The sequence below is a fragment of the Neovison vison genome, chromosome 13 (assembly GCF_020171115.1).
Source record: "Neovison vison isolate M4711 chromosome 13, ASM_NN_V1, whole genome shotgun sequence".
Lineage (NCBI taxonomy): Eukaryota > Metazoa > Chordata > Mammalia > Carnivora > Mustelidae > Neogale > Neogale vison.
Window position 1 is genome coordinate 96,186,268 of NC_058103.1, and position 70,480 is coordinate 96,256,747.

At 47.2% G+C, this 70,480-nt stretch overlaps 2 protein-coding genes across 2 annotated transcripts; both read right to left on the reverse strand.

Annotated features, from left to right (window-relative positions):
• Nucleotides 1-2,657: 2,657 nt before the first annotated feature.
• Nucleotides 2,658-41,538, reverse strand: TEP1 (telomerase associated protein 1). The gene is made up of 55 exons (XM_044231813.1): nt 41,358-41,538; nt 36,948-37,538; nt 35,650-35,832; nt 35,206-35,340; nt 34,289-34,450; nt 33,710-33,871; nt 33,321-33,398; nt 31,200-31,324; nt 30,843-31,000; nt 27,602-27,711; nt 26,796-26,886; nt 26,377-26,566; nt 23,447-23,615; nt 22,632-22,790; nt 22,374-22,451; nt 21,257-21,387; nt 20,920-20,979; nt 19,853-20,011; nt 19,145-19,321; nt 18,803-18,923; nt 18,083-18,207; nt 17,174-17,287; nt 16,962-17,079; nt 16,614-16,808; nt 16,320-16,495; nt 16,066-16,222; nt 15,775-15,954; nt 15,316-15,408; nt 14,920-15,052; nt 14,618-14,768; nt 14,230-14,363; nt 13,922-14,010; nt 13,558-13,672; nt 12,886-13,117; nt 12,569-12,692; nt 11,619-11,743; nt 11,394-11,493; nt 11,028-11,183; nt 10,670-10,882; nt 10,259-10,412; nt 9,942-10,154; nt 9,181-9,341; nt 8,832-8,945; nt 7,756-7,863; nt 7,258-7,390; nt 7,101-7,177; nt 6,866-6,998; nt 6,596-6,732; nt 6,329-6,453; nt 5,143-5,286; nt 4,892-4,991; nt 3,637-3,742; nt 3,327-3,532; nt 3,100-3,204; nt 2,658-2,878 (listed from the first exon to the last, which is right to left on the reverse strand). Exons 2-55 carry the CDS (start codon nt 37,512-37,514, stop codon nt 2,756-2,758), a joined length of 7,884 nt encoding a protein of 2,627 aa, XP_044087748.1. The 5' UTR covers nt 37,515-37,538; nt 41,358-41,538; the 3' UTR covers nt 2,658-2,755.
• A 13,931-nt stretch (nt 41,539-55,469) lies between these two features.
• KLHL33 (kelch like family member 33) lies at nt 55,470-66,670 on the reverse strand. The gene is made up of 5 exons (XM_044230993.1): nt 66,632-66,670; nt 62,198-62,970; nt 57,455-58,379; nt 57,172-57,339; nt 55,470-57,067 (listed from the first exon to the last, which is right to left on the reverse strand). Exons 2-5 carry the CDS (start codon nt 62,949-62,951, stop codon nt 56,515-56,517), a joined length of 2,400 nt encoding a protein of 799 aa, XP_044086928.1. The 5' UTR covers nt 62,952-62,970; nt 66,632-66,670; the 3' UTR covers nt 55,470-56,514.
• Between the last annotated feature and the right edge of the window lie 3,810 nt (nt 66,671-70,480).

Below are 70,480 nucleotides of genomic sequence, written 5' to 3' on the forward strand. Positions count from 1 at the left end.
GATTTCAATTAACATAGAAGGCTCTAGGGAAATAGAAAATCATTAGAAATGGGGTGCTGAGTGGTTCAGTCAGTTGACCATCTGACTCTTGATTTCAGCTCAGAAGCCTACTTGGAATTTTCTCTCTCCTTCTCCCTCTGCCACTGTCCCCCTGCACCCTCCCCCAAACCCCCCAACACACTCTCTCTCTAAAAAAAAAAAAAAAAAAAAAAAAAAATCACAGTAATAATTGCTATAGTCAGGATCAATGGACGGATGCTAAAATTAGTGGAACAGGATAACTTTCATAGTTTCAAAAAACCTACTTCAAGATTTACTGATTACTATGGTGATTTTAACATAGGAGCATAAATTCTTTGGTAGTTCTCCCTCCAGGAGGTTTAGTCTCTCTCCTTTTAAGTGAGGGCTGGGTTTAATGACTTGCTTCTAACAGAGAATGGAAAAATAACAGTAAAAGAAAAATAAAGTGATCAAAATTGGGACACCTGGGTGTTCAGTCAGTTGAGCATCTGCCTTTGGCTCACTTCATGATCCCAGGGTCCTGGGATTAAGCCCCATTTGGGGCTCCCTGCTCAGCGAAGAGCCTGCTTCTCCCTCTCCCTCTGCCATCCCTGAACTCCCCCACAACTGTGCTCTCTGACTCTTATCTCTCGTCAAATAAATACAATAAAATCTTTAAAAACAAACAAACAAAACTCAAAATGTTTAAACTATCTAAATTAGGGGCACCTGGGTGGCTCAGTGGTTAAGCAGCTGCCTTCAGCTCAGGTCATGATCCCAGGGTCCTGGGATTGAGCTTTGTATTGAGCTCCCTGCTCAGAGGGAGGCCTGCTTCTCCCTCTATCACTCCCCCTGCTTATGTTCCCTCTCTTGCAGTCTCTCTCTCTGTGTCAAATAAATAAATAAATAAAATCTTAATAAAATAAATTACCTAAATTAATTTTCCCTTCAACTCCCTTGGGCACATGTTTACAGTTGCCCAGAGTCTCTTATTGTCACTCACAGCAATTATACTATGACCTTGCTTTACACCTATAAGGTAAGAAAGACAAAAATACCTCAGGCGGGCCTGGCCAACAAGGCTGAGTCTATTGAGCAAAGGTCAAGTTAGCCTTTTCTTAACTTTCTCCATCCCCATCCTCCAGCCTTAGATGGGGTGCTTTTGTAGAATTTTTAGAGCTTGGAAGACAGACGTCTAGGGCTTCCTCCTGTCCTTGGCCCATGCTCTCAGGAGAGCAAAAAGCAAAAGACTGAAACCAGCAATTTTCAGGATGATGCTGTGCCATGGTTCTCTGTAGCATTTCTGGGTAGTATTATAAATCATAAATTTCAAATAACCTTAACTTGGATTCTAGTCGCAAGGTATGTGGAGGAGATGGTCTAGAAGGTACTTTTAGAGCCCTTGCATGAGACACATGAGAGAAGATAGAAGCATGACCCATGATTAAAACATCAGTTGATGGAATTTCTTATATCTTTATCCTCCAGCAGAGGGAGACCATGGGGCACTAGTAGAAATAAGGGGAAAGTCTCTCAGATGATCTGTCCACGAAAACCTGGAATCAGGGCAAAGTAAGAACAAAACTCAGTACCCCTCATCTCCCCAGTTCCTCAAAATTCGTTTCTTTCTCTCTCTCTCTCTCTTTTTTTTTTTTTTAAGATTTTACTTATTTATTTGAGAGAGAGAGAATGAAAGAGAGCATGAGAGGGGAGGTCAGAGGGAGAAGCAGACTCCCATGGAGCTGGGAGCTCAATATGGGGCTTGATCCCAGGTACTCCGGGATCATGACCTGAGCTAAAGAGAGCCGCTTAACCAACTGAGCCACCCAGGCACCCGTCAAAACTCATTGCTAATCAGAGTGCAGTGGTAGTTCTCTGAGAAAACCCTACCAACTTAGAACAAAATCTTGTAAGCCTGGCTTTTCATATACTAGTCCTTGAGCTTTGGGACATAGAAGACCTTGAACTTTTCCCCTAACTCTTAGAAAGAATCTCAGGAAACTTCCTCTCCCATAAGATAAAACTATAGGAAAACAAGGTTTTAGAACTTAAAAGGATCACAGTCCATGGTGAGTCCATGGGTAGGATTGTTCCATCTCTCCATTTGTTTTAATCTTCATGAACTTCAATTTGAGAGCTACACTTTTGGGGTTTCTTCCAAGAATGCAAATTACTATTACTGACAAACATGTGCAAGTGGCTGCTGCTGCCTAGTCAGTGGCTGTGAAAGCCAGGAGTCCCATTCCACTCAGCGCCCTAGCTTCTCACCTCCCATCTGGGCAGTCAGTTCCGCACGGAAGAGGCTGCTTCTGCGGGAGGAACTTAATGTTCTCTCTAAACGCCCTGACTGGGGGGCACTTTCAACTCACTCCTCCTTTTCTTAATCTTTCTTGACTAAGTGAGATGTCTTCAGCACTCTGTTCAAACGAAGTGCCGGCCAACATCACTCATTCCTCCCCCCCGCCAGGAACGGCATCTCAGGACCCTTGGACCAGCAAGTGACACAAGACTTCTAAAGCCTGACAAAGAATATCTATGAAAGAACTGGTTCCCTTTCTTGCAGTTCTAGTAAGGACTAATGTTAAATCAGAAAAGAAACATGAGGACATCCATATTCCTCTGATCCACATCCACATCAGAACACAGGCAGACTGCACTGGAGATTTTCTGACACTTTATTTTAAAAATTGAATCAAGAAAGGAGCCACTGGTGTCTTCTGGCTTTGCATCTCAAGCACAAGTGGGTGGGGCATCTTTACTCCCAGGAGAGAAAGTACACGTTGCCCAGTGTGTCTCCCACTGCAAGCTTCAGGGTAGAGTCGGGGCCCAGCCAAGGTTCCAGGCAACAGACAGCCGCTTCACACTGAAACAGACCCAGCTACAAAGGGGAACAAAAGATGGGGAGGTGAAGGATACAAGCCTAGGGCCTCCTTACTAACTCATTTTTCTCTCACATTAATGCCTTTTATTTAGAAATAGGTTAGTTGCACATGATAGCAAGGATAGAAGAAAACAGAATTTTGATCTTTTGTACATTCTTTGCCCAAGTTTGCCCTCTGTGACGTTCTTTTAGCCCTCCTTGCACACATACACACTTACCAGCTGCATACTGGGTCTCTCCCACAGCTTAACATCTCTGTCCTTTGAAGCTGTCACCAGCAACCCAGGCAGCACATGGAGGGCTGTGACAGAGCCCGAGTGAATCTTGGAGGGGAAGGAGAAGCGATGTGCTGAGCTTTCAGTGGGCCTTCCTTTGTCAAGGAAGCATCCACCTGTCAGACAGAGAGCCTCCTCCCCTCTATTTGTGACCCATGCCTCTAACTCACCTTTCTACGCTGCTGAGTCCTCAGCTGTGAGGGTGGGGACCAGCTATCTGTGCTGCTGTCCTGCACAGATGGGGCTGTCTCTGGAGTTGGGGTTTCAGGCATTTCTGTTTTCTGCCAGAGGTTGCTTGTCTCCCATTCTCCTTCAGAGGTGCACTTGGCGAGTTTCCACAGCAACCCATCAGAGCTGGCACACAAAAATGAGGACTCTGCCATTTCAAGGACAGAAGTTAGAGCTAGGTTTCTGGCTTCATAGGACCCACCATCACCTACAAGGCATCTCCAGACCTGTGGGTCCTCCCATCCCACTCACCAGATTCCGGTTTGGCTTGGGTTACCAACACGTAGGTCCCAGTAGGATTCTCCAGGTTTGGCTCAAACTCGAGGCTCTCTTGAAACTCTCCTGACTCCTTTTGCCTCTGTGAAAGGATGGCTCATTTTGTTCAGGCTACTCATAGCACTTGACACTATACAGCCAAAGCAACTGTTTTAGGCTCTGGGCTGGTCAGCACTTTTTTTTTTTTTTTTTTTTTTTTTAAGATTTTATTTACTTATTTGTCAGAGAGAGAGCACAAGCAGGCAGAGTGGCAGGCAGAAGCAGAGAGAGAAGCAGGCTCTCCTCTGAACAAGAAGCTCAATTGGGACTTGACCGCAGGATCCTGGGATCATGACCTGAACCGAAGTCAGCAGCTTTAATGACTGACTGAGCCACTCATGCAACCCTGGTCAGGACTTTCTTAACTGTGATTTAGACATAGTAAAGAGCGTGAACCCTTTTTTTTTAAGATTTTATTTATTTATTGTGTGAAAGCGAGACAGAGAGAAAAAGCATACAAGCAGGGGGAGCAGCAGGCAGAGAAAGAAGCAGGCTTCCCACTGAGCAAGGAGCCAAGGACTCCATCCCAGGATCCCAGGATCATGACCACAGCCAAAGGCAGAGCCTTAACCAACTGAGCCAGCCAGGCATCCCTAAGTGCACGAATCTTAAATGTACATCTCAAGGAACTTCTGCATATGTATACATCCGTGCAATCACTGCCCAAGTTAACATGTAGAACATTTCCGTCACCCTAGAAACTTGCCTTCGTGACCCTTCCCAGTCAATACCAGAGCTAACAATATTCTGAGTTTTGTCACCATAAATTAGTTCACCATAAATTTGTTCTTTAACTTTATGTGAATGAAATCACGTAGTATGTACTCTTTTGTGTCTGACTTCTTTGACCCAATGTAACATCTATGAGATATGTCCGTATTATTCCAGACACTAGTACTCACAGTGACAAGACAAGAGAGACATGAGAAAAAAAGCAATTAAGAAAACTCCTACATTGATGGTTTCCTGTGATTTTTTTTTAGACACTGGAATCCTTTTTTGTATCAGTAAAATATTACAGGGAAGCTGAAACCCACTATAGAACGCTCTGAAGTAGAGCCACTCCAGTTGAAGGAAGAGAAGGGAATTTGGAACCAATGTCTTTACCCTCCTCTTATCCTCAACCATGGCCCCAAGGTTTTAAAAGTGTTGGTCATGAACAAATGTTTTAACACACTCAAATCAGACTTACTAAGAGATAAAGGCCTCTAGTTTCCACTGACTGCAGGACAAACACACCATAGTCCGGATGTGTGGACAACAACATAGCACCTTCTGAATAGCGGCAGCTCCTGGTTTATAACAAAGAAAGAGGCTGAACCCATGAACATCTCTCTGTAAGACCCCAGGGTTTTGTTCTAAGTTAGACCCAAGTTCAGGGTAACCACTAACCCACTTTTCCTTTTTCTGTAGCCTGAGAGGAAACAGCTTTTTGAATCCTACCAGATTTCAGAAGGAGCCTCCCCTGGTTTCATGCACTGTAACCGCAAACCCGCATCGGCCAAGATGAGGGAGTGACCGTCTGGAGCTAGGGCCACACCTGTCAGGAACCCTAAGTCCTCCTGCAGAACTCGGTTCAGGTGAAGACTGCAACTCAAAAAAGGTACAAGGACAAAGAGAGACCCTATTTTAGTCCACCTCTCTCAGGCTCCTTGGCTCCCCATGAATTCCTCAGGAGAGAAGTACAGAACGCGATCAATTACCTTCCCTACAAATTCTCTTCCTCTTTCTGTTTTTCTTATATCAGTATTCATCATCACCATCCCCTTACCTGCTCAAATGAGGCATCTCTTGGCTTCTTGTCTCTTCCTTCCCTCCTGACCTCCAACTGATTAATAAGCACTGTGGATTCTACTTGCCAATACCTGCCTAAATCTCTATCCCTCCTTCTCATCCCACTGTCTGGCTCGGGGCCCACACTATGTCTTCCCTGGACTAGAGCAACTGCTGTGAAGGTGGCCTCTCTGCCTGTAGTATCTCTCTACTACTACCCATCTTCCATAATGCCACCGGAGTCCTCTTCCTAAACTGCAGCTAATTATTCTCAAAATCCTTGACACTGTGCCCTCTACAGCCTTCCCCCAGTTTATCTTTTCAATCCAATTCCCCAAACCCCCCACCACCACTGTCTCCAAGAACCCAACGTCTTGGCTGTGCCAGAATATACCATGCACTCTCATGCCTCCTTGCCTTTTGTTAATACTACTGAAACACCATTCAGTTCCCTTAAGGGTCCAGAGAACTCCTTACTCACCCTTAAAGCCCAACCTCAAATAGCAACTCTTTTGTAAACTATAAATTTCTCAAATTCTGGGAATTATAGATCTCTTCCTTATAGCACTAATCACTCTGCCTGTTGCCGGTGGTTGACTACAGTGCATATTTGTGCTTCCTAAATTAAAAGGTAATTTCAATCTGGTTCACACAGCCTGGCTCAGAGCTTAGCCTAAAGTAGACACTTGATAACTATTTAAGTTGACATGAAGGGGAGCCAAAACAATTTCCCAAGGACTTTTTCCCACTTACTAACATCCTATTGACCTAGTTCAGAAGTAGGGGTGGAGTGATTTGCACAAAATCTATAAGGAGACCATCGACATATCACATTGACCCAGCTGCCCCATCTCACCTGAATTTTCTGGGTGTCGAACCCTCCTGCAGGTCCACGTGCCACTCACTGACCTTTTCATTAGCACTGAGAACAATCAAGGTGTGTGCCGAGTACCACACCAGAGCATTGATGTGGCCTGGAGCCTGGGGAGCATGATACATTCATCTCAGTATTCCTGAAGAGCCAGGGTTAATCCTCATTCCCTCCCAGCCACCTACGCACACCAGTACATGTACAGCTGGGGCAGAAGTCACACAGACAAGCACCGAGGTTGACCCAATTCACCTGTGCTGTGGCCACAGCCTTAGCTTCATGCCACAAAGTTAGTTCCCCAGTTCGATTCCCAGATGCTGCCACAGAACCGTCAGGGGCCCAGGCCACAGCAGTGATGGCTACAGGACTCCTGGGTGTGTATGTGTCATCTGGAGAAGGAAGTAGGTGATGCATTAGAAGCTGGACCACTCCTGGGAAACAAGGAGCTATCAGGCCACCCTTGACCTTCATGGTCCCACTAACACACCCCTCTATATACTGCTTCTCTCCATGCCTTCTCACCTGCTTCCTCGGGTACCTGCCAGAGCCGTACAGATCCATCCTCTGAGGTGGTCAACAGGAGGCCTGAGGTGTCTGAAACTGCAGCTGCACTGATTGGGCCACTGTGTCCCAGGAGGGTGTGTGTCTGAAACACCTAGGAGGAAAGGATGGAGGTGGGAAAGCAGGGGCTCAGCGTCATAGTTGTCCTACTCTGCCCTCTCCACTCCATCCACCCCAGTCCTTTCAGGGAACTCACCAAGAGCGGATGCCACAACCGTGTGGCCCCATCCAGTCCAACAGTCACCACCAGAAGCTCTGACCCAGGCTGCCCAGCTGAGAAGGCACAGAGATGAAGTCAGAAGAAGGGGAGAAGCAGGGGGGAAGGGAGGAAAAGGGAACTGGCATTTCCTTACCTGCCCGGGGCTCCAGGGCAGCAGCACAGTGGCTGATAGGTCCTGAGTGAGCAGGGATGCTCGTCAGCTCCACACCCTGATGGTCCCACACTTTCAACGTTCCATCTCGGCCCACAGACACCACATGTTCTTCCTATTCCAGAGCACAGGATCAGACCAGAATCGCACCGAGCAGGACGAGAGGAGTATGCCTCCTACCACAGAGGTGAGGGCTGAGGACTAAAGGCCTAGGAGATGTCCAAGAGTGTGGAGGACTTGGGGACACAGGCTGAGTGGCTTAGGACTGCAATCCTGCACATAGTTCAGACACTGAGCTGCCCTCTTGCTCCCCTCACACCAACCCTCCATCTCAATACCCTCATCCTGATCTAATTCAGGCCTGAGTATCTCATTCTTTATACTTCTTTTTCCTTTGAGATTAGATACCCAATGCACCCATCTCCCAAAGCCTCCTTAGCCTTCCCAGGGTCCCCAGTGAGTTCTCTGCCACCTCCTCACCGCGGCCACCACGGCGCTCACGGCACTCTGATGACCTAGGAAGTGGCCAAGCTGCTGTTGCTGTCCTGGGTCCCACAGCCCCACAGAGCCATCACTGGAGCAGGAGACCTGCACAGTCAGAGGTCAGAGGAGTGGGATTAGCAGCATGCCTCCAGCATTTTTGTACATTGACAACGCGGGCACAGGGTGGGGTGGGCATTAAGGTTGGTGATTAAGAACATTGGCTGTGCTGGGTTCAGTTCCAAGCTCCACCATCCTTTACTTTGTGACCTGTGGCAAGTTCATCTCTCTGCGCCTTGGGATTGTCGTCCAGTCAATGAGGATAGTAACTGTGTCACTATTTGCTGTGGCTGCTGCGGGGCTGATGTACCTGCACCTACATGAAGGGCTGCCTGGTACGTACTGAACACTGAATACATAGTGGCTGTTGTCCCTGTTATTCACAAACTGTCAGTCAACAAACCAGACAAAGGTGAACAGCCTGCAATACCAAGGGAAGATGCAGCTTCCCAGCAGGCAGGGGCAGAGAGCAGTCTGTGACAATTCTAGTCAACTGATTCTCACTCCTTTCTCATCTCTTCCTGAGAACAAGTGTGGGAACTGTGCATGGGAAAACTAGGCTTCACCAACCTTAAGTGCATAATCTTAGGGGTTTGTTTTTGTTTTTTGCCTTAGGACCAAAGAAAATACAGCAGTATCCTCTCACTGCAGGGATAGGTATCCTAAGCCTTTGGGGAGACAGTTCTGTGTTCTTATTAAGAATCAGGGCTCTCTTATGATTAGTGCTTCAGCCTCATCACTTATACAACCTTGAAAATGTTCTTTAATCTATCTGAGCTCAAGATCCTCATCTGTGAAATAGAGATAGTAGTACTGTCTACTTCACACGGAGTTGTAAAGACTAAATGAGGCAAGATGTATGAAGAGCTTATTTCAATTCCTGGCACATACTTGCTCAATAAATGTCAGCTATTACTATTATTATAAACAGGTGTCCGAAGCAGGATGACTTGGGCCATGTGGTCCTCTCCCAGGAACCCTGCTGGGCTCTGCCCCACCCCCACCCCTTCCCTTACCAGTAGGTTGTCTCTGGTCCAGGCACAGCCAGTGACCCAGTCACGGTGACAGGCAGAGAAGGAGCAAATCAGAACAGGGGCTCTGGGCATCCGCACATCCCAGCAGAAGAGATTCTGGATAGGTCCCAAGAGAGGGTGCAGTCAGGACCAGAGGAGGGAGGTAGTAACATCAGGGCCATTTCCGGCAAGAAAGTTTAAAGGAGTAGGGAATATTAGGGAAGGGGTGGTAGAAAGAGGTGGCCCAGGGGGTGTGGTAAAGCAAAATGCCTCGGGAGCCATGGGAAATGGACTGTTGAGGTGTCCAAGACTCAGAGGGGCTGTGGGCTCAAGGAGGGAGCCCGCGACTCACCCGGTCCCTGCCCCCGGTAGCCAGCCTGCCTCCATCGGTGCTGAAGCTACAACAGCTCACAGGACCCTCGTGTTTCCGGAGCTCAGTGTCACGGGGAAAGTCTTCTACTGTCTGTGCCAGTGTCAGCAACTGCCTTGGCCAGAGCCGCACTGTGAAATCTTCTGCATTGGAAAGAAGGAGAAAGAAAGATTCCCTGAAAGAGGAAGTGAGACAGGACCCCAAAGACAAAGGCAAGCATGCTGCGTGAGGGTGATGTCCAATGGCAGTGAGTCATAGGCTATGGAGTACCCGAGTGACAAGGGTCAGTCATTGTATGAGGTCAAAAGACAGGAACACCAGGCACTCCCAGCTCTGGCTCTTCAGCTGCCCAACTCCCTGCTACACCTCGGACCCTCCTCTTCTCCTCTTCCACTATCACTTGGACCAAGTCTCCTACCTGGAGAGGACTAAGACCATTCTGCATTTTCACCTCAACATCTCTCTCCTCCTCCTAAGGGAAACCCATCCCCATACACAGCAAAGTCTGAGACCCCTGGGCAGAAACTCAGAGGATTCCAGCAATTAACAGAGGTCCCAGAATCAGGGTTAGGAAACAAGAAGAAACAGTGTAGATTAATGATGCAAGAGAAGTGCATTTACAAGTAATTTGAAAGTTTTAAAAATAATTATATGTGTGTGTGTGTTTCCTATACACGTACACATATAAATTGAGGGAAGGCACAAGCATATTTGAAAGGAAGCTGCCCAAAGCCCAGCAGTACCTGAGGCAGAAGCCAAGAGTTCTTTGGAGGTGGCCAGTCCCAACACGGGTTTCTGGTACCTGGACAAGAGCCAGAGGGGCTGAAGGGAACCTCCTTTCAGAGTCCAGCCTTGCAGGGACCCATCTTCTGCACCACTCACCAACACCTCAGGGCTTAGCCAGACCAGTGCAGACACTGCCACATCTACTGCCTGACACTGAGCCCCCTGCGAACCTAGAGTATGAGGAAAAAGCAGAGTGAGACACTCAGAAAGGGAATTCAGGGTGAAGAGGCTCTTTCCAAAGGCTCGAACACCCCATCCCCTCTCTCTTCAGCACCTGAAGCGATTTTGTAGATCCTGATGCCATCTGCTCGGTACCCAACGGCCACCCGATCACCATCCGGGCTGAGAGCCACAGAGAGGGCAGGAGAGAGAGAAAGGGAACCCAGGCACCCCCGGGGCTGACCCAGCGATCCAGACCACACCTGAACCTGAGGGCCAAGAACAGGACTTAAAGATACACCACTTCTACCCCCAGAGCAAGAGCCTCCCCCATTAAAGTCCTCCTCCTCCCTAAAGGGCTCCCCTCTCTTCTCAGAAAGCAGCCCATGCATACACTGCACCCCTCTCCCTGTAGCTTGCACCAGCGAAGCCCCTCCACAGTGTCCCCAACAAAGGCTCCACCCTCACCCAAATACCCCTGCCCTCCCCCCTCCTCCTAACCCACCACCAGCCTCTGCCACCTGACCTTGCCATCCTCTCCGGCCGTCAGTAACTGGCGCCCAGCACGCAGGAAGAGGGCAGCAGCCACAGTGCCGTGGTGGGCTGGGAAGACAGCTAGCCGTGCCCCCTCATGCCAGGACCACAGTTCCACCGTGCTGTCCAGCCGACCCACAGCCACAACCCGCCCAGGCGCATTGAACACCAAGGTACGGACAGAGGCTCCTGGGGCTCCCAGTTCCTACCCAAGGAAGTAGAAACAGAAATGTGGGGACCTGCTCTCAAAACAAGCCCAAAGTGAAACAGAATGTGGACGTCCATAATCCCATATCTTCCACTCCTGACCTCTTGGCCTTCCTGCCCCAGAGCAACGCAGGACTTCTCACCTTGGCAGCTTTGAGCCCGTCCACATGGAAGAAGCTGAAGCTGCCAGCCCAGCTGCCCACAGCCATCACCTGCCCCTCTGGGTGGAAAGCAACGCAGTTCAGAGGCCGGGGACACGTGTGCTGGAAGGCCAGCTGCCCACGGACTGTGTCCCACAGCTGAAGGAGAAAGAAAGGGAGAAAACTAGGTGCCGAGTACAAACACCTAAGCCTCTCAAGCCCGGAGGCCACCTTGTCCAGCCCCCTGCCCTCAGCCTCCCCCAGGCACCAGGAAAATCCTCCCCCAGGCCAAGCCACACTAAGAGAACAACTTGCGGGGATGACTTGCATTTAGGGCCACTTTGACTACCACTGCCCCTTGGTCATTACCTTTAGGCATCCCCCTAGACACACGGTGGCCAGCAGCCGGCGGTCTGGGCTTAGGCAGCAGCCAGTGATTTGATACTGGTGAGCACTGGTCTGGAGCACCCTAGCCCAGGGAGACAAAGTTAGGCTTCTGGGAGCCCCTGGCCTCCCTCCTCTTTCCCCTGCCCTGAGGGCTTCTGATAAGCAGGGAAGACTCTCACTCCAAGACATGGGGGAGGGGTCCCTTACCGACAACCTTGTTGCAGGTCCCAGAGCTCCAGAAGCCCATCAAAGGCAGTAAGAAAGAGGGCACCATCCGAGAGGAATGAGCAAGAGGAGACCCCATCACAGCCGCTCACCAAAGACTTCTCCTCCTATGAGAACGAGCAGGGAAGCCTGCTCAGAACATTCCCCTGACCCCCAGTTTCCAGCCACTCCAAGCTCCAACCAAAAAGGAGGCCAAGGCAAGAAGGGATAGAGAAAGGGTGGCCCTCTGGCCCCACATCAGGAGCTTTGAGCCCCATTCCAGATGTGGGCCAAGCCTCGGTTCAAGTGGTGCCACATCTCCCCTATTCCCAACCCCATATGCATCCCCAAGTCACAGAAGATTCTGAGGGGTTTGTGTATGTATGCATGCATATCTATATATGGCAGTGGGAGTTGATATGGGTGGGAGGCAGAGAAAGGGAGTGGCTATGGCTGTGGGACCCACTTCTCCAGCCTAATCTGCTGTTACCTTCCTTCAAGCACCCTCTGCTGCAATCATTCCCAGAAGTTTCCTGGAAACATTCTCCCTTGTGCCTTTTACTCAACTGGAATGTGTGCTCTTGCCTGTCCCATGTTCTCCCGCAGGTATCCAACTCAATCAGCTCTTGTTTATATTATACAGTTATGTTTTGGTTCCTTTTCACCTTGTATGTCCTCTCTTTCAACAAAATGGCCAATTGGTAGGCAAAGACAGGTATGCGCCTGGAGATGCTTAGTACAGTACAGCCTTAGTACAGCCCTGAATGGAAAGGTATGCAGCAAATATTTGGCAGGTGTGACTGATTTAATACCAGCCTTTGATTTTATGTGAGGGAAACTCAAGTTGCTGAATCAAACAGGGTGATAACAGACGGGGCTGGCTTGCGGAGGTCTTCAGGACGGTTTGTGAGGCTTTTTCTAGAGGCAAACTCTGCCCACCTTGAGTGTCATACCTGCCAGGTTCTCAGGTCCAACAAGTAAACCATCCCGTTGCCAGTGCCGACAGCAGCTCTTTGCCCACTGGGGGAGAGGGCCACCGCTGTGGGGGATGAGGAAACTGCCAGAGATAGGCTGGAGCTAGATAAAGAATAGGAAGAAAGGGAGGAAACCAGGATTTCAGAGAAGGAAGGGACCGGGAATTCACACTTGCATTCTGTGCCTGAATCCCCTCCTCCATTGTGACTCTGGTCTGTCTTTCTTCTCTAGTTTCAGAAAGGGCTGTGGCTTGCTCTCTGACAGGCTTCCCAGTACCCGGGGCCATGGATCTTACTTCTGCTGGCCCTCCACGGTGTGGGGTTTATTAAGCCATCGTAGCATGTGCTGGGGGCGCCATCGCTGGAAAAGCTGTGGGGCCTGGTGGCAAAGAGGTGAGTCCAGGGGCTGGTTGGCTGCCTGCTGGGGCAGGAGCAGGGGGTACTGGCTGAGGACAGGAGCTTGCTGCCTCAGGAACGTGTGAAACATGGCAGTCTCAGCCTCTTGCTCATCTTCAGGGACTGAGGAAGCTGTGGGAAAGATGCGAAGCATCACTGGGGAGCCAGCCCATAGCCCCATTAACCCCAGTACAAAATATAGTCATATGATGTGTTAAAATGTTAAGTCTTGAAGCCTTCTGGCCCTACATCAGGAAGACCCGTTAAAAGTACAAAGCCTTAGGCCCCACTCTGGACCTAGGGAACCAGAATCTGGGAACCCAGAGATCTGTAATTTGAACAACATTTCCAGGTAATTTTAGGCCTGTTAAATAAAGTTTGAGAACCTTTGGTCTAAGAGAACGGGGCAGAAGATCCCCTGAAAATCACCTCCTTACCCTCTTGGCCTTTTCAGCCTGGAATAGAAATTTAACTGTTCTTTGCATTATACCTCCCGTCCCCCACCCCCAGCACACCCCCTGTGAACACACCAAGGAGGCCCGTATCTCAGAGAAGCCACTGACTTATCTTACCGTAGAGGGCATGGGCCTCCAGGAGCCGAGAAACCAGACCCAGTTCCAGGTGTGCAGCCACCACATGGAGATTGGTGAGGAATTTTGCAAGAAGGCCACGGTTCCCACTCTGGATCTGAGAAGATTGGATGGGACTCGTTAGGATGTGAAGAGGCAGGTGAGAAGGAAGAATCTAGTTTTAGACTCTGTGCAGCCAGGACCTCAACCTAGGAGCTGGGACAAAGGACATGGAGGAAGAGGGCAGGAAAACTGGATGGAGAAAGGTAGAGAGGGGTGGCGGTAGTGGTGGTCAAGGGGGAGTGGGGTCTCAGAATAGTCAAAGCAGTTGCCTGGGAGAAGGTGCCTATGGGATCCGGAGACTAACCAGGTGGTAAGGCAGATCTGCCAAGGCCTCAGGAAGGCAACTTCGGAAGGTGCCTGAGGCATCAGGGTCGCAGGTCTTCCAGAGCTGAGCTGCAGGTGTGGGTCAGAGTAGACAGTGAGACAAGCTCAGTCCTGAAGCAGCTCCAAAGATTGCATGGCACAGGTCACAGCAAAAGCCATCCGCCCACTGGGGTGGCAGGTTGAGGGCGCCAGCCGAATGGGAGCACCAGTGGGTGGTCCTGGCTTCCAGGCATCGGCCCCACCCTCAGTCTCCCGGGGTCAGTTTGGGCCAGTTCAGGCCGAAATCACCTGCGAGGAGGACGTGTGCTGTCTTCTCCAGCCCCCGCCTCTTCCCATATCGACATTTAGCTGCTGTCCTCAGAGGCCCGGCAGGGAGGCAGAGCCGGGCACCAGCACGCTCCAGAGGGCCCTCCCCTAGCAGACTGTTCTCATGTGAGGGAGAGAGGGCAGGAGAGGAGGGGAGGAGGTCTGTCAGTGAGCACCTGGCATAGCTGTGGGCTCCCGTGCCCATCCCATAGAGTGGTAAATTGAGAGGCAGCCCATTTGGAGCCTAGGAGACAGGTGTCAGGGGCTATATCCAGGGAAGGGTGGGATGAATAAAGGTTCACACGGGGCCCGGGCTCAAAGACAGGAAGGTACAGGAGATTGGTGGGAGTCCAATTAGGGGCAGCTGTACCTGCGCAGACTCTGGACGAGGTAGGCAAATGGGCCCATGGGGTAGGGGTCCCCACTGTTGCCAGCAGCCACTGCTTCTTCCCAGCTCTCAGCACCCCTGGGAAGTATCCGCCATGCACTCAGCACTCCATGCAACTGGTCCACGGTCAGACCTAAAAACCCCAGATCTCTGAAGCTGCCACCAAACCACACAGCGTACCCATGCCATGGCACGTGGTCCTCCTCATACCACTGAGACCCCAACTGAGCCAATGCCATCTAACCCGTGCGCAATCCGTCTCCCACGCCACCCCAACCACTGACCACTACATGTGGCTTCAAGGGTGGCCAAGGCTTGGGGAAGGATGTCGGGGCCATGTTCTTGCTCCAGGGTGCCCAGGATGTGCTGTAGCAGCAGCGGGACAGTGGAGGGCAGGGTCCGGAGTCTCTCAGACACCTGGGAGAAGAGGGAGACTGGGCTTCAGACAGTGGGGGGAGGAGAAGAGGCAGCTTTCATGGTAAGGAGGGGAGTGGGCAGCAGGAGGAACTGTGGGAAAGGATGAGAAAAAGAAGAGAAAGCATGGGGGAGATCCACCCCAAGGCAGCACAGGATGAGGGCAGGAAAAGTAGAGGGATAGGGGTGAAAGGAGCCAAATGAAAGAATGGGAAGTGGATTAGGACTGAAAAGATGAGCAGTGAGGGTTTACGCCCCCAGCCAACCTGCTCATAGAGCGTGTAGAGCCTCAGATGATCGGTGACCAAGCGCAGGTAGAGCGGCAGAGAGGACCCCCGCTTCACCAGCAGCAGCCGCATCTGACGAGACAAAGGGGACTCAGTGCAGGGAGCAGACAGCAGGGCTGTGACTCCTCTGAGAGTCCCCAGCAGGCATCACCTGATGGCCTCACTTCAGAACACAGCCATCCCTGCCCTCCAGTGCTATGCCAGACCCTCTTTCCGGAAAGCCCCCAATGGTTCAGCCTAGCACACCCAATAACCACAGCCTTACTCCTTCCCTCATCAGGACAGGCCCCGGGAGGCCATTCACCAGGGGGAAAAGGCTGGCTGGTATTATAAGGATTCCCAGTTATTGACAGCATCCACTGGCACAGAGCTCCTTCAGAAACCAAGGAGCAGGCTGCACGGGGTCCTCACCCCCACCACCCCTGGCCTACATCCAACCTGGTTGTTAAAAGGTGACTCCTCCAGCCGTTTCCCGTACAGAGCCAGCTCTTCTCTCACGAGCCGGGCCCGGGCAGATGGCTCCAGGGGCCCCAGGGCCACCACATGGGCACCTTGGCTCTGCTCAAGGGTCTCCACCAGGACTGCATCAGTAGACACGCTCAGTACCAGGTGCACCCTCTGTAATATTTGGGCAAAAGGAAAAGGAGGTGGAAAGAAAAAGAGCAGGACAATGTTGGAGAGCCCCCTTCTCCACTACTGCATCCCACCCCACTTCCTTCTCACACTCACCGGAGGAAGCGTCTTTGGGATCCAGTCTGAGACCAGCTGTCCATGCTGACCCACCAGCCTGTCAGCACCATCGATGATCAGAACCAGGGTTTGGCCACTTTTCAGGGACTGAGCATACTCAGGCAGCAGCCTCTGCTGGAGCTCCCATACTAGGCCGCTGTGTGTGCAGGGTAAGGACTAGGGTCAGCAGGAGAGGAAGACATACTGGTAGTGTCATATGGCATCAAGAGGCTGGGCTAATGGGGGATACACACCGGTAGGTGGTGGGGAGGCTGCTTGGCTTTTGCAGTTGGCTATGCAGATAGGCACAGAGGCGTCTGAGCAGGGTGAGGGCAAGACCCTGGTCTGGGCGGGCCCCTGAAAAGTGGAAGAAGACTAAGGGGACCACGTTGGCCCCACTGGGAGCCTGCAGGGCTGACACAAGAGATGCCTGCATGGAAAGCAAAGAGAAAACATGGTTATGTTTTCCACGCACAATTCCCTGTGGCCCACTTCCTTTGCCCACACAGCACCCCTTTCCTCCTGCCCAGGGCTCTGAGACTATGTACCAGGAAGGCCGTCTTGCCCTGTCCCGACTGCCCAGTCACCAGACTCAGCTTCTCTCGGTGAAGCATTAGCTGCTTCACTGTGTCCCGAAGAAGGTGCGGTCGGGCTGGACTCGGTGGGCTCTGCAGCTGCTGGAAGGTGGCCTGGACCAAGTCATCATCTGGGACGGAGACTGGCTGTTCCAGCTGGGCCCCAGGCTGAGGGCACATGGGCCAATAAATGACAATATTTCTATGGCCCTAGAACCCCCAGGCCTGAAAACTCACAGAGCCCCACCGAGTTACTTCCCATCCAGAACTACCCAGACCACTCCCTTCTCCACTCACCTGGCCATAGGTGCCCCTGCTCACCTGTAGGTAAAGCTTCTGGATCATATTCCACAGGTCCTGCAGAACCAGCTGCCCAAACTCTTCCAGCCCCCCAGCATAGGGTCGGCCAGCTGCCACACCCCCCCACTCACAAGGGTAACTGTGGGCAAAGCGAGCACAAGCAGAGTTAGACAGGGCCTGGTTCCCCTCCCCATATCTCTCCCTGCAGGGGCTCTCTACCTCCCCCAGCTCACCTGCGACAGGTAAGCCCTTCCCGTCTGCTCAGGAAGCTCTTCAGTTCTGAGATCCGATGTGCAGCCTCTTCAGACTCAGAAGTAAAGTCAGGTTTCCATGCATCTGGTACAGAGCTGACCCCCAAAGAGACCCCGAGAGTGGTCTACACTCAGACCCCAGCCTCTCTTCACCCCCAACCATCAGACCTGACTGTGGTTCCCTGAAACTCCCCAAGTGGAGATTGTTGGGGCCGATTCCACGTTAAAACCTGTTAAACCCCTAGAGCCTGCCTGGGCCTACTTAGCCATAGTGACTCCATGTTGCCTAGGTAGCCATTTTGTTGTTTAATAAATGCTTCAGCAATTACTGATACCGGTTCCAGGTAACCGTTGCCAAAACACATACCTAAAACAAGGCCATTTTGTTGTTTAATAAACGCCTCAGCAGTTACTAGTATCGGTTCCAGGTAACCATTACTAAAACACACAGGTAGGAGACATCCAGTCAGCCAAAGCCACATATGTAGATGTCTGCAGTTGTGCCCTATAAAACTAGCCTGTAAGACCAAGGGGTGTTCACTCTCTTCGGAGGAGGCCCTGGCTGGTCAGTCTGACTTTTAATGCTTGACATAGAATAAAACTTTACATAATTTTCACTTTGTCTCAGCCTCGTTCCCCTGGTCAGTCAGTCTAACTTCTAATGCTTGGCATAGAATAAGGCTTTGCATAACTTTCACTTTGTCTTAGTCTCGTTCCTTTGATAACGGACCCAACAGAGATCTCCTGGCTTCAGAGGCAAAGCTAATGTGGTGCTGTGAGGCCAGCTATCCGAGCCCCATGCTCTCTTCCAGCCTCCCCCGTCCTGTACTCTGAATGCCAGGGAGAGAAGACATGGCCACTGAGCTGAGCCCCAGACACAACAGCAGGTACCTGAGGAAGTTGGCATCCCGGAAGTAGATGAGAGCCGGGGCAGAGGGCTGCAGGCGCAGGCCCCGGTCCAGGAACTGCATCACCTCCATCTCTGTCACAGAGCGGCCTGGAGGGTACCGCTGGGCCTGAAGGGAGAGGGCAGAAGACAGGTGGGTTCAGTCCCAGGTCACACTAACCCATCCCCCGAGACCTGCCAAGATCCCAGGGCTCCAGCATCTCAGTAATGTTCCTCCTTCCCTCTCTCCAGATACAAGCCAATAAAACACAGCTACTAGCTAACATTTATTGAATGCCTGTCAGGTGTTGAGCATTTTTAAAAAGAGATTTCTAATTCTCATAGTAACTCTGCAGTATAGACACCACTAGTCCTCTTTAACATATGGGGAAGTGGAGGTTGGATTAGGATAAGCCATGTCCCACAAAGTCACACAGTCTGTAAATGACAAAAGGGACATCAGAACCCAGCTCTGGTAGCAAAACCTGAACAGACCTTCCCTCTTACCGCTCGCATCCCTTGGCCAACTGAAAGATACTTCTCAAAGGAATCCCCTCATCTAGGACTTGGCCACTTGTGCAGTCTTCTGCCTGGGATTCACTTCAACTCTCAAGGAGATGCCTGGCCATAGTCCCAAGGTTCCTGACACCCTGGGGTTTCTCTCCACCCCTGCCCAAACTCCATTTCCTCCCCAGACCCTGCTCCAGCCCTGCTGTCTGCCTTACCCAGCGGAAGTGAGGATGGTCAGGGAGGTTGTAGTTGGGAGGAACGTAGCCATAGCGAGAGCCCAGAATCCCCACAAATAGCTGCGAATTCTCCACCTCTCCCAGACACACTTCCAGTTGTCTGCAGAATGGTTATGGAAGCACCAGATCAGGGAATACAGGTACAAATAGGAAGACAGGGCCATGGCTCAAAGCCAAGGCAAGCTGCTCTTGTTAGCATCCAAAGAGCTCCCCCTGCCCTAAGCCCTTAGCCCTCCTTGCAACCTCCACCCTACCCACGTCAGTTCTACCACACAAGCCCCTCACCCCTGACCTGGCTCCCCTTCCCTGTGGCCCCCTCACCTGTTCCTACGGGTCTCTTCCTCAGTGATGCCCCAGCGCAGGTCGATGGCATGAAGGCTGATGTGGTGGGGTGCTGCTCGGGCTTGCAGAGCTGGCAGTACGGACCGTAGCAGCAGGTCCCGCTCTCCATGCATGTCCCGGAAAGTGGAGGAAATGAAAAGCCGGATGCTGCACCATCTGGGGGTAAGCAGAGGCCTAGGCTCAGTCTAGCTAGGCTCACCCTAATCCACAAGCTGGCACAAGTAAGGTCTGATGGACAGCAGCGGCGGAGGGGGTGGGGTGTGCAGTGGGACTCAGAGCCCTGGAACATAAACCCTACTTGCCATTTCTCACACACCCTCCTTGGTCAGCTGATCATTAGACACTTACTATTCGCCTACCGTGTGCTTGTGACAACATGGTGAAGAAAGCACAATCATTATCTCCCTTTTACTAATCAAAAAGCTAAAGCATCAAGAAATGAAGAAAAACAAGTAGCCCAAGATTCAAGCTACTATTTGGCCAAGCTGTGATGAGAAAGCCAGAGCCTCTTCTCCTGAGCCCTCTGCCTGAACCTGCCTCACCCTCTGACCCCCTTCCCCAGTAGAGAGAAGAGTTGGCTCACAATGTGACAACTTCCTCTGGCAGAGGAATCCCTCAACATCCAGAAATGCAACCACGTGCCCACTGCCTCTCCCAATTCACAAAGGCATAGAAACATAGACCAACCGAGGCTGGGAAATCGGAGCCAAGTGGCGAAAAGTGTTCTCTTCCAGTGGCCGGAGAGACAGGTCCCCTGTCTTTCCTGGGGGGGGTGGAATCTTGAATATTTTGTCCATTTGGCCCACATGTTCTAGAAGACGGGAGGCTCCACGCTCTGCAATGAACCTGACATAAATGTGACCAAATAAATAAGAGTGAATACCAAAGACAGAATCAGATCTTCCAAGGGGGGAGGGGACAAAGATACAGCTAGGGAAGGTCACCTAAATAACCGGAGCTCCTTAAGAAGACAACCATAAGCAGTTAATGTAGACTTAAAATAACCAGGATGCAGAACCACCTAGATAAAGGAAGAGAGAAGAAACCCAGCTCTAGCCCTCCTGCTATGCATGCTTATCACGGGCTTTCTTTGGGCCAGAAGCAATTAGGCTGGTAAAGATGAAGATTTAAGGTTAAAGATTAAGGCCATCCCAGAGCTTCTTCAGCTCTGTATCAGCTATATAAGCTGAGAGCCCAGAATCCTGGAAAAGGAGGAATGGGCATGAGTCTTCCTAATAGCAGTTGATGCCAGTGGAGGCATATAAAGGAAAATGTTGGGGAGAAAACAAGTAAGTGAGAGAACGTGGAAAGAAAGACAAAGTAAAAAGATTTCTATAAATTTGGATTCTATAAATAAACTTGGCATGAGATTTCCTCTGGATCAAGAATGAAAAGAGGCCACAAACAATGAATAGAAATAATATGACCAACTCTTGAGTTGTTCCCTTAAAAACAAAGAGTACAACCTTGCCCGTCCTTTATCCCTCTGCCTCCTATATGTAACACAAAGATGAGGGCTGGAGCTGGAGCAGCTGTCTTGAGCCATGAGGTGAAAGCAGAATATTTGAGGATGAAGGAGCAGTAAAAGGTGACTGAGCCCCTCTAACACTGTTGCTGCTATACCAGGATGGCTGCAGAAGAGCAATAAGCTTCTATATTGCTTAAAAAAAGAAGTAAAGGGAGTAGAAGCCAGGTAGTCTCAGAAAGATGTTCTAACAAAACCCCAACCCCTTCAGTGCCCATTCAGTACTCACTTCAGTATCCCATCAGTGTAGCCTGAGAGAGTCACGCTGTTAGGATTCGAATCTGGTAATCTGGCAAAGGAAGAAGCAGTCACTAGCCATCAGGAACAGTGCCAGGAGCACAGAGTCACTGCTCTCTAGGATGGATACCCCAGCTGTGCACTTTGAATAGGGTTATGTGCTAGGCTGGGGCATGGAGCTAGGCTAAAGACTTCAGAGAAAGCTCTAGTACTTAGGCAGAGATAGGGACGTGCCTGGTGAGTGGGAGGGTCCCAAACTACAGTAGGGGTAGAGAGGAAATCTGGGAACCTATCTTCCGGCACTGGACAAGGAGTTTGAGCATCCTTACATGTTACATGTCCTTTGTAGGGGAACAGAAACAAAGAGGCACTTGGAATTCACATGCTGCCAGAAAAGCTGTTTGGCCTCATTTACCAGTCTGTTACACATAGTGTTGCCAAAGAGGATGACCCTGTCCACCTGTAAGATGAAAAGGAAGGGGCTGGGATCAGGAGGCAGAAGGACAGAATGCTAATAAACTCAGGATATCTAAAGAAAAGATTTCTGGGGATTAGGGGATTAGGACAGCTCTGACAGGAATGGAAATTGCTTCTCCAGACAACACTGAGGTTGGGGGAAGCCACTACAACCTGACATGGAGTAAGGAGGAAAGGGGGAAGGGAGGAGGGCTGCTGGAGCTGGCTAATTCAGGCTCACGAGAGCTGATCGATAAATTTTTAGAGAAGTGCTTGGGTGGCTCAGATCATTAACTGTCTGCCTCCGACTCAGGTCATGATATCCAGGGTCCTGGGATGGATCCCCGCATCAGGTTCCCTGCTCAGCAGGGAGTCTGTTTCTCCTTCTCTCTCTGCCTCTCCATTCGGCTTGTGCTCTCTCTCTCTCTCTCTCTCTCAGATGAATAATGAGTAAGTAAAATATTTTTTCAAAATATTAAAATAATTTTAAGAATTTTGTGAGCCAGTTGTTAAACATGGCCACTACTAAACATTAAATTGTATAAACTTAAATAAATTATATTAAAAATGAAGGCAATAAATACTCAAAACTCATCACTTCCTAATTCTTTTACTACATGTTACCATTATCTACTCTTGGTCTCATTTACATCTACTGTATCTATAGTGTAGAAATACCATGTAGTGCTGTACTACTGGGCATCACTTCCCAACTCTGCTCACCGATACCACGTCGGTAGCTTGAAATCAGCTGTGATAGGAGTATTTACACCATAGAAATTAGCAAATGCTATTAACTAAGACTAATTTTTTCCAGAGAGCTGGGTGTTAAGCATTCACCAACACACCACTGGATAGGGTGCTACAGCCAGCTGGGAGTGGATGTGGGTACCGTACTTAGTTTGAAAGATGATCTTTGAGAAATTAGAGACATCGGTTGTGGAGGGAAAAGTGAAGGAGAGGGAGGGCTTCTCAGGGACTGGGACTCACAGGGACTCTTTGGGCAGCCAGGGACAGCAGGTACTTCCCAAAAGTCTGCAAGGACCATTCACCCTCTTCATCCAAATCCTGAAGAAAAGAGTCTTATGTTCCGTGTTGGCATGGGAGATCATCAGTAAGCAACAAACACCATTTTCTGCTTGGGAAATCTTCAGAACTATCTATATCCAAGCCTTTCCTGATTTATCAGGCCGTGTCAAGGACCGTGTCCATTCATGCATTTTTGCTTGGTGGGGGTGGGTGTCTGACCTGGGCCTGAGCCTGGAGCATGCTGGCAGTCTTCAGGATACCTTCTTCTGCTTTAAGCACAGCAGTCCTCATAGTGCCTCCTCCACAGAATAAAAGATCCACCTGCTCCGCCCGTGCAATCATCATCCCAATCAGCAGCAGCACATAGCTTATGGGGGGCTGCTTGGACAAATATCACAGTGAGATACGGCCACCCCACACCCCCACATTTTTAATGTAAGTTCCAGTCTAACACAGGGCTCAAACTCACCACCATTAAGATCCATAGTTGTATACTCTACCAACTAAGCCAGCCAAGCCAGCCAGATTCCCCAGCTCCCTTATTTAGAAATCTACCTTTACCCATCCAGCCCTGGAGGTCAAACACTCCACCAGTTGGGGAAAAGGGACAAAATCCCCAGTTAGGAAGGGATAGCTTCAGCAGCTCTCAAGAAGAGCTGGTCAGGGAGAAAGGTGGAGAAGGACCAGGATTCATGCCCAAATTGAAAACTGGGATATAGGGAAATGAAAATGAGACATACTTTGGTGACAGAAATTTAGAGAGAATTAAGTACCAGCCAAATGTGAAAAACAGAAGTATTATAATGCAGGAACAGGCATTGGACAACATTCTAGGAACTGTCCCTAGGAACCAGGGTCCAATACTGAGATGCAAATGCCTGCCATTTATTTCAGGTCTGAGTACTTCCTTGGGAAAACCATGTCTGGGAACAGGATACCTCTCAGGATCCCCAGCCCCTTTTCTAACCCCCAACCTTTTAATTTTTTTCTTTTTCTTCTCTTCTCTCTCTCTCTCTTTTTTTTTTTTTTTTTACCCCTTGCAAGTTGCTCTTCCGACAGAGCTCCTCCGTCCCCATGTCCGTCAGATAGACCAAAATGGTGCGGCCAGGCAGCGGGGGCAGGTTGTGCTTCACAGAGATGTTCACGGCTGTCTCCAGGGCCTGCCGGTACCGAGCCAGCATCTCACCATCATACTTCCCCCGTCTGTCAACAGAAAAGACACAAACAGAAGGGCTCAGGGGTTTCTCTACTTGCCATTTTGATGAAGATGGGAAGATGAGAACTTGGCACTCCAGCAATGAGTGTTCCTGCCCCTGCCACAGCTCGCCTCCACTGCCAGTAGCGGAGACTGGGGCAGAACTTCCCCATTCCCATTCCAATGGCCTCTACTGACCTTTCTCATGGCAGAAGAGGGGAGTCATCTGTAGACCCACTCTCTGAAATCGTTTGCCACACTTCCCACATAAATCCGTACCTACTTCATGAGGCAAGATTCAACTGCTACATACTTTTAATTGTATTTTAAAGAACAAATACTAACTCATATTCTGAAAAACAGCAGTTAAAGAGGAAAGAAGAAAACATTCATCCATTCATCCCACCTTTCTAGTAGAATCTCTACTTCAGGGTAACTGAATAGTTTAAATTGATAGGAGAGGTTCTTTTTAGAGTTCCAGCTAATAAATATGGGGAATGATAGAAAACTCCCACTCTAGAGCGGCTAATGAAACAACGGGTTCAGGCAAAGATCACCAAAGCATGAACCATCGACTTACAGAGAAGAGATCAGGCTATAACCACTCAAAGGCATGGGTAGCATCACTATGAGTAGGACCACCAGAGCTTTGGTGTCCCCTGATCTTGTATCTTATTACAAGGCTTAAAAAAAAAAAAAAGGTGGTCTCATTTACAGGATACAAAGAATCCTCTATGAGAAATAGTCTTGCAAGGAAAAAAAAGTGAATCTTAATCTATGTAAGCCTTTAGAGTTAATACCCTCAGCACATGAAACAGAGAAACAAGTTAGAAGACACCCTGAGGAGGATGACAAATCCAGAAAGTGGGACACACTGCAGGGTCCCTGAAGCCAGTTTCTATAGTTAGTCAATGGCCTGAAGACAATGAAAATATTAAAAGAGATATAAGAGACTTAATAGTGGGACGCCTGGGTGGCTCAGTTGGTTAAGCAGCTGCCTTCGGCTCAGGTCATGATCCCAGCGTCCTGGGATCGAGTCCCGCATCGGGCTCCTTGCTCGGCGGGGAGCCTGCTTCTCCCTCTGCCTGCTATTCTGTCTGCCTGTGCTCGCTCTCTCCCCGTCTTTCTCTCTGATAAATAAATAAAAAAAAAAAAAAAAAGAGAGAGACTTAATAGTTAAATGTAATGCGTATGCCTTGTTTGGATTCTGATTTGAATAAAATTGTGAAATCATAATTTTGAGATGATTGGGAAATTTGAATATGGACTAGATAATAAAAGATAATACCAAGGAATTATTATAATTATTAGGTTTATTAATGACATTCTAACTACATAATAAAATGTATTAAAAGACACATGTGGAGATAGGAAAGGATGAAATAAAATTATATTATATGGCATTTGTTCATAAAACACCTTCCCAGAAAAAAGAAGAAAGGGACCACTAAAAGAACTATGGTAAAATCTAGATAATTACAGAATGTGGCTAACAGTTTTATGAGAGTCCATTATAATATTCTTGTTACTTGCATGCATGTTTCAAACTTTTTTTATAATAATTTTTTTAGCATTTTATTTATTTATTTGACCAGAAAGAGATCACAAGTAGGTGAGTGGCAGGCAGAGGCGGGGGGGGGGGGGGGGGGGGGAAGTAGGCCCCCTGCTGAGCAGAGAGCCCAATGCGATTGGGGGGAGGGGCCTCCATCCCAGTGCCCTGGGATCAAGAACTGAGCTGAAGGCAGAGGTTTAATCCACTGAGCCACCCGGGCACCCCTATAATAATGTTTTTAAACTAGAAAATTCAGTATTCTCTACCAGTGCTATCCAATAGAATTAAGTTACAGTTAATGAAACAAAATTAAATTTCACATGTAACTAAAAATTTTTAGTAGCTGTTGGAAGAAAGTAAAAATAAACCGGAGATATTAACCCAATATGACATTTGATTAAACATATTAAACTATGTTCATTTTACATGAAATTAATATAAAAGTTACAGAGGAAATATTTTACACCCTTTTTCATACTGTCCTCAAAATCTGGCACATCTCAATTCCAACTTGCTGTGTGTGGCTCGTGGCTACTGAGATGGCCAGCGAATGTTTGTTTTTTTGGACTGGACTCCAGACTTGACTTTTAAGTTGCCCTGGCTTCAGCCACGCATTCCGTGGTAGGTTAGATGAGCCCTGCCTTTGTCTTGAATGAAGATCCTGTTGAAGCATCTAAAGGGCAGAGTGCCGGGACTTCAACAACGTTACAGAACAGGTTTTATGTCTGACTTTGAGCCTGCTCGGTGGTTATGATCTTTACATGTATAAACTAACAAATAAATAAATAAAGACAGGACAAGAGAGAGAGAGAAAACAGATATCATGGAGAAGAAAAAGAAACTGAACCAGAACAGGAGCAGAGGACACTAGCATACACTAAGAGAAAGGAGAATGCTGCACGGATTCACAGAGCCCCCCCAGAAACCAATAAAACAATCCCAGATAATAAATTGGAGGCCTCAACATAGTTTTTTTCTCATGATTTCTCCATAGGACAACATTAAAGGCAAGGTTTGCCATGCAAAGACAGTTGGAACCAGGCAAGTCTGAGCCACTGGGGCAAACATATCTTCACAGAATAAAAGTTGGGGTTCCCAGATGACTCCCGAGCCCTGTAATGGTACCTCTTGTTGCCCACCCTTTGCTCCCAGATAGCATAGCATGCACAGGCGATGCATGCGTACGCGCGCGCACACACACACACACACACACACACCTGGCCTTTTGTATTTTCAGCTTTTCCCACTTGAGCTGCTCATATATCACAGGTATCATCATTGTTGTCCGAAGTTTCTGGCGACTTGGGTTGAAAGGATACCTCCGATAGGTCATCCAATTCTCATTCTTTTTTGCATTTCTAGTCATTATTGAACACATCAGTTTTGTATTGGAAGGGAGTGGCAATGCTGTGTGGCAAACAGGTAAGTGAGTGAGTCAGTGTCAGTCAGCCTGTGCTCTCTTATTGTTCTCCCACCAATACCTGCCCTAAGCCCTGACCCTCGGGCTGGCAAGTGTCTGAACTCTGCCCACCCCACATCCTGAGACCGGAAGGCAAGAGGCTGAAACATACCAGTGCTCCTAATTCATCTACTCTCAGACTCGGGAGACAAACAGGATTCGGAAGATAGATAATACCTTTACTTTTGAGTCGAGCCTCAAGGTTATTGATGGAATCATGGGCATTAAGGAATCTGAATGGGAACTGCCGACTGTGGATCACCGAATTCTGGAAAGCAAGGGAGAGGTCACGAGCAACATATCAGGGAGAATGGGGGTGGGATTAATCAGGGTCCTCAGGGACCAGGAGTACTAGATAACCACTCTCTTAGTTTTGTGGGAAAATGAGGAAGGATAAAATGGATATTACAGAAGAGATACAGAAAAAAGTGGAGAAGAATAAAAGAAAAAGAAAGCTGTCAGGTAGACTATGAAAAGAAGGAAAGAAGGGAGGGATGGCGGAGTGGCTCAGTCAGTTGAGCATCTGCTTTTGGCTCAGGTCATGATCCCACGTACCCAGGATCATGTCCTGCATCAGGCTCCTTGCTCAATGAGGAGCCTGCTTCTCCCTCTGCCTGCTGCTGCCCCTGCTTCTTTTCCCTCTCTCTTTCTCTCTCTGACAAATAAAATCTTTAAAAAAAGAAAAGAAAAAAGAGAGAAGAAGTAAAGGAAGGAGGCTGGTTTCTTTAATATCAGACTCCCTCCGAAGTCAGTTACATCATAAAAGTGCCTCTTCTTGGTAAATCAGTGATCCAAGGAAAGTTCTTATACTTGAACGGTCTCTGCCAGCAGAGACAGCAGATCTGTCTCTGCCAGCCTATCCATATCTCCATACCTATTTATAGCCCACATAAAATAGCTCGTGGCCAGGACCTTCCACAGCCATGAGGAAGAAGCAGCAGCATCACTGCACCCACCTCTAGTCCCCCTGCCCCCCCACATACCTCATGCTGGAGTCTCTGGAGTACAAGCTCGTGGTGGCGGGCACTGATTCCAACCCGCAGCAGGTTGCACAGATTCCGAAGCATGGCCATGAAGGGAAGCTTCCCATTGTCTGTGGAAGGTCAGGCACAGGGTAAGAAAAGCAGACAAAGGATGAGTGAGGAAGGTCAGAGACCAGAGTAAGACGTTCAGAGGCCACAAAGAAAATGCAGAACAGAGAGAGTGAGGTACTAACATACAAACTACCCTACTCAAAATGTTTCAGACATCTATGTGCTCGCTTCGGCAGCACATATACTAAAATGTTTCAGACATCTAGAAAGATGAAAACAGGATTGGCCTAAAGTGTGGAGCAAGATTTATATAACATTGTTTACAAGACGGCTGTTTGAATAAACAACTCCTATTGTTGCTTTGTCTGCTGGTCCAGCCACGCAATTGGGCTGAACCAGCAAAATATATTCTCTAATCTAGAGTAAAGATTTCCAAACATTTTAGGTGGTGAAACATGAAATTTTCTAGTGTAAGTTTATTTAATTATAAATTGTACACATGTAGTGTAATCATCGGGTTAATATTTCCAGGCACAACATAACTTAAAGTAAGGTTCACCTTTAATAATAATGTATATAAATTCATATTTCAAATAATCTTCCTGGAAATTTTTAAGTTTTCTGGCAAACTTCTTGTGAGATCTGATTAAATAGTCGTTATTTTTTATTGAAATAGAGGTGAAGAAGATTTGCACTAAAGCAGAATTTCACCCCTATTACTTTCATATTGTCCATTTGTTCTGTGATATTAGTATCATTTTCAAGTCATAGTTTCTTAATAATAACGTCTTTAAGGCTTATGTCTACTTCAGATGGTTAGTTTGGTTAAGACTGAATAATAATTCTAAATCCACTTACAATTCAAAGATAAGTTTGGTAAGTCATTATGCAGAAACCAAAAGAGAGTGAGGGGCTCTGTGGCCGCCCTTGCACTAGAGAACCCCTATTCTTCCTCCACAAACCTGAACTCTCATACGTGCCGTGTACCATACTACACACAGACCGAGTGTCCACAGGGGTGCAATCTGTTTGGTAAATATTGGGAAAATCCTTTCCTTTCTTTCTTTTAGACAAGGGAAACCATAAGTCTGAGGTGTGATATTTTTCCTGGGTACCCCCAGAGGTGCTTTCGGACCACCTTAGAGACATGGCCTGTCAGCCCCCAGGCATGTTCCCAGGCATTAGCAGCAGCAGCTTCTGTCAAGAGAGTGGTGGTGTCTTTTTTTAAGGTGATGTAAGTCTCATTTGAATTACAAGATAGAAGCTTCCAGCCTTCTGGAAGTCCTGCGGTTCTTGAGTCATACATAATTCTATTTACAAACTGTATAGAAGAATTAGGTTGTGCACACCATGCAAATGGTGGGGGACAACTCATAAACAATTACATCCTTTGTCAGTTCATAAATTGTTCTCAACTGTTGCTATGTATAGAGGCTTTCTAGATCATTTACATAAGAAATTGAGTCCAATATCATATTTATGATACTAGAAAATAAGTTTAACCTTTATCCTTCAGACTGAGAAGTTCACTGATTTCATTCAAAAAAACTGCTAATGAGGGCACCTGGGTGGCTCAGTCAGTTAAGCGACTGCCTTTGCCTCAGGTCATGATCCCAGAATCCTGGGATTGAGTCCCATATGGGGCTTCTCCTGCTCTATGGGGAGCCTGCTTCTCTCCCTCCCTCTGCCTGCTGCTCCCCATGCTTGCGATCTCTCTTTCTCTGTCACATAAATAAATAAAATCTTTTTAAAAAAAAACTGTTACTGAGTTATTAATGAGCCTTGTGGTCTCCCAAGAGGGGTCTGTATATCTTTTTTTTTTTAAGATTTTATTTATTTATTTGACGGAGAGAGAAATCACAAGTAGGCAGAGAGGCAGGCAGGGGGTTGGGAGAAGCAGGCTCCCCGCTGAGCAGGGAGCCCAACAGGGCTCCATCCCAGGACCCTGAGCTCATGACCCAAGCCAAAGGTAGAGGCCTAAGCCACTGGGCCACCCAGGTGGAGGGGTCTGTATATCTAATTACATTTTGTCTTATATTTTATTAGTATATTTATATTTTTATACACATTTTCAGATCTGGATTTATATATTTTATGTATTCTCTCAAGTACATAATTCATTAGTACATATATAAAATTGTTTAAATTTTATATGCATATATTGTGATGTCAAACAAAAGTTTTTTTGCAATATATGATCAAAAAACTCTGGAGTCTAGAGGATTAGACTATGGGCATTAGACTGAGCCTAGACAAATGTCACAGTTTTAATTTTTAAGGGCAGAGGGAGGAAGTACAGATGACATACCAGAATCAGCTACACATCCTGGCTGCCATCCAGGCAACTTTCTCCTGTTCCACCCAAAGTGTCAAATATTGGGGAAGAGGTTGTCAGGCATGTGTGTGTGCATGCATGTGTTTTAATGCCCATGTGATTCTCATGTCTATACTCCCAGCGACAACCACACAGTGAGAACCGTGACAGATAAGCAGCTGAGAATTTGGGCTGCCCTGGGCACAATCTGCACATGGCAGTTCGCAGAGAAATAGATTTAAAAAAAAAAAGACGGGCTTCTGAAGCCTCAAAATATGAAGTCTCCAAAACCCAGTCACAAATTCTACAGCAAGATGTCTTTCAACAGAAAGATACTAACTTGAAATTTTCAAAGATGAAAGAGAACTTAAGAAAAGACAGACTAGAAAGAGCCTTGTAGAGTTAAAAATAAACTAACAACAGCAACAAAAAGAGACAAACAGAAAACTGAAATAACTTGGTCCTTCCGATTTAATTTTTTTTTTTCTCTTTATCAGTATGGGCAAATTACCTCAAAGTCCTAAATATGGGTTCCTGCGGAGATTCCAATACTCCATATGCCAATCCTACCTTGATTAGATGACTTACCCAGTATGACCTAAGTGAAATCAGAGAGAAGGTACCACTTTGTCCTGTGTTGATCAAGGCTTGTGCATCACCTAACCACATCTGGAATAACGACCTCCCTATGAAGTCAGTGCCACTCAAAGCAGGCACCACTGGTCTGCTTGGGCATGGTCGATGGCAAAACTCACAAACCCAATCACTTTCAGGCAAGAGAATAACTGTATCATGCCACAGAAGTTAACTCAGGGTCCAAAACGTAGAGGTGTGAATGGGGAAGAGGATGGGACTGTATGGTCAAGGTTACTCTACCAATCAGCTCCTCCCAGACAGATGCTTTGTTCCCCCGCAGGCTCAGCTCCCGCTCCCAGGTTTCTGGCTGAGGGAGCTTCATCCGCTTCCCAGCTCTGCTAGAATCCCATGGCCCAGGAAGGCGACTTCGAGAAAACGTTTGTAGGCTGGAAGGATATCTGGAACAGAAGAGGAAAATCTTATCATTTCAAAGCCGGCCGAAAATAACACAGAAGAGAGAAAGTCAGTCAGTCAAAGCTAGTCAGTTGCGCTTGCCACTAATGTGGCTGGGGTCAGAACTATAGGCACAGGGCCATGGAGGTTGAAAAGCCACAGGGTCACCCAGGTGGATGGTATTTTCAGGGTGTGTCTTCTCACCTGTAGCCCAGTAGGGCTTGGATGTGCTGAGCCGGCTCCCGGATGTGCAGTCGCTGCACTAACTTCTTCAGAGTGAACCTCGGCTGCTTCTTTTTCTCTGGTACTACACTGTAGGTCTCCTCAAACTGTAGAAATATCCCCCAAGTCCCACAGAAGTTATTTAATCTATGACCATGTCACTTGCTTCAGAAATCAGAACTGCAGACATCCTATACCTATGAGGTAATTTCTTCCTCCAATGTAGATCTGGGCGAAGAGTAGGAAGAGGCAGCAAAAGTCACCAGCAACAAGAACTTCTGCAGTGAGCATACCACTGTAGCTCTTTGGGGTCACTGTGTTTCATGTACGCAAGATTGAACTATCAATAGTTAACACAGGATAACTGGCTTGTGAAAAACAAGATGGGGATGGAATGAACAGAGAACATCTCTTTCTTAGAGGGAGGGAAAGGAAAAAGCAGCTTTTATTTAAATCACTGAGACTTAGGGCGCCTGGGTGGCTCAGTGGGTTGGGCCGCTGCCTTCGGCTCAGGTCATGATCTCGGGGTCCTGGGATCAAGTCCCGCATCGGGCTCTCTGCTCAGCAGGGAGCCTGCTTCCTCCTCTCTCTCTCTGCCCGCCTCTCTGCCTACTTGTGATCTCTCTCTGTCAAGTAAATAAATAAAATCTTTAAAAATAATAATAATAAAATAAATCACTGAGACTTAGAGGAGGAGGTAAATGGAGGCATCAGAAAACGCAAGCCACAAGGAGTGGAAAAACAGAACAAAGTTGCCTTTCTATGGTGTCCTCTACAATACAAGAGCTAAGATTGGGATATATTATTAGAATGAAGAGAAAAGATCAGTTGACCAACTGAGAATGTTTTCTCTTGTAATAATCACCATAATATTTTCCCAATAATCTATTTTAATGATGATGATGTTGGTGATAGCTAACACTTACTCAGTGCCAGGTATTGTGGGAAATTTTAAATTCAGGGTGCCTGGGTGACTCAAGTCATGATCCTGGGGTCCTAGGATTAAGTCCTGTATCAGGCTCCCTGCTCAGCAGCTCTTGCTGTCCCCAACTTGTACTCTGTCTCTGTCTCTCTCTCTCTCTCAATACCTCTCTCTCACACACACACAAAATAAATAAAATCTTTTTTTTTAAGATTTTATTCATTTATTTGACAGAGAGAGATCACAAGTAGCCAGAGAGGCAAGCAGAGAGAGAGAGAAGGAAGCAGGCTCCTGCTGAGCAGAGAACCCAATGTGGGGCTCAATTTCAGGACCTTGAGACCATGACCCAAGCCAAAGGCAGAGGCTCAACCCACCCAGCCACCCAGGAACCCCAAAATAAATGAAATCTTAAAAAAAAGAAATACTTTAAATTCAGTGACTGATTTAATCCTCACAAGAACCCAACGAAGTACCCAATGAGGCACTGCTATTATCCCTATTTTATATCTGAGGAAACAGAGGTAAGACAGGGTAAGTCATTTGGCAAAGTTTGCATAACCAGCGAGTGGTGCTGGTGGGGGGATTCAAACCCAAGTCTAATTCCTGATTCTATGCTTTTAACCACAAAGTGCAGTGCTTTATTTGTCATTAAATGCAAAAAGGCTTGGTTTGGTTTTAAAACTTCCTCCAGAAGTTTTATACTTTATAAAGTATATGCTTTATAAGTTTCATACTTTCTTTCTTTCTTTCTTTCTTTGGGAGAGAATGGTGGGGGGTGGAGAGAGAGAACCTCAAGAAGATTCCCTGATGTGTGAGAAGCCCAACGTGCAGGGCTCAATCCCAGGACCCCGAGATCATGAACTGAGTCAAAATCAAGAGTCAGATGCTTAACCAACTGAGCCACCCATGTGCCCATATTTCATACACTGTTAACTCACTTACCCAGCTGTACGTGCCACCAGTAAAATAGTAAGGGAAGCAACATGGGAAATAAAAGGAGCCTTTTCCAGTGCTCTCAAACCTGACCCTACAATCACAACTGAGAACTCCCCAGGAAGTTGGAAATTGGAATATGCCTACCACATCTTGAGTATTTCTAAACCAAACAGAATTCCATTTCTAAATATTAGCTGAGAAAAGGTTTTACATGCACATGTGGAACCCCAGAACAAGGCACTCACCTTCTTCTGTTCATCTTTAAGAGGCCTCAGGTACCTCGGCCAGTATTTTTGTGTCTCAGAAAATGGGCGCCCTGTCTTCTGTAGGGATAGGAGAAGCAATTTCAAAATGGGAAATGGAACCCATCCTTGGAGAGATTCATTCCAATGGCTCCAAAGGTCCATCTCTGCCAAAAAGGAAGCCAGCCAAGACAGCCCTGCCCTGTCTGCCCCCTGAGCTCTACTCAGCCCTTCCCTCTGCCTTTCTCTGACTCCTTTTATATAGTAGGAACATGTCAGAGGCTTAGTGTGGGATCCCCCGGGTCAGCAGGTTCCTTCGACCTCCTGCCCACCCCCCTTTTCCAGAGAGAAGGGGCCTAGGCTATGAATGATCAGACTGAGCAGGGACTGACTGGGGGCCGGGGAGGCGGGCGGGGGCAACTCTTGGCCCGGTGCTTCCGAGGGTTGTACTTAGCCAGCTGGTACTCATCAAACTGGGCAAATTTGTCAGTCATAGCAGCACGCAGGCAGGCAGGCAGGGGCACCAGCTTGTCCTCCTCTCCTCCAGCCAGGTTCTGTCAGTGAGAGAGGAAAGACCCTCAGGAGTGAGACACAGATCAACCCTCTACAACAAGGCAAGACCACTTCACAGGGATAAATGAGGGCACAGAAGAAGAAGATAGTTTCCAGCCCCAGCTCTAGAGTGATCATTTCTACAGTCCTGGCCAGTTGGCAGACTTCTCTGATTCTCATCTCCTGCATCGTAAACACGAGGTCCAGAATAAGACCAATTTTTCTCCCACTGGGGTCCAGCTCTTCTCAGTCATATTCTCTCTATTGGGCAACCCAGCACAATCCAGGGAGAAGCTGTCCTATCTGGGAAGCAAAGCTGAGGACAACTGAGGGGAGGTGGAACTAGATGAGAATTTTCTGCAGGGATGTGATAAGCAAGGGAGAGGGAACCAGTGAGAGCCAAAGCTCAGGGAACATACCTGGTAGAACTTGGCTACCTGGATCCAATCAGAAGGCAGCTGGACAATGGCACAGAAATAGCGTCGCAGGTGGGGGCGGCAGACCGGCAAGAAGGCAGCAATGGCCAACACTTTGTTGGCCACAGTCCGGATGTTCAGCTGCTGCCTGGCGTACAGAGCTGCCTGAGGCACAGGGTGGGGAGATCTGGCAGCTCAGCAACTTATCCCAAAGCATCATGCCCCAAACAAACTCACTTGCTTAATCCACCTGCATAAAACCTTTCCTGAACACTTCACAATGTCTATAAAACAGAAAGCCCAAGCCTGCTGGCTTGGAAGGCTACATCCTCCATACTCTAGCCCTTATCCATCTCTGCAGCATGGCTTCTTCTGAGTCTACTGATCACCTTCCAAGTCAACCAGGTACTTAGAGGGCTTCCCACCACCAAGGGCCATTGAAAATCACCCAGGGTAATTTTCAGGCCACCCCCACCGCCTCCCTGTCCCCAAGTCAATCCCTGCTCAACCTGGTCATAGAAAACATCCCTCCTCCCCTCTTTCTCTTCTTCTGAAACATTCACTGCCTACTACTCCATTTGCATTTCTGTAATACTTGGGAATGTTCTGCTTCCCTAACAATATCATAATCTCCTTAAAAGCCAGATCCAAGTTTCATTACATCTGTTGAAATGATCTTCAAGGCCTAGTTTTGAGTACTTAGCCTGTGTAGTTACTAAACAAATGAGCCCTAGTATACTCTTTCCCAATCTCATCTTCCCCCCACTCCTCAAAGAACCTCAGGGACTAGCCCTCAGACTCACCCAGAGATCCTACTCCCTTCCCACAAAGCCAGCCACCATTCCCCTCCCACACCATGGCCACAGTTCCTGCCTCCCAGCTTCCAGTTCCCATCCAACCACTCCTTCACACCACAGTACCTTAAGGATGAATTCAGGCTCCAAAGGTGCAAGTTCACTACAGACTTCAAAGAGAGTACCCGAGGTCATGTCAGCTGCAGCTTCTATGTTTACCTCTGATGTCAGAGTGGAGCACAGCAGGCTTATGAGAACCATCTGAGAATTGAGAAAGAGAGGGGAGAAAGGATGAAAGAGATCATGAGGACCAACTCAAGCACCCACTCAGGCCGATTTACGAAATCAAGAGCAGAGAGAAATGACCCCCACATTCAGAAAGACGTCTGTCCAACTGAGAGGTTAGAAAAGGTGATTAGGGAATGAGAAATAAGAGCTGGGTGATACCGCATCCTTCCCCTGCCATCTGTGGAGGGGAACTGGTTTGGCCCTTGGTCACCACCCCTCCCACAGCACCTCACACCATTCCCTCCACCATCATCAATCTCTCCCCAGCACTGGAACTTTTACCTTCTTGTCCTTAAGGGCCTGGTCAGTGGGCCCAGGATGAGATCCAGAGTCCTCAGTGGTGAGCTTCATGACAGGCTCCTCCACCTTCTCTTCCTCTCCCAAGCTTAGATTATAAACAGGCATCTGAACCTCTACCCATTCCTTCTCTTCTGGCATTTTCTCTTCTGAAGAGGAACAAGAGCCCTGGGGATAGTGGCAGTTGATAATCACATAGACAGATCCGAAGACAGATCTCTCAAACAGACAGATCTGAAGGCAGATCCTAGGCACAGGAGGAGTCTACATCTATCTTCCAGAACCAAAACTCCTTCTCCCTCCCCCCTCACACCCGGGCATTGATCTCTCTTGGCTGACAGAGTGACCCCTCACTGTCACACACACCACCTTTCCCAATTCAACCTTCTGAGCCTTTGCTCAGACACTCTGAGATCTTCCCCTGCTTTCATTTCCTTATTGATGCCACAGCTGAGGAGTCCAAGGCTCCTCACACACACCTCCTATGATACTATTAAGATATTCTGGACTCAGGGAAAAAAAAAAAAGGCCAAGTCCCAGATCAATCCCCCAGCAACTGTGAGCTGCTTAACTTCTGAGCCTCAGCTTCTTCACTCCCTACAACCTATTTGATGGGGCCATTAGAAGAGTAAATGGGGTAATATATATATGGCTCTTTGCAAATTGCAAAGCCCTAAATAAATCTAAGACTGCAATAGTAATCCTGACAATGACCCTCTGAGACAGATTTTCACCGACCACATTTTAAAGGGAAAGAAATCAAAGCTTCAACAGGTTAAGTCTTGGCCAAGGTTGTATGGCTTGTTATTGGCAAAGACAGTATAGCCTCTGCCTCAGTCTGATACCCAAGTCTATACAGAAGAAATGTGTGTTTATCTACTGATTCTGCCCTGTATGCTAAATGTGTGTGTATAGATGTGTACAAGTGGACACATGTTTACACCCGTACATACAGGGAAGTGGGCCATGGTATGGCAGATGTCTTCCCTGTTGGACATAAGACCTCAGAAGCACTTGCTTGGCTGCTACTCCAATATCACGCTGCCCATCCTCCTGAGCAGAGGCTTTCTAAGGCCAGCTCTATTGCCCAGAATATCTGAACTTGATATGTGATAAAAGTAGTGACGCTAAAGACGACAGCCCAAGGGTCAAGGGGCCCTCAGGAAGACACTCTGAGGACAGAAGGTACACAGACACAGAGCAGCAGAGGGGAAACTGAGGCACCAAGGCTAGGGACAAAAGCATCCAACAGACATGCATGGACAAGTGCCTGGAGCTATTACCAAAGCTGTTTCAGGAGCTTTCTCTGTGGCAGAGATGGATTTCGAGGCGGTGGGGCAGCTCAGACAGGCTAGCCCCTCAGAGAGGCACTGGGCCCTCCAGGTAGGAGGCTCAGAGAGTGAGAAGTTGCTGATGTTCAGACTGCACACATCAGCTTGCACCAGGTGAGCTCTCTGGACACAGTGGAGCAAGGGGCTGGTAGACACAGAACTTTTTAGAACAGGGAGCGTGGCCAGGCACCGATTCTCCAACGAGAGGATGTCTGGGTGGACAGAAACATGCGCATGTAGTTTCTCCATAGTCTTCAGGTCAGGAAGTGTGGCCAGGCACCGGTTTTCTAAGGAGAGGATGTCTGGGTGGGCAGAGACATGCCCACATGGTTTCTCTATGATCTTCAGGTCAGGAAGCGTGGCCAGGCACCGGTTTTCTAAGAAGAGGATATCTGGGTGGGCAGAGACATGCCCATGTGGTTTCTCCATGGGCTGCAGGTTGGGGAGGGTGGCCAGGCACCGGTTTTCTAAGGAGAGAATGTCCAGGTGGGCAGACGCATGCCGGTGGAGTTTCTCCATAGCTGGACCCCAACCAGTATATGCCTAGAAGGAGAGAAAGACAGGTGATGAGCTCCTGGCTGCATTGGAGTGTGTTTGCCCTCGGAGTATGTCTTTCCCACAGTCCTCCTGGTAATCCCAGTGACCTGCAGGCAGGGAACAACCAATATTTCTTTTTCAAAGAATGGGTTCATTCTAAGGATATATTCTGAAAATATTATACAGAGAGAATGCAGGGAGCATTCTAAATGAGAGAAATAGGGAAAAGATAAGGCAGAAGTTGAAGAGCAGAGAAATTAAAAAAAAAAAAAGTACTGGCGATGAAAGGGATATGTCTCCTCCCAAAGGGGTAAAGGAGGCCCCTAGGGCTATTAGTGCAATCCCAACTAAGGGATCACATTTGTAATCTGGACTCTAGACTCTAAGCTCTAGAGAAACAAATACTTTTTTTAAAGATTTTATTTATTTATTTGACAGACAGAAATCACAAGTAGGCAGAGAAGCAAGCAGAGAGAGGAGGGGGGAAGCAGGCTCCCCCCTGAGCAGAGAGCCTGATGTCGGGCTCCATCCCAGGACTCTGAGATCATGACCTGAGCTGAAGGCAGAGGCTTAACCCACTGAGCCACCCAGGTGCCCAAAACAAATATTTTGATCAAGATGTCTATATTCAACAGCCTCAACTTGCTTGCCTCCTACTCACTGTTCAACCAACTAAATGGCATTCTGTCCCTCCTATTCCCCCAAGGCTGCCCCCTTGGTTAACCAATAGAATTCTTGTTACAATGAGAACAAGCACATCTTGGCCCTTATCTTACCTCATCTCTCAAGCAGAATATGACACTGTGGCTCACTCTCTCACTGAAACCCTCTTTTCTCTTTGGCTGTCTTGGTGCCACTGTCTTGATTTTCCTCTTATATCTCTTACCTTCTCTTCATGAAGGCTCTTTCCCCGCCATCGCTTGAATGTTGAAGCCACTTAGAATTCTATTCTAATCTTACATACTTTCCCAGGATAGGCTCCAAATAATATTTCTGTGCTGGAAATGCACAAAATTACTCCTGGACTTAGATCTCATCTGAGCTTCGTATTCATTTACCCATTTGCCTACTGGACATCTCCACTTGGATGACTCAAAGGTACCCAAAACTCCAGACCCAAATGTATCATCTTTCTCCCACTCTTTCTCAACTCTATTCCATCTCCTTTCCCCTCTCTGCTTATAGAGATATGGAGTGAAATAGACTTGAGTTTGAATCCCGATGGGACCCTGAATTTACTTGGGTTGGTTACTTGAACTCTCTGTGCCTCAGTTTCCTCATCTACAAAACTGACATAAATGCCTACCTCATACAGTTATTATAAGAATAAATAAAAATGTACTAATCATTTAGAACAGTGCCTGGTAATTAGTAAGTATTCAATAAATGGAAGCTATTATTATTATATATGTTATTATCATCCAGTAAACTATCAAATCCTATTGGTTCTACTCCCTCAATGTCTCTCAAATCTATCCAATTCTCTCCATTCTGCCTGCCACCATCTTTGTTGAAACCCTACTCTCACACAGTATGTAGATTTGTCTAAAGGAGTTCCTCAGGATATACCACAGCCACCATCTATATTGCCGTGTTTATTTTACCATGATAAAAAATTATTTTGTTTGCTTACTTGCCTACTTGTTCCAGGTTTCTCCTTACTAAAATAAAACTCCCTGAGGGTCAAGGAGCTCCTCTGTCTGATTCACCTCTGCATGGCCAGCATCACACACATAACCTGGCTTTTGATCCTCTCCCAGCCTCATCCCTTAGTGCTACTCCCATCTAAGCTGCAATTAAACACACTCTTTTAAGTTTGTGAATTGCCAAGGTATCTTTTGACTTTGGATCTTTACACAGGCAGATGCCTAAAATACTCTTCTTTTTACCAGGAGCACTTCCTTTCCCAGCTCCTCCTTTACCAGTCCAAATTCTACTTTCTTGCCATTCTGCAGGCCTCAGTTTAATAGTCAGTTCCTCCAAGGAGCCTTTGCTGACAGCCAGCCCGTCTAATATATGGGCCTCTATGTTCTCACAACAGCAAACCTGCTCTATCACAAAACACATTCCTTACATTGTAGTTGTCTGTTTGCCTTTCCCCCCACCAGACTATAAGTTCCTGAGGACAGAGATCCTTTTTGCCTTGTTCACCATTATTTCTAAAATGCCTCGTCAGTGGGATTTAGAGGCCTTTAGAGAATCTGGTGAAAGCTGTGTAGATTTTCAAAGAAAAAGATGAGTATATACCATTTTGCACTCGAACTTTCAGGGAGTCCATTCATGGATCTCTTAAAATCCCCCATTAAATGCAAATTAAGAACTTCTGCCTGGCAAAATGCTTACATTTCTATCATGATTTCTATCAATGCTTAAATTTCTAGCACTTATTGGACAAGTGCTTATCACCTATTTACATTTAAGTATTTTAGGAATAAGTATGTTGTTAAGTCAATCACTTGATTGACTTAATGCACAAGAGCTTAGGGACAGGACTGCAAAATACTTCCAAGAAGACTTAATTAGACTGACAACCCAGAACTAGAAAAGACAATGCTATCTCACCAGACACTAGTACACTACATTAGTACATCAGTGTGAACAAATTACATCAAGAGTGATGGCCTCTGTGCCCTAGTAGACTTCCTTCATGTCTTTGCACTATATAAGAGAAGTGGGAAATCTCAGAACTGACTCAAGATATATCAAAACAAAACAAAATAAAAAGTCTTAAAATAGGGATGTCTGGGTGGCTCAGTTGGTTCAGGTCATGATCCCACCGTCCTGGGATCCAGTCCTTCCCGCAGTCAGCCTCCTCTCTCAGCCAGGAGCCTGCTTCTCCCTCTGCCTCCTGCTCCTCCTCCTTCCCCCTCTGACAAATAAATAAACTCTTTAAAAAAAACTAAATAAAGGGCGCCTGGGTGGCTCAGTGGGTTAAGCCGCTGCCTTCGGCTCAGGTCATGATCTCGGGGTCCTGGGATCGAGTCCCACGTCGGGCTCTCTGCTCAGCAGGGAGCCTGCTTCCCTCTCTCTCTTTCTCTCTGCCTGCCTCTCTGTCTACTTGTGATCTCTCTCTGTCAAATAAATAAATAAATAAAAATCTTTAAAAAAAAAAAAAACTAAATAGAAAATTTTAAAAGTCTTACAATAAAAACTAAGTTAACAGAAAAATACAGTTAAATATTTTTGCACCCTAGAGTTTGTGAAGGGAGACTCAGCTGGACTACAACTGAAAAGTAAAAATCCCATCTCCAGTTCGATTCTCCAGAAATAACCACTGCTAACTGTTCTATATGAACAATTTCTGACACTTCCTATACATATACATGTTTATCCCCCACCCACCCACCTTTTTTTTTTTTTTTTTTTTTTTTTTTGCAGTACACCAAGAGAACCACACTTTACACACTATTCTCTACTTAGTAGATCTTGGAGACCTTGCCGGGGTAACACATTAGTACCGCTTATAAGCGGGCTGATGCTCTCCTGCGTCGGCACACCCCGGTATTAGAAGCGACGGTCACACCATCTACTGCTCTGTAATGGCAGCTTCTCTAGAGCAGAGTGACTCATTCTCACTGGGTCTCTTTCCATGTGCTTCCATCCACTGCCACCCCACCCCCACAGTCTCCGCCGGCTCCCCCACTTTTCCTTTCACAACCACACCCCGTCCCGAGCAGCCAGAGGACGCGGCGGCCAAAGGTTCCCTGCCGGCGCCAGGACCTCCCGGCTCTCCCGAGCGTCCGGAGGGGCCGCGCTAGGTCCTTCCCGCCGGCTCCCCACTGCCGAGCTCAGCGCCCCGGACCCCAGGCCCCGGCCGGCTTCTACCTGCACCGGGACGGTCCCTGGAACCCACGGGCTGGAAGACGCCGGCTGGCGGGGAGCGTGCCGGTTCTCGGCAGCAGGAAGCGAGCAGGACTCTTCGGCTCCGCCAGTAGGAAGAGTGGAAGCCGGAGGAGGAGCGAGCGGGGAACGGGGAGGGGCCGGGGCTCGGGCGTGGACGCGACCCGGGCGGGGTGCGGCGACTGCAGCGAGCGAGCACAGGGCCACGGGGAGCTGAGCCGCCGGCTGGCGGTCGGAACGCGTAGAGGACGCTGCAACCTCTCCCGGACCCGACTTTAGTCCCCGCCCCACTCGCGTCCCTCGCACTCCCCCTCCCGCCTCCTCCTTTCTCCTGTTGTGTCCTCAAACTCGGCTTCTGGGGAGGGATTTTGGCATGTTCTCCTCCTACCTGGGCTCCTTTTCTCTTGGTGTCAAAATAGGTGGACCCTTCCTCCTAAAGTTACTTGGTGAGAGTGGAAATAAAAGGTGAGAGAAAGTCTAATTCCCTGTAACCTGGGGAAATGCAGTGGCCTATTAGCAGGTGTAGATATGGAATAATTAAGGCAGAGTGAGCTGAGAGCGTGCCAGCGTCCACCTGGAAGAGATCCGTGGATTACAAACAATCTATTTGGAGCTATCCTGAAAAGCTAAGCAGAACTTTTCCCAGAAGGTAGGACTAGGCTCTGGAAAGAGACAAGTGACCTTTAGGATGGTAATGCTAGTGCCATTTCATAAAGAGAAGTGCCAAACAGATAGTAGCAGGAGAAATGTGTTTAGCTTGGGTAGACAGATTATCTGTCTTCTGGAAAATAACCCCTTCATTAGGGAGGTACTCTTAGTTCTCAGGTAAACACCTGAGCATTAGCTCCGACTTGGGGACATCCTGTCTTCTCAAATTATTGAGCCAGATTCCAGTTTCTTTCCTTAGATGATTCCCTAGCTACCTGCCTTATCAGTCCCAACACTCCGTTCTTAGAACAGATAGATATTTTTACGCCTACATTTATGTAGGCATTATGAACTACAATGTATAAATAATGTATTTTACCTACACATAATTTAAATATTTATAAAATGTCTAAAGAGATATAAAAGAATAGAAGGAAGATGATTTATTATAAAACACTATGTGGGGGCGTCTGTGTGCTCAGATGGGTAAGCGTCTGCCTTTGGCTCAAGATTATGATCTCCAGGTGCAGGACTGAGCCCACATCTCAGTCCCGCTCCCAGCTCAACAAGAATTCTGCTTCTCCCTCTCCCTCTGCCTCTCCCCCTACTTGTGCTCTCGCTCTCTCGCTCTCTCTCAAATGAGTAGATAAAATATGTTTTAAAAAATAAAATACTGTGCATTTATATATATAAATATTTGGGCACAACATTCGAAAAGACAATGTGGTCCTCAGATACATGCAGCTCTATGTAGAATTACCTTGACTGTAACAGCTACAAATACAGCACGATATGGGTATGTTAGGATGGTGATTCAAATACCATAAATAGGGGTGGCTGGGTGGCTCAGTGGGTTAAGCATCTACCTTCAGCTCAGGTCATGATTTTAGGGGCCTGCGATTGAGACCTGCACGGGGCTCTCTGCTCAGCAGGGAGGCTGCTTCCCCCTCTCTCTCTGCCTACCTCTCTGCCTACTTGTGATATCTCTTTTTCTGTGAAATAAACTTATTTCTGTGAAATCAATAAATAAGATCCTTTTTAAAAATGCCATCTTATTAAAAAAAAAAAAAAGACAAATACCAAAATAGAGGTACTGATGTGGCATGATTTCCAAAATGACAAATAATTTCTGGCAAATTTTCAAACAAAACAAGAAGTAACCATCCCATAATATTTATAGTAGTAGCATTCCTGGAAAGCTCAGGATATAAACCATATATAAAATGCCTTATGATTATATTTAAAATAAAAAAAATCTTAATTATAATGGGTTTTCAACTACATGAATGACTGGCAAATCATTCAAAGTTTTCAGTGATGGAGGGTCGCTTATTACGTGGGAGGGCTCTGCACAGTTGCTGAATGTCTAGCAATCTTGGCTAGACATTAATCCTGCCCATTAAATGTCTATGGATAACTATAATAATTATGAGAGGAAAAAACGCCTCCACAAATTTCTGAATCCACTCCCCAGGTGCATTACTGCTCATTGGAGGTCTGTCTCAAGGGGAAGGAGAGGAGTTTGGTGAAGGAATACCAGATCTAGGAAACCCGTGGGGTGCCTGGGTGGCTTAATAGATAAAACCTCCAACTCTTGACTTCACTCAGGTTGTGATCTCGGGGTCATGAGGTTGAGCCCTGGGACAGGCTCTGTACTGAGCATTGAGCCTGATTTACATTCTCTCTCTGCCCCTCCCTGCCTGTCCTGCCCTCCATATGCCCACGCACTCTCTCTAAACAATCAAACAAAAAAACAACCCTAGGAAGCCAGAAAGAAGAGGTCCTGCAAGGAGACTTTAATGGTGGCATATTGAGAAGAAGGAAATAAGAGATGAAAAGAGTGGAGTGCACATATGACTTCCTTCTGAAGTCCTAAATCTCTAAGGCCTGCTCCCCTTAGAATAAGGGGAATACCTTAGATAATTGTCCCACCTCAAGGCCTCCTCCTCTGCAGCTCTCCATGGGAACTATCTGCCCTACCAGTGAAAGAACAGGATATGCAAGCCCTTCCAACTCAGTCCAATGAGCTTTGAAGCTTCAGATCAGAGAACTCCCATCAGATGCAGGGAGAATACCAACCAGGGCCCCTACTTCCTGATTTACTAGGAAGATCAAGAGTTTACTTTCTGGTTAATTGTCGCAACAAAGAAATTCAAGGCCAGCAAAGCCTAAACACTGGAACTACTGGAGATCTTTTAAAAAGTCCATAACCCAGAGGCACCTGGGTGGCTCACTTTGTTGTCTCCCACTCTTGGTTTTGGCTCAGGTCATGATCTCAGTCAGGGTTGTGAGATCCAGCCCACTGGCAGGCTCTGCTCTCAGCAGAGAATCTACTTGAGATTGTCTCTCTCCCTCTACCTCTTCCCTTTGGCTCAGGACTCGCACACACGTGCAGTCTCTCTTTCTCTCTAAAATAAATAAGTGAATAAATAAATTTTAAAAATATTTTTTAAAAAATTCCATAACCCTGGCCCCACCCCAGACCAGTTAAATCACAGTCTTCTGAGTCGGACCCGGGTACCAGTAGTTTTTGAAGCGCCCTAGAGGATACTAATACGCAGGCAAGTTTGGGAACTTTTGCCCCAGGGTCTTGCTAACCAAACTATGGGATTGTTGACCACTATCATCAGTATCACCTTGCTAGAAACACAGACTCTCAGCCTCCACCCCTGACCTATGAATCACAAACTATAATTTAACAAGATTCCCAGATTATTCCCACTCACATTAAACTTTGAGAAGCACTAATCTTGACAAGTGGAGTGGGCCCTGGCATCTGCTTTTCCAAACCCTGGGGGCCAGATCTGGCAAGTGGTGTTTTAACAGGCTCTCCAGGAGATTTTGATATATGCTAAAGTTTAATAACACCTGATTAAAACTGGGATTGCTTCTCACCACTCTCCACACCCCTTAAAATTTCTGATTCAGTAGATATGGGATAGGACCCAAGAATTTGCATTTTTAACAAGTATTGTTCAGGTAATGTTGATTCTGATCTCTGATTCTGGGATCACATTTTGAAAAACACTGGTCTGGAGTGATTCTCCAGACAGAGAGACAGTAACTACCTACCCTACTGCAGTTTAATAAGGAAAGCCCCTGCGACACCTGAATTTCATATATATATTTCATATATATTGGGCCCAACTTGATTCTGTCCCAGTGAGAGAGCCACTGACTAATCCATAAGGATATTTCAGCTGGATTTTGAGGGAGCCAGATGAATTATCTCTGCCTTGCAACAGAGAAAAGCTCTCCTCTAGCAAAAAGTTTACAAAGTCCAAATGTAGTTTTTCTCTCCAGTGGACAGTTATAAATGCACATTGCCAACGTTTGTTCCATTGAGTCTTGCTTTCCTAAATTAGCCTCTTGAGTTGAAGCAAACTTTCTTCAGATTGTAGTGTCCAGACTGATTCCTTTCTGGGGCGAAGGAGTGCCATCCTCTGAGTCTTTTGAAACCCCTTTATTAAGGGCCCTACCACCTATGAAAATTGTTCATCTCTTCTTATCTGCTTTATTGCACACTTCTTGTCCTCCCCCATTTTGATTCAACAAACACCTGCTTACTATAATATTATATATCAACTACACTTCAATTAAAAAATTGTCTAATCTGTTAAGCATCTACCAAGTGCAAATGATAGCATGTAAAATATATAAAACATGCATTCTTCTCAAGGGGTCATGATCTCATGAAGGAGACAGACATACGCAGAAGTCACAAAATAATTAGGCAGAACTCTGGAAAACAACATGGGAGGTTCCTCAAAAAGTTGTAAATAGAGCTATCCTATGGCCCAGCAATCGCACTACTGGGTATTTACCCTAAAGATACAAAGACTATGATCTGAAGGGGCACGTGCACCCAAATGTTTATAGCAGCAATGTCCACAATAGCCAAACTATGGAAAGAACCTAGATGTCCATCAACAGATGAATGGATAAAGAAGATGTGAGATATATACACATACACACACACACACACACACACACACACACAATGGAATACTATGCAGCCATCAAAAGAAATGAAATCTTGCCATTTGCAATGACGTGGATGGAACTAGAAGGTATTATGCTAAATGAAATAAGTCAATCGGGGAAAAATAATTATCATGGGATTTCTCTGATATGAGGGATTTGAGAGGCAGGGCAGGGGGATGTTGTGGGGGGTAGGGAAGGGAAAAATGAAACAAGATGGGATCAGGAGGGAGGCAACCCATAAGAGACTCTTAATCTCACAAAACAAACTGAGGGTTGCTGGGAAATGGGGGAGTAGGGATAGGGTGGTTGGATTATGAATATTGGGGAGGGTATGTGCTATGGTGAGTGCTATGAAATGTGTAAGCCTGACGATTCACAGACCTGTACCCCTGGGGCAAGTGATACATTATATGTTAATAAAAATAATGTTTAAAAAAAAAGCTTTTATAGGGCGCCTGGGTGGCTCAGTGGGTTAAGCCGCTGCCTTCGGCTCAGGTCATGATCTCAGGTTCCTGGGATCGAGGCCCACATCGGGCTCTCTGCTCAGCAGGGAGCCTGCTTCCCTCTCTCTCTCTCTCTGCCTGCCTCTCCATCTACTTGTGATTTCTGTCAAATAAATAAATAAAATCTTTAAAAAAAAAAAAAAAAAAAAGCTTTTATAAAAAAAATAATAGGCATGGGGCGCCTGGGTAGCACAGTGGGTTAAGCCTCTGCCTTCTGCTCAGGTCATCGATTGAGCCCTGCATCAGGCTTTCTGCTCAGCAGGAAGCCTGCTTCCCCCTCTCTCTCTGCCTGCCTCTCTGACTACTTGTGTCTCTCTCTCCATGTCAAATAAATAGGCAAAATCTTTTTAAGAAATAGGCAGATTATGAGAAAAGCTATATTCCACTAGGAAACAAACTACAGGTTTATGTGGGGAAGGGACTTTGAGCAACTTCCTGGAGAGATAGGACTTTGAACTGGGAACGGCAGGCCTCCTCAGATAGGAAGCTGAGATGAGTGAGAACATTGGGAATGTAAAGGCCACTGGTTTCAATGGATTTGTTCTTCTTTGTGAATAATTACCTTTAGACTTACAGCTTGTGTTTCTGTTCAGTCTAACTACTACCAACTTTGAAACATCATACAAGTTGTGATACACGGACAAGCACTTATTCAGTAGTACCTGACACCCCAAAGTAGCCCTCTGGGCCACCTGAAAGCTACAGAAGCCCATCAGCAGATTGCAAGAACTTTAGGGCATTTTTCTTTCTGACCCCTCTAACTCAAAACAACCCTGCGTTTTTGGTCTCTGACCTGTTGACATTTACTAACACCTCTCTTCACCTTCCTTTAAGGGACTGTAAACTCTCCCTCTTTGTCTAGTCTTCCTTATCAGGTATGACAGTTTAAAGTAGATCACAAATTTTTTGCTTCTCCTGTCACTGAGAAATGGAGTCTGATTTTTCACTTCTTGAATCTGGGATGACTTGGTGACTTTCTTGGCCAATATATGTGCAGAAGTGTCATTCTGGGACTTTCGAGGCTAGGTCAAAGAAACTTTGCACCTTCTATCCAGGATTCTTGGAAGCCTCCCTCTGAAGGCTGCCGAGTAAGTTCAACTACCCTTAGACTACCACAAGGAAGAGGCCATGTACTGGAGCTTTAGTTAATGATCTCAGTTGAGTTAGTTTTCCAGCCACTCCCATGAGGGCACCAAACATGTGAAACTAGCTGTCTTGGGCATTCCAGACCAGCCCACTGACAAGCTGAATACAACCCAAGTAACCTCCATCAATGAACAAAGAACAGAAAAATCATCTAGCTAAACCCTACCTAAATTTAAGTGAAACAAATGACACATAAAATCATGAGAAAAATGGTAAAGTAGTTGTTGTTTTAAGTCACTAAGTTTTGGGTAGTTTGTTATGCATCATTAGATAACTGGAATACTAGACCTGCAACATTTAAGGCTAGTTTACATCAGATTACATTGTAGTCAACCCACCCTCCTTAAACATCTTAAATCACTTCCTAATACATTGGTTTGTGCAATAGTGACTTGCAGTAGAATTGCTTATCCTGGTAGGTAGGTTAGCTGAAGTAGATGTCAATCCAGGAAGCAAGCATCTCTGCTTGGACAAGGAGGCTCATATCTGTAGAAATGGCTACATTGCCTCATTATTCATTCAACAAATATTTCTTCATTGATATCAGATTAATCAGCATCCGACCAACCTCTGGGATGTATGCAGTGAAGTCATGTTTCCCTAATAGCTGTACAGCCCCAGGGTTACAGTCAACAAATACAAGGAGACACTGTGGTGATCTCTCAGATTCAGCACTCCTTCCCACCCTTGTGCCCTAGGATCAGTCTAGTCATTGTGTTCAGGGAAGTGACCTTGTTTCTCAGCCCACAGAGAGGTATTGGGAAGAGGTCTTAATAGAAGACAGTGAATAGATTTAATATATTGTTCTGCCTTCTTCTACCTTTTGTATAAAAATGTAGTATCAACTTTCATAATGTCTTGGGACATTTGTTACATAATATTAGAACAAAAGAATCCATGCTGTCTAAAACTCAGTTAACAGGGGGCACCTGGGTGGCTCAGTGGGTTAAAGCCTCTGTCTTCAGCTCAGGTCAGGATCCCAGGGTGCTGGGATCAAGCCCCGCATGGGGCTCTCTGCTTAGCGGGGACCCTGCTTCCTCCTCTCTCTCTGCCTACTTGTGATCTCTGTCTGTCAAATAAATAAATACAATCTTTAAAAAAAAAAAAAAAAAGCCTTTAAAACTCAGTTAACAGGTAACTTCAAGGGGTGCCTGGGTGGCTCAGTGGGTTAAGCTGCTGCCTTCGGCTCAGGTCATGATCTCAGGGTCCTGGGATCGAGTCCCGCATCGGGCTCTCTGCTCGGCAGGGAGCTTGCTTCCCTCTCTCTCTCTCTGCCTGCCTCTCCATCTACTTGTGATTTCTCTCTGTCAAATTAATAAATAAAATCTTTAAAAAAAAAAACAGGTAACTTCAACACCTGCTCCCTGCATATTAGCAAACATGTGATTGAACAGACTACACAAGTGGTCGGAGGCCATTTTGGTTGGCCACATTCTAGATATGCAGCTCTAACAAAAACTTACCCAGATTCACTACAGAAGTTGCTATGGCCAGGTAATCTAGCACTTAATATTGTCCCATAGCACTACTCCTTGTGAGGACCTGAGAAGAGGTCTGAATCAGTTATCCTGGAGGCTCTGAACAGGGCTGGACAATCCCGCCTGTAGCTTACTAGCCACATTTTAGCAGTTGGAGAAAAAGAGCTGTTAACACTTTCCTAACTACTCAGTTTCTCACTTAACAGTCCAAAGGGTTCGAATGACCTGCCCCAGTTGAAACAGTCAGTAAGAGAAGGAGCTAGGACTAGAACACAAGTCCCTTGATTCCCAGTCCAGACCTTGACCACAGTAATCTGCTACCTTTGACATGTCTTTAGCATTATTGCCTACAGGATGCCACTGTTTAAATGTTAAAATGAATTGCTATCCTGGAGGCCTCTTTCTTTCTCTCTCTTTTTAAATGTTATTTACTTGTTTATTTGAGAGAGAGAGAGAGAGAGAGAACACAGGCAACAGGAGCGACTGAGGGATTTCCCACTCAGTGGAGAACCTGATGTTGAGCTCGATCCCAGGCCCCCAAGTTTATGATCTGAGCCGAAGATAGACACTTAATTGACTGAGACACCCAGGTGCCCCTGGAGCCTTTTTCATGCACACATTAAAAGAGGATGTTAGCAGTTCATAAGTCTTGGAAGATGGGACCTGTCTGAGGAGTACAGACTCATGTCAAAGAGTAATCATATTAAAACAAACAAACAAAGAGTAATCATATTAAAAACATGATCAGGGGGCGCCTGGGTGGCTCAGTGGGTTAAGCCGCTGCCTTCGGCTCAGGTCATGATCTCGGGGTCCTGAGATCGAGTCCCGCATCGGGCTCTCTGCTCAGTGGGGAGCCTGCTTCCTCCTCTCTCTCTCTGCCTGCCTCTCTGCCTACTTGTGATCTGTCTCTGTCAAATAAATAAATAAAATCTTTAAAAAAAAAAAAAAAAAAACATGATCAGGAAACCTGATCTCACATAGGACTTGAGTGCTGCTTCTGGGTGGTTGGGGCATTTCATAGTAAACTTTGGATGTAAAAATAGTGGACTTGGGGTAATCTTTTAATGGCTTGTGGGAATAATGAAACCAAATATGGGAATAAGGATAGTTCCAGGAGGAGTGGAATACTTGGCCACCACATTAGAGACTCAAAGATGGGTGTGGAGATGGTATAGTATAGTAACTAAATGTGCACTCTGGAGTTCAACAGACCTGTGTCTAAATTCTACTCTGCTATTGATGAGCTGTGTGATCTAGGCTGCAGAAGAAAATAAGGTAAAGTGATATCAGAAACCCTGAACTGAGTAAGAGACTGGTCCTTGAGTCTGCACTAAGACCAGATATTGCTGATAAGGTAAAATGGCCAGTCAAGGTCCTCTGTTTGAAAAGTTTCACCTGATATACTATACTCGCAACAATCTCTGGCTCAATACATCCTAGCAAATGAAACAAACTACTGGAAGGAAGAGCTTTGTGCTCTAGCTGAGCTTCTTTGAAATTCACAACTAGTATGTGTTATAGCACTTTTATATCAGACTCCTCAGAACTATGTCTCTAAGCCTCCAGTGCCATTTATACCTTTAATTGCTCCCATTTGTAGTATCCAGTAATGAGTTTCATAAATAAAACCCACCATTCTGTAGAGGTGGATCTACATTGGAGAGGTGACATAATTAAAGAAAGCAGGATCTGGGCGCCTGGTGGCTCAGCTGGTTAAGCATATGCATTGGGTTCAGGTCACGATCTCAGGGTCCAGGGATGGAGCCCTGTATCAGCAGGGAGTCTGCTTCTTTCTCTCTCTCTCTCCCCTGCCCCTCCCCTTTGCACTCTCTATCTCTCTCACTCTCTCACTCAAATAAACAAATAAAATCTTTAAAAAGATAGAAAGAAAATGGGCTTGAATTCCTTCTACTTGAGTTTGAATACACACTCAACATTTATAAACAATATAACCTTAGGTAAATAAAGTCACTCCTCTAAGTTTCAGGGTTTTTTTTTAAAGATTTTATTTGTTTATTTGACAGACAGAAATCCCAAGTAGGCGGGGGGGGGGCCAGCCCGATGTGGGCTCAATCCCAGGACTTGAGCTGAAGGCAGTGGCTTAACCCACTGAGCCACCCAGGTGCCCCTAAGTTTCAGTTTTTTATCTGTAAAAAGGGGATACACATCAGGCTCCCTGCTCAGCATGGAGTTTGCTTCTCCCTCTGGCCCTCTATCTTCTCATTCTCTTTCTCTCTCAGGTAAATAAATAAAATCTTTTTTAAAAGGGGGGGTGGATAATGATAGCATCCACTTTTTATGGATTCTATTGATATTTAAATGAGATGTATGTAAAGCATTGAGCACACTGCCTGGAACATAGCAAGTACTATAAAACAAGTGGTTTTTACTTTGTTATGAGAGAGTTGGTTTTCATCAGTGACAGTTTGCTTGAGAAGTATGCATTGGGGTTCAAATTGCCTGATGATTAGTCAAGCTGGTATATAGCTAGAAGATCCCTAACCCCCTAAATGCCCTGGCCTTAGCTAGAGTCCAGATCAGCCTACATCCTTATCTTAGGAGCAATTTCAGGCCAGAGTAACTGGGAATATACCTCGTAACCCTGTGAGTGACACTTATGGTCTCAGGGAACCGTACAGCACACCGACTATTTTGTTTGACATTATCTTGTTCACCGATCAAAAAGGATGTGGCCTTGGAACTTGGTTTACAGACTACCAGGGCATACTTTTCCAGATGTACCTATAGGTCCTTAGGACTATACCAAGCTCTGGGGCTCATGACTCTACTAGCACTATGATGTTCATAGTACAGGTATTATCCCTAGTTCATGGACTACGATTCTGTCATTCAAAGTGATTAAGGGACTTACAACTATCGCAGCAATTGATCTGGGGCTTGAACCCAAGTTACTGATTCTAATTCAGTACATTTTCAGGATGTACTTTTTTTTCATTATTCTAATCAGAAATACAGATTATTGTATCTTGAATTCCAGCTGTAACAATAATATCATAAACATCCTATCTCTTCGAGGAGAAAAAAGACTATAATCTCACTGCTAGTGACATACACATATATCACTGCATATGTATATATGTATGTGTGTGTGTGTGTGTGTGTGTGTATTTTTTTTTTTGTCCTGTATTAACAGGAACTATGATAAATTTACACTCTTCCACATGTAGCCCCTTGATCCCAGGGGTTGGCTAAGATTTGGAATGCAGTCTTGGCCCTGAAAGAGTAGTTAGGACTTTCCTGCCTATAGACCCAAACTGTGACGCTTGTCCAAGCCAGCCTCTTGGTCCTTATGTATAGATATGTCACCTGGAAACTGCTCTCATAAACAGCTTTCCTCTTCATTACCTAGACTGTGCCACATACCTTGGCTTCCTGAACTTTATAAAGAAAAGTTTGAATGACATGATCTCTAAAACCTCCTCATTCCATTATTCCATTAAACAATCTTGCTGGGCAGTTTTCCAGTCTTCTGGCCTTGTTGCTTCTTCAGCCCAAATAAGAATACTTGGTTTTGTATCTGCTAGGATTTTTTTTTTTTTAAGATTTTATTTATTTATTTGACAGACAGAAATCACAAGTAGATGGAGAGGCAGGCAGAGAGAGAGAGGGAAGCAGGCTCCCCGCTGAGCAGAGAGCCCGACGTGGGACTCAATCCCAGGACCCTGAGATCATGACCTGAGTCGAAGGCAGCGGCTTAACCCACTGAGCCCCCCAGGCGCCCCTCTGCTAGGATTTTCACATCACTTTCACCCTCCTTTTTTTTTTTCTCATTTTAAACTTTTTCTCCTCTTAAACTTTCCAGGTATCCAGGACATAATACATGTAATGTTTTTAACAGATAAAACATTGGGACAAGAAACCAGTTAGGTTTCTATTTCAGTAGCTCAGAATCACATGATGAGTCAAGTAAAGAAGAAAGATAAGGGGAGAACAAGCTTAAATGATTTCAAAGCTTTGTATATAGGAAAAAGGCAAAACTGATAGTATCAACAAAGCCTGATGAGTCTGAAGTCATGTCGGTGGTTCATCCAAGTAGAGGTGAGGAAGGCAGGAAAAAAAATCAGACTAGAACCCAGGTTAGTTATTATGACTTTACATGGAGGGGAGGGAAGATTTCTCAAAGACAATGAACATAAAGCAAGGTAAAGGAAGAACATGGACAACCTAGAATGAGGCACAGGAGACCAAAGATCCTGGTAGTCCAATGTATTTTCTGATACCAGACATCAGCCTGCATGCCCAGTCCTATCCGGGTCCTGAGTCAGTCTTGAAAAGATGGAAGCAATACAGAAATTTCATCCTTACCCACAAAGGTTGAAAGAAGAGTGTGGAGGGACCTAGTAGGGGAATATCTAAAATCCTCATTATCTGATGTACCAAAGGTAAGAGTCCTGGGCCTCTACACACTCACCAAACTGTAGCTTAATCCCTGGATTCCCATGATTGGGAATCCACTCTGTGTGAGTGTTTTCCATCCCATTCCTGATTCTCACTCCACCCCCCTTCTGGGGTTGCAATCTACACTGAATCTCAGACCACTTGGCTAGGGCCCCAACCTGTTACCTGCCCTATATCAGGACTTTCTCAGTGAGGAGTAGACCACTGAACACTGTCCTGCTACAAATCAGAGGCCTTCTTCTCTCTTCTCACTCCTTCCTCAACCCAAAACCTAATAATGAGGGGGTGCCTAGGTGACTCAGCTGGTTAGGTATCCAATTCCTGAGCTAAGGGTCATGAGTTCAAACCCTGCATCAGGCTCCAAACACATCTGGGTGGGATGCCTACCTTTAAAAACAAACAAACAAAATCCTAAGTAGCAAAAGCTAGAGACTTCTGTAACTAACTACCCCTATCCACATACTTTTGGATCCTTGGCTGTTAGCTCTTCCTGGAATGGAGCCATGCCCTTTTGAATAATACAGCTTTCTGCCACCTCTTTGGTTTTTTTTTTTTTTAATAATTTTTAAAGGTTATTTATTTATTTGTTTGTTTAAATAACCTCTACACCCAACATGGGGCTTGAACTCACAACCCCAAGATCAAGAGTCATATGTTTCTCCAACTGAGCCAGCCAGGCATCCCCCCTACCGCCTCTTCGGATTGGAGAAGTAAGATAAGGCCCAGGAGAGTGTGCTCTCTGGAACCAGGGGAGGAGAAATATTCAGGAAAGAGCCAATTTTCAAGCCAGTCAGTCCTGCAGAAAGATCAGGGAGAATGAGGATGGCCTAATATTATTAAGTGACAAGTGGGTCATGGTGACTATTAGGGTAGGTGGTTTCAATAGTGTGGTGGAGACAGAAGCCAAATTACATGGGACTTTTACATGATTTTTATAATAGAAAAACAGAGACAAGAATCATTCAATAATTATGAAACCTTTATTTTAGTCTGCCTTTGCCTACAAACCACAAAAAATATGTTCACAGAAGTTCATCCTAAAGACTCAATCCTCATAGTTTCTCAGAACCTTCAATTTCCTTCTTCTCTGGTTTCTTCAGTCTTTCTTCCCTTTTCTCATATATATCCTACTCTTCCCTCCTTATGTTCATCTATGCTCCAAACCAGAGATATAGGGGGGGGCAAAAGAACTTAATCTCAAAAAAAAAAAAAAAAAAAAGTATGTCAAGCACCTCCAGGCCAGGATGAAGAAAGGCACAAGAGAGACTCCTTTATCTCACCCTTAGGAGCATGAGAATCTTAATGAACAATGGTAATAGAAAACTGACCTATACAAAGAACTGACCCTTCTTTGCCCTGAGCTGCTCAGGGGTCAGAAATGGAAATACCAAATAGGAAAGACTTAGGAGAGTTGTGGATGGAGGGAATATATAATTAAGTGCAAGCTACTATCTTCAGAAAAGCTCCAGAGAAGAGGGTGGGCTGGCAACAGCAGCAGAAGCCTGCAAAGAACCATCTGGAATACTGGCATTCCCTTTGCTAGAGAGACACAGGGCACCACATGTCCCACCTGCTCCTTTTCTCTGACTGGAGTGCCTTTCCCCTTTTCTGACTGGTGAGTTTCCAAGGAGTCTTCAAAATCCAATCCAAACTACACTCATTTGATGATGACTTCCTTGGCAGAAGCTTTTTCTGGGCAGAGTTCACTCCTCTGTTGTCTGAGTTTTCACACCTCTAAGAGCGAGCGAAGAGAGGAATGAGATAAGTGTCCCTACTCCTAAGTCCACCCACTAGTCTACCTGCTGGTCAGGAGCTCTCCAATCTCTGTGTCCTTGTGCCTCATTTAGTGCCTGGCACATAGTAGGGGATTGATCACTATGTGCGAGAAGGGAAAAGAGAAAAGAAAGAAGGAAGAAAAGGAAAGAAAAGAAAAAAGGAAAGGAAAAAGAAAGGAAGAAAGAGCACGGTAGAGGAAGGGAGAAAGAAAGCATCTGACTTAACTTTGCCTGGCCAAAGAAAGGGAAATGAATCTTAAAAACTCAAGAGGAAAGAGAAAGAAAGGGGGGAAACCACTTTTCTGAGTCCTCTTTGTCTCTCTCTTCCACCTCCTCTCACAACTTAGGACCTCATACCGCAACTGTCCTGTTGTCACTCCTGATCCCTGAACTCACCTCAAAGGAAGGAAAGAAGCCAGTCAGCCTTCTGGCTTTTTCCATCCCACCCCTCAAACCTCATTCCATCCCTTTCCCACTATAGACACCTGGCTCCTTTGCCTGGGCCTCCTCCTCTTCCCCACACGCAGCATTTCCGCCTCATCTCCTGGGCAACTCAGGCTCCTTTGCAGCACCAGGTTGCCAAGAGGCTGTTAGGGGCAGCCTGAAGTGTGTGGGCTGAGGAAACACTGGACTGAACCTGCAAGTTACCTGAGAAAGAATATTGCCAAGAGGGTTTAGGTGTCCCGGGGATTGGAGAGTAGAAAGGAGCAAGTCCTAAAAAAGGGAAGAGCATGACAATTACAGTCCTTTTCCCCACACTCCTCATACTCTTTCAGGGGTGGCCTTTCCACATTTTTCATTTTGATCCATGGGTCAGAATCAGCATTTTGCTGACTGTCCTCTCGTGGCCCCTACACACTGACTACTGGAACTTCTTAACTGTCTTCCCCGCTAGATACGCTTGCCCCACCAACAATTGTGTCAGGGTCCCTAAACCTTGTAGAGCTGCTCCTGGGCCTCCTCACCTTATCCAGGCATTCAGCTGCCTCCCCCTTTTTCCAGGAGTTCTGGAGCTACCTTTTGCTCAACAGAGATCATATATACAAAAGCAGTTTGTGATTTATGAAACACTGTGCTAGAATAAAATGCTATTGTGAATAAAGCCTTCTTCTCCCCCCATCATCTGTGTCCTTCTCTCATGATATTTCTGATCTCTTCCTCCACCCCCTCAGCCCCTGCTGCTCCCCACTCACCCAGCAGGTTTGGTTTGGTGCCGCGTGGGAACCAAAGCTATGTGCTGCACAGTGGGCAGCTCCAGGATGCAGGCCGGCATCTCAGCCCGAGGCTTCGGCAGAGTTCCCAGGCAGAGCCAGCGGCCCAGGCCAGGGCAGTAAGCATGGATAAGGTGGGAGAGGGCATAAGTACGGTGGCTGTAGCCCCCCAGCACCAGGAGCTCCCCCTGCAGAGCTGCACCTGCAGCCCCCACATGGGGGGAGGGCAAAGGTGCCAGATGAGTCCAGCTATCAGCCCTTGGCTCATAGGCCTCAAAGCTCAGTAGGTCCCCCGTCTTGCCTAGCCCACCTGCTACATACAGCCGGCCCCCCAGAGCAGCCATGACATGGCCAGCCCGAGGTATGCCCATAGGGCTCAGAAGTGTCCCTGGCTTCTCCAGCTTGGGGTCATAGTGCAGCAAGGAGGACAGGTATTGGCCAGCACTGCTGCAGCCACCGCTCACATACAGTCGGCCCTCCAAAACAGCAGCTGCGTGGGCAAAGCATGGTGCTGGAAGGGCAGGAGCTGGCCTGGGGGAGAAAAGGGCACCTGATCAGGCGAAAATCCTCTTCGGCTTCCCCTCCAAGCCCCCTAGTCCCTCCCTGATGTCTAGAAACAGCCCCTTCCTGCTCACCTCCAGACATTGAGCTCGGGGTTATATGCCTCCACAGAGTCGAGAGCAACATCACCGTTCCGGCCGCCCAGGGCATAGAGTAGTCCATCCAGTGCCACCAGGGGGAAAAAGCTCCGAGCCTGGCACAAAGGCGCCATCGCCTCCCAGTCGTCTTGACTGGGGTCCCACCTGGACACAGTGGAATGAGAGGTGAGAGTAGTGACCCCAGGACTCTGCGGTTGGCTGGGCCAACAACTTCCCTCAGCTGCCCACCCTGAGGCCTGCTCTTCAATGCGGCCCATACCTGAGAGTTGAAGCCAGGGTGTTGGCATGGCTGTAGAAATCCTGTCCCCCACACACATAGAGTTCACTTCCTGCCAGGCTCGCAGCCCCGTGCCGGAAACGCCCTGGGGCGGGCAGGGCAGGGAGCCGTCCCCACTCCACAGTTCGAACCAATCCTGTACCGCAGCAGAAGGCCCGGGCCCACCACACTCCTCGGGATGGCTGTCTTCTGGCCATGTCTGATTGGAGCCCGTCTCCGCCAATCACTACCAGGGCCTGGTCAGGCTCCCTCCGCCTCACTTGACCCGGAACTGCGGCCTCCACCAGGAGCTGATGCAGTAAGTCAGGGGGCAGGGCTGGAGGCAGCCCAGCTGCCCGTACCCTCCGCAGCTCCCTGGTGGACATGCGGCCAAAGCGAACACATCGAAGGAGGGCCTTGGCCTCTGACTCCTCGGTCTCGGGGTTGGCAGCTAACCAACGCCACGCAGCCATGAAGGCCTCAAACTCCTCTTGCACGTGTAGTTCATCGCTATCCAGGAGCTCGGCCAGGCAGGCAGATGGTAAAGAAGGGAAAGTGGGGCACAAAGCCACAGCAGGCAGGTGGGTGAGGAGGTAGTGACGGGCTTTGCTCCAGAGCCTCTCTAATCCAGGGGCTTCAGCTATGGGGAACAGTGCCAGGCAGCGTGCGGGGCTGAGGCCCCGGGCCAAGGCTCTCTGGCACAGAGCAAGGCAAGAAGAGCTCTGGTACTGCAGAGCAGCCTGGGCAGCTCTCAGTAGTCCTGGCCACCTTGCCCGCACGGCACCAGAGTAGGCGAAAGAGACGAGGAGTCTCAGGTCCTGGGCAGAGATGGTATGCAGAGACACCTCTGTGCCCTGGGATTCCCTCATCCCACTCAGGAGCATGGCACCAAAGAACTCACTGCCACAGGCCAGGGCTGCTCGGTGCACTGCAAGAAGAAGCAGAGGGGAATCCAGAGTGTTGCAAATTGCCAGGCAGGATCCCAGCTTCACACCCCCAACTTGGGCCCACCGCCCAAGGCCACAGGCCAAACTGTGGTGTGCAAAAGAATACCATGGGGTGCTCGTTAAGATGCAGGATTCAGGGACCCACCCCCAAACCCCCAAAGATTCTGACTCAGTAGGTCTGCATGGAGACCCTAAAAATTTGTATCTTTACGTTTTCAAGCATCCTGCATGATTCTCATGTTAGTGGCCTAAAGACACTGTGATAAACATTGCTTTAGTTTTTTGTTTTGTGGTGTTTTTTTTTTTAATCTAGGTCAATTAGAAAAAGAGCCTTGATGGATCAAGTTGAGTAGATGCTATAGACAGCATTTGCTAAAAGGGGGCAAAAAACAAACTGCAAAGACCAGTGTGCAATTTATATAAGTTTGTATTGTGAACAAAATAAAGTTCTTTCCTTTGTCATCGTAAAAGCCACTGGCTTCAGTCATTCTGTTATTCCAGTTTTAATTAGAAAATGGTACCACATGCAGGAATGGCTGTGACCTAACCTCCTCTAACTGCCATCTCCTACTTAAGGTTTCCCATTTACAGCTTTTCTCTGCACACCTCCCGCCCATGTCAGTATAATTCATGGAATCATGACATTTTAAACTGGAAGCCTTCGAAATCATCCAGTTCTGTTGCTCCTTTTAAGAGAAGGAAAACTGAATCCTACAGAAAGGAAGTGATTTATTTTCTATCCCACAGATAAGAAGATCTGAACTGATCTCACCACCCAATGGCAATGATGTCAGGCTGCAAGGTGCATACTTGGGTATCCATACCCTTCCTGTCTGCATGGCCCCCGTGACACCAAACTATCCGGTTAACCAAAGCTACTAAATCACTAAACTCATATGCTTCCTAATGCAACTCAATTTAAGATATTTGGCATTTGGCATGGAGTATCATGACCAAAGTATTTAACCTAAATCTAATCGAAGCTCTAGCTCTCAATTCAAATTTATAGGAAATTGAGAGACTAAAGGAACAAGTTAAAACCATAATGGAAAACACATACACATCTGGAATACATACACATGGAGCATTCTACAAGCTAACTAATCCTGTTTTTTCAGCTAAGTCAAGTCCTCACAAGAGTAAAGGAAGCATAAGAGATGTGTATCTGAGCACAGCATAATCCTCAAGGGGGTCCTAGGTTGAAAGAACCAGCTCTAAAAGATGTTTTTTGGACAAGTGGGAAAATTTCAACATGGACTAGATAATACTAAGGAATTATTATTCACTTCATTAGTCATAAGGAAGGTATTATGGTAATGTCCTCTTTTAAAGTGACATAGACCCAAGTATTTATTAGCAAAATGTCAGATTTACTTTAAACTTCACTGATAAATAAAGAGATGAAACAAATATCATAAAAGTGTTAACTGTTAAGGGGCATCTGGGTGGCTCAGGGGGTTAAAGCCTCTGCCTTCAGCTCAGGTCATGATCCCAGGGTCCTGGGATCGAGTCCCGCATAGGGCTCTCTGCTCAGCAGGGAGCCTGCTTCCCCCCCCCACGCCCCTGTCTGCCTCTATGCCTACTTGTGATCTCTGTCAAATAAATAAATAAAATCTTTTTAGAAAAATGTTAACCATTAAGTCTGGGAGATGGGTGTTTGAGAGTTCATATTAATATTTTCTTAATTTGCAGGACGCCTAGGTGGCGCAGTTGGTTAAACGACTGCCTCCGGCTCAGGGCGTGATCCTGGAGTCCCAGGATCGAGACCCACATTGGGCTCCCAGCTCCATGGGGAGTCTGCTTCTCCCTCTGACCTTCTCCTCGCTCATGCTCTCTCTCACTGTCTCTCTCTCTCAAATAAATAAAATAAAATCTTTAAAAAAAATTTTTTTTCTTAATTTGCTATGTGTTTGAAATGCTTCACAAGAAAAAAGGGGGAAATGCTATTGGAAGTGCTCTCCGGCAGGTAACGGGGCTGAATTCCCAGAAAAGCTTACAAACCTCCAGCTGCTCTGACCAACTGTGGCACATTGCCCTCTCTCAAAGGACAGGTGATGTTGATGTGGCTTTCCACTATCTTTTTAAGCAGTCAGTAGTGCCTCAGTGCTTCTTTTTTTTTTTTTTTCCAGTTTAGCCTCAGTGCTTCTTGAGAAGTGATTATCAGTGACAGCTTGAGAAAATCTGCATTCCTCAAGGCAGATAAGTCAGTTCCCATATAGTCAACCAACCTGTAGCTCAGGGCCACAGGGAAAGGGTTATGGCCACTTGTATTCTCCCTCCTATTCACCATTATTCCCTAGAATTTTACATGGCAGGTTTCCACCATTAAGTTGAAATGTTTCTTAGGGAAATTAAGGCAGGGATAGAAGTACGTTTAAATTCCAAACCCTAGAGAAAACTTTATAACTATGAAATTGTAAATCCCCCTCCAGTTACTACTATCAGAAATGATAACAAGCACACAGAGACCTGCTGTGGATTGAATCTCACCCCCCCCATCCAAATCATATGTTGAAGCCGTAGTCCCCAGTGTGTTGATATTTGTAGGTGGGGCCATTGGCAGGTAATTAGGTATGGGAGTGGAACCCTCATGAATGAGATTACTACCCTTATAAGAATAGACATTAGCGAGATAACCTCTCCCTCCACCAGGTGGGGATACAGTGAGAAGGTGGCCCTCTGCAAACCTGGAAGAGAGCCCTAACCAGAACATGACCGTAAGGGCACCCTGATCTTGGACTTTCAGGCTTCAGAACTGTTAAGAAATAAATTTCTATTGTCAAACCACCCAGTCTATGGTATTTTTGTTAAAGCAGTCCAAGCTAAGACTGGATGGTTTTTCCTCTGGGAGTCCCAGAAGCACTTTGAGTTCCAGTCATTCCAATGAGCAGTAACTTTGTGATTTTGGACCTGTCTTAAAGTCTGGTCTCTCAGTAAGGTAAAAAAGCTGAACCAGATAATATCTGAATCAATACCTTTTAATTTCAAATTTGTATGTGCCTGCATTCTAACTCCCATTTGTCAGATCCTATGTGTCTTTGGTTTGGTTGCACAGAAGGGAATGCATGGCCTAGTGAAAGCAGACTGGGCTATTGAAAGTTTACCACTTTCCCCCTGCACCTAGGGATAATGATACCTACTTCACTAGTTTAAAGCAAGAATGAAAAGAGAGGACGTGTGTAAAAATTCCTGGACCCCCGTATCTCACTAAGTTAGTAGCATCTGAATAATACTCAATTTATTCAACTGTCCTTAGCTTTCCTAGTGATGAACACAGTTAACTTCAAAGTGCCATGTCCTGGTAGTCTTAAGATTATGGAAAAACAAAACCAGATCTTGTTGTTAGCTGTAGGACTCCTGTCTACCATGGTGTCAAGCACACTTAGGTGAGAGGACACACAGTGAGTTTTCCCACCATATTCCTCTGATTTTCCTGTGTCCTAAATAGAAGATGCCAAGAAGGGCCTTTGGTTAATCCCTATTTAAGTCAATCACTTTCTGCTTGTTCTCCTGGCTTAGACTATACTCCTAACACCAGCCAGCTGGCTGGAAATCCCTTGTTACTGGGCACAGGGAAAGCCACACGTTGAAGGGTCATCTTAAATCTGTCAGTGCTCCCAGGAAAACAACTCAGCTGCGCATGCCTCACTCTCAGTGGGTCAGGAAAGGCACCAAAGGCCACCCCAAGGAAATTCTGACTGCAGCAGGGATCAAAACCACTGTGGTAGGGATCAAACCACCCACATCTTGCACACACATATTTGCACCTGCAGTAATGTAATGTCACCCAGGTCCTCACCTCGCAGCCGACAGCCGCCTGCTTCCAGCTCCAGGTCACACCCGACACCCTCTTTGTATAGGAACTCAATACTGCGCAGATTCTCCCTCAGCTCCTCCACCTGGCTGGGCGGCTTTCCGTCTTCTCTGGCGCTTCCAGCCCCTTCGCATCTCCACTGGGCCGCGACCTTCACCCGGGGTGCTCCCAGAGCCTCCGCCACGGCCAGCACATCTCCCCGCGGGGCAGGGCCCAGGAACCCCTCATAGGCAAAGGTCAGCACGGCCTCCCAGGCCCTGGCGGTCACGTTGAGGCTGAGGAGCGGTTGTGGACCTCTGCCGCCCAGCAGCCTGTCTCGGAATAGGCTGCTAATCGCAGCCAAGATTACCCGATGCACCCCGTACACTCGCCCAGCAACGGACACCTCTTCGTCCAGCAACAACCCCTGCTCCCGAAGCCGCTGTGCCTCCGCGAAAAACTGGCTTGGGTGTTCCTCGCTGCGCAGTCCCTCCGGCTCCACCGTGTCGTCTCCGTCTTCAGTCTCTTCCTCCTCTTCTTCCTCTAGGGACAAGGCTGGAGATGGAAGGTTCCCCGGGGCCAAAGGCCTGGGGACAGTCCCTTCCAGAGGAAAGGGGGGCAAACCGGGATCCTCGTCCGGGGAAGGAGGCCAGGAAGGGGTTCTCCGGTCGGGTAAAGGGAGGCCGAGGAAGTCCTTCTGGGTAGGAAGAGAGACGCTCCCGGGGTCGGAGGGATGATGTGCGGAGTCCGAGGCGCTCATGGTCGGTTTCGCTGTTTTGCTGCAGGTGAACAGAGGGAAAGAGAGGAGGGGTTCAGAGCTGGACCCAGAGAGGCCGGAGGAACTCCTGCCTCCAACCCGGCAACATGACAGTCCCTCTCCCTACTTCAAACCCCACTCCCCACCCCCAATCCCAAAGCTCGAGCCCCTAGGCTATGCTGTCCGACCCTGGGATTCACCAAGCGCCGCGAAGCGTGCAAGGAGCCTGTGCACAGATTCAGTACCCGCAGCGTATCCCACCCGGCTTGCCCCCAGCCCATCCCGATAGTCACCCTCCCGAGAAACCAGCGTTCCTCCTGCCTCTCACTTGAACCTTCTTAGCTTCGGACCGTATGGCAGAGGGAACTTGCCCCGCAACCGGGTCAATGGCCCCACTCAACTAATTATAGCCGGTGCTGGCGGGCTTTGGGGACTGGGCTCCAGGCGCCCAAACTCTGACATCCAATCCCTCGGGGCTCGTCCCGAGATGACCTCCTCCCTTCCACCTGTAGGTCACGTCCTTGCGCTGAGCGAGGCAAATTCAGAAGCCAAGGAGGATGCAGGGATGGGGGAGTGAGCCAGGCTATAAAGGCTGCTTTCACCGGACGGGTCTAAGGGGTGGAGGGGTGTGGAGGTCTGCGCAGACCTGCGGAAGCATGGCACCAGAAAATCAAAGGATGTGTTTGGGGTCAGTCCTAGGGTTTGGCTGTTTTTGGTTTTCCTGTGCAGGATAAAGCTGAGATTCCGGAGGGAACAGTATTGACATGAAATGCACACAAAACCCGGCTGGATCCACCCAGGGCAGAGGTGAAGGGGAAGGAGTCAGGGATACCTACTACCGGTGATCCACCCCACAGCTTAGGATTTCCTCCCTGTCCAGAAGTGGGGTCAGTGGTGAGAAAGAGAAGCCCAACCCTGCGTGTTTAGAGAGTCAGGGTGGGTCTAATCCTCACCTAGATCCCTGGGATGAGGACCCAACAGTGGAAGGTGGGGTGATCTCAGCTGCTGGGGGGAACCAATGTTCTGGGGGGCCATGAGCATTTTCACTGGGGTGGGACACCAACAGCTGCTCCTTCTGTCCAGGATAACACCTCTTTCTTACTCTGAGACCCCTAAATCTGGGGGTTTGCTACAGTTCTAGGTATCTTTATGGGGAAGAAATTTAGGGGATAAGTCAGCAATGCCTCTTCTTTTCCCCTCTCCCTGGAAGATAGGATGGGGGTTTGGGGCGTGGCTGCTGGGGTGGATTAGCTGACCAATAAAAAGATTTGTCCAGGCGGACTCAACCAGGGAGCAAAGCATGACTGTTCCTCACACTGCAGTGAGAGGATGGCTTTCACATCAGGGAGGGGTGAGACCAGACTTGTTCCTCTTTTCTCTCCTCTCTGGTGGCACTATTTCCTGTTTCAAGAAGCCTGGGTCCAGCACTTGGTGGTTCCATCTGGATCACCTTCACTTTGGCTAACAAGTCATGGCTATGAACAAGGCAGTTTTCACAGAGATCTTTTCAAACCTGCTCCAGGTAATGTTCATCCCCTTCTTTGATATGCCCTTTTCCCAAATCCTGCTGACCATCAGCCTGCACCTTTTGTGACTCCAGCCTGGACAAGTCATTTTAAGAATCAGGTGGAGGCATCAAATCAGTCAATAAAGTCTCTGCCCTTCCGGGAGCATGGGTGCAGCTACCTAACACAGATCTGGAAAATGAGTTAGTGTTGGTGGGCCTGGTGACCCTGACAGTCCTTTTGTGCTTGGCAATGGGTAGTGTGGAGTGGAGGTCTAAGGCAATGGCCAGGGAGCCAAGGTGAGGGTAAGAGTAACTGAGGGGATGGCTGTAAGAGCTGGACAGATCTGGAAAGGGCCAAATGTGAGGAGATATGGAAGTGTGTGTGTGTGTGTGTGTGTGTGTGTGTGTGTGTGTAGCTGGCAGAGCAGATTCTCAGGGACCCAAACTGAAACTGCACAGATTTGCTGGAACAGACTCCATATGACAACTCTTTCAGGGAAAAATAAGGATGTATTCTAGGGATCTGCTAGGATGAGCACTAGACAAGACTACCAGATGAGAAATGCCAGCTCCCAGATATTCACAATCTTGAGATCCACCCTTCTAGTAAGGGAAAGGACACTTTGCAATTTGAGGCAAGAGGGAAGAGGACACCCATTAGCCAAACTCCTTTATGGGAAGAGGTCGATGGGAAATGGAACTTAAGAGGATGGGAGAAGAGAGTGAGGAGGTGGGGGTGGGAGCTCTTCCTTCCCTACCACTCACTTCTCCTTTTTTTTTTTTTTAAACATCCATGGTATTCCTCCAAACAATCTTCCTGATCCTCCTCTCTTTTTAAAAAATATTTATTTATTTATTTGACATTGAAAGAAAGCACAAGAAGGGGCTATGGGAGGATAGACTCCCCTGCTGGAAGTCAGAGGAGCAGACTCTCCTGCTGGGTCCCAGGACCCTGTGTTAGGCAGACGCATAATCAACTGAGCCACCTAGGCGCCCCCCCACCCAAATCCTCTCTTTCATCAACTATCTGCTAGAACATTCCTCCCCACAAACCCCACCTGACCAGCCACTTTCTTCTTTGGGTGCCCAGGTGAGACAACAGGAAGCTGGCTGAGAAATGTATTAAAGGGAATGCATGCCTCAAAATGTCACCTCCCCCTGGGAGCAGGGCACCTCATTAGCCCACATCTCCCCAGAAAAGACCCCATGAGTTCTAATTCCGTCTGTCATTTTCAAGTCCTATAGGTCCCTGGGCTGACTAATTTACAATCTTGCCTTATTTGTCCCAGACAAATAAGTCACCGACAGTAAACTGGATACAGGTGTTACCTTGCCTGAATGAAGGGAAGCCGGGACTTGTCCCCTCCAAAACCCAGTTTTTCTCTGTTCTTTTACATAAATAGCGTTTTTTTTTTTGAAAATATGGTCCCACAGTGGTGAGGTCCAGAGGGCAGTTTCTTTGGCATGTTTTCCATCTTTTTCTCTTTAGCCACTGGGGTACTCACAGGGACCAGCATCTCTGGAGACCTCAAGGTGAGAACCACACCAAGGCATGGGACATACTCACCATCTACCCCTTCTCTCACCACTAATGCTTCCACTGTTGTTTCCAGGACCCTGCGACAGCTAGCTATCTTTGCCATCATGTGAACACACTTTCCTACCTGGGGATCTCTGCCACAAGCAGTAAAGCCCTCCGCTCCAGCCTTCTGGGCAGAATGACCTGGAGCCCTGCTTTCTGCCTCTGAGGGCTGAGGGTATAAATGATGAAATGAGCAGGAGACTTCATCAATCACATTAAAAATAGTTTATGTACAGGTAGCCCCTCACCTTCCTTCACCATTTCTTCCCATCCCTCATTTCACTAAAAAATTGTGTGGTGGTCTTTGATTATCAAATTTGGTATTCCCGGAGCATCTGGATAGCTCAGTTGGTTGAGTGTCTGTCTTCAGCTTGGGTCTTGATCCCAGGCTTCTGGGATCAAGCCCTTTGTGGGACTCCCTGCTCAGCGGAAAGCCTGCTTCTCCCTCTGCCCCTCCCCCTCCTTGTATGCCCTCTCCCTCTCTCTCAAAAAATACATAAAAATATTTTTTTATTAATAAAATAAAATTTGGTATTCTCCCCACCCCAGCACCTTCAAACTTCCATTCCCCCTTTTGGCACTGATGGTACCTACATAGTCCTACTGCTCTGTGATGTGGTTCTCTCCCCACAAAGGGATGTCTGTTCCCAGGCTCATTTCCAGGCTCCTGTATGACTGGAGAAGCTCCAGGAAATATGACCGATGTGGGTGTGCGGATGGGAGCTGCCTGGGGCCAGAATACCAGTGTGGCTAGGATTTCCATAGTTAGGCAGAGCAAGCAAGGGTCCTGCCTGTATGTGCTCTCTAATCACCATCAGGTGAGTGAACCTAAGGAGAAGATCAGAGAGAGAAACTTTACTTAGTCCATCGCCTGCCAGAGTAGGTGCTCAAAAACCAAGAATGACCTAAGGGGATTTATGTGGACGGGGTAAAACCTTCAAAGATGACCTAAGGGGATTTATGTGCCAGAGTAAAACCTTCAAAGATAGTATAAAATTTAGTATGTCAAGCAACTTCTGGGAAAGCTAGGTGAAAATATGAGGGGAATGCACTGCATTTGCAATGCACTGATTTCTGCCTCTGCCTGCCCTTCTCCTCAGGCATGAGCATGGATGGTGTCTGTCTCCGTCCCTCTCATGACTGCCCTTAATCTTCAGTGCTCTTCTGTCCTCTGTCTTTTCCTGCTTTGTTTCAACCCCTGAAGTCTTCCAGGTTAGTTGTTATCTTACCAAGAGTCTTGGAGGAAAAAGGAGAAAATGTAGGTAAAGTCTAGGGCTATCCTAAGAGCATAATTTTTGGAGGATGAGGAGTACAAGAGGGCTCCAATTCAGCAACCAGTAATTAGATGACAATGTAGGGAGGTGATGATTGTGGTTGGCCAGTGTTTAAGAGACAGTCCAAGCTCGTATAGAAAAATTCAAAGTCTGTCTGTATATCAAGGCAAAGTTTAGGGAGAATAACTCTCTTCCATCTGCCTCCCATCTTCCCATCCCTCATTTGCCAGGTGTCTCACTGCACTCTACTCCCATCCTTTCTTCTCCTTAAGACCCCTAAGCTCCCTCAACTCTTTTTTCTTTGCTCACTCCCTCTTACCTCTCGAAAGGAGAAGGGGGAGATCACTCTCTTCCTGGGACCGTTCCCCGGTGATTGCCGTGCCCTCTTAAAGTAGCTCTGCCAGAATAAACTATACCCAATCATCGGCTTTTTGGGAAAGGCTAAGGCAGGACCCATGAACTATGTGAGGCTATCTGTTCACATTCCTTATTGCTGTAGTATTTATTCTTATTGGTGAGTACTCCTCCTCCACTCCCCACGGGCCTTCATTAATCACCTCTCCCCTCCTGCCCTTCACTGCCCTACCTCTGACTTTTAGGGCTTGGCCCTGACATGCCTGCTTTCTTTATCTCTAGTCCTGAAAGTGGAAAAAAAGTCTGCTAACTCGGTGGTGGTGTGCATGGAAGTTGCAGTGACAAGTAGGGAATAGAGTATGAGGGAAGAAAGCCAGAATTTGCTGTCCTTGTCTCTCTAAACCTCAAACCTTCATTTGCAGACCGACCTCCTGACCTTACATCTCTCCCAAAACTGATCTGAACATCACCCCCATCATCTCCAACTTTTCCTCTGCTCCTATGCCCTTGTCAACTTTGTCTCCACGCCTCCCTTAGGTGGTTGCCTGGTTAGTACGGGCACTTGTTATCACGGGGTCAGGTCCTGGGTTAGGAGGACCTGGGAGAGTTGGAGGAGCATCCTTGGGGTACAAGAGTGGGTGGCACTGAGGTCTGGACAGAGGATAGGTGGCATTCGCTCCCCTCTGCAATCTGGTGCCCTTCCTTCCATTGGTACCATCCCTGGCTCTCCCTCCTGGGCTTTGCTTTGCCTGTTCATGTTCCTTCTCACTTGGTGGGCAGTACTCATTGCTATGTTGCTTATCCTTCTGCTCCTGCTCTATACATTCTACAAGAAACCTGGTAAGTGAGCAGGCTGGTAAGGGGATGAGGAAGTGAGATACAACTCAAGGCGGACACCCATTAGAAATCCAGAACTACCAACAGTAACTCATTTCCTCTCCTGCCTGAGAAATGAGGCCCCACCTCTAGTCATTCTGCAACCCACCTTCCTCAGCAGATATGAACTGGAGTTCTTCAGTCCAGGTGGGCGCCTATCACATGGGTCTGTCCTATTCAGTAAGCTTGAACAGTGTGCAGGACCATGTCAAGAACTTCTGGTGTGGGAGTCTCTAGACCAGGGGTTGAACACTGGTGGCCTCTGGACTGGAGCTTAGCTGTACAAGTTTAGTTCAGATCATACAGAATTTACAATTTTTAAAACTAATTGCCAGTATTTAACATGCAACCGGTAGTTTGAGGCCTCCATCCCATGGGACACACTCACTTGGAGCCAAGTAGTTGCTGCTACAACAGAACAGGACAGGTATTCCTAGGTTTGTCACAGTTCTCACCTGGTACACTTTAGTCTTTGCTCTTATATGTCTGATTCTTACAGGCTTTTGAGTTTCTAATTGCTGCTCTAGCCATAAAAGGAAACCAGCTTTCCCAAATCCGGGAGGGGAAGGGTAGACAGAGTAGGCCTCCTTGAGGAAGGATGCTCCCTGGCAAAGCAGACACCACAGGAATCAGGGTTCTCAGCTTCCCTCATTGCGCTGTGAGATGGAAAAGCCTAATATTCTTGGTTTCTCCCTAAAATCCTCTCTAAAATCCCCCAGTGGGTGGGGAGGAGCTGATCTCTGTTCCTTGCTGAATTTGGGGTTTCTTTTTTCTGCAGCTGAAAGGCTTTTGAAGCCTTTGTGATATTGGTATCACAAAGTGGTATTGTGATCTTATACCAGAGAAGCAGAAGCAGAAGAACCACTAAAGGGGGAAACTGAAACGTACTTCTTTCAATATTCCTGTTTCTTCAGGCCACACCTCTGAGCAGGACTTACAGGTGAATCAAAGTAGGTATACAGGAACAGGGCCAGCAAATAGGGAAACTGTCCAAGAGTAGGAACTGACCATGGTGCTCACCTGTCCTCTGCTTTCTTCCTAATTGTGTAGTCTGAGTGGCATGTTATCTTCATGAAGTCCTGCAACAACATTTCCAGGATGCCGCCCTCATAGTCATGAGTTTGGTGAAACTCCAAACCACAGAGCAAAGACCCCAGGGGCAGAGCTAGTCTCAAGGCTAGGTGAGCTGAGAAACAGGATCCCTTTCTCACACTGCCTTCTGTAACAGGAGCCTACCTCTCTGATCCTTTAGTCAGCCTGCTCTGGGGACCTCTATATGACTCAGTTGGATGCTATCCAGGGGCCTGACAATCCCCCAGTGTCTTCACTTGTGGAAATCAGCAGCAGACTGACCCTGTACTGCCAATAGGAGAGTTGGGAGAGACTGAGCTAGGAGAAGTCCACAATTCGGGACTCAAGGAGCCATGATTTTAGTCTCTTGGTTTTACAAACTGTGAGGCTATCTTAAGAAGCCTCAGCCAAGAGCCCAAGCTCCCTAAAGAAGTCTCCTACTAAGCAGAACCAGCTGGGTCTATAGGGCTAAAAAAGGTCCCCCTCTGAGATCCATTCCATCCCACAATATTAATAAAAACTTACAATACCCGAGGCTAATACAAAATAATATGCTTGATTACCAAATTAACTCCCCAAGCCTAGAGAGGCAGAGATCATTCTTGTCCTCAAATATATTCATGGAGAGGAATTTACCTTTCTACCTGTATCCCAAACACTCTGTCTTCTACCCCCAAACTTCTGATTATAAATGTCCATGTCTCAGTGTATTTTCAAACCATTTATGGGTTGCTCCTTGTCAATGAAAAAAGTGTTTATCAGCACTTTCTACTTAGTACGTAACCAGAAACTTACTCTTTTCCCAAGTGCATATAATCCCAATTTGTTTTATCTTTTGGCCCAAGTCTTACTTGATAGTCTTTGATTA

What these genes read in the sequence shown, in the direction of transcription:
- TEP1 (XM_044231813.1), bottom strand. Translation starts at nt 37,514, where the DNA reads ATGGAGAAACTCCACCGGCATGCGTCTGCCCACCTGGACATTCTCTCC. An exon ending in TCCCAAAGACGCTTCCTCCG is followed by an intron (nt 15,955 to 16,065) that starts GTGAGTGTGAGA and finishes CAAATATTACAG; the next exon opens with AGGGTGCACCTGGTACTGAG. An exon ending in GATCTACAAAATCGCTTCAG is followed by an intron (nt 10,155 to 10,258) that starts GTGCTGAAGAGA and finishes CTCATACTCTAG; the next exon opens with GTTCGCAGGGGGCTCAGTGT.
- KLHL33 (XM_044230993.1), bottom strand. Translation starts at nt 62,951, where the DNA reads ATGAGCGCCTCGGACTCCGCACATCATCCCTCCGACCCCGGGAGCGTC. An exon ending in ACCCTGGCTTCAACTCTCAG is followed by an intron (nt 57,340 to 57,454) that starts GTATGGGCCGCA and finishes CACTGTGTCCAG; the next exon opens with GTGGGACCCCAGTCAAGACG. An exon ending in CCCGAGCTCAATGTCTGGAG is followed by an intron (nt 57,068 to 57,171) that starts GTGAGCAGGAAG and finishes TTTCTCCCCCAG; the next exon opens with GCCAGCTCCTGCCCTTCCAG.